This window comes from Salvelinus namaycush, chromosome 8 (assembly GCF_016432855.1).
Source record: "Salvelinus namaycush isolate Seneca chromosome 8, SaNama_1.0, whole genome shotgun sequence".
In the NCBI taxonomy this organism is placed as follows: Eukaryota; Metazoa; Chordata; class Actinopteri; order Salmoniformes; family Salmonidae; genus Salvelinus; species Salvelinus namaycush.
Genome location: NC_052314.1, coordinates 25,591,718 through 25,663,806, shown reverse-complemented (window position 1 = coordinate 25,663,806; position 72,089 = coordinate 25,591,718). Strand labels below are relative to the sequence as shown.

Below are 72,089 nucleotides of genomic sequence, written 5' to 3'. Positions count from 1 at the left end.
TAAGTCACGTGTCGAGTTGCAGCGCTTTCTCGGTTTCGCTAATTTCTATCGGCGTTTCATTCGTAATTTCGGTCAAGTGGCTGCCCCTCTCACAGCTCTGACTTCTGTCAAGACTTGCTTTAAGTGGTCCGGTTCCGCCCAGGGAGCTTTTGATCTCCTCAAGAAGCGTTTTACATCCGCCCCTATCCTTGTTACTCCTGACGTCACTAAACAATTCATTGTCGAGGTTGACGCTTCAGAGGTGGGCGTGGGAGCCATTCTGTCCCAGCGCTTCCATTCTGACGATAAGGTCCATCCTTGCGCTTACTTTTCTCATCGCCTGTCGCCATCGGAACGCAACTACGATGTGGGTAACCGCGAACTGCTCGCCATCCGCTTAGCCTTAGGCGAATGGCGACAGTGGTTGGAGGGGGCGACCGTCCCTTTTGTCGTTTGGACTGACCATAAGAACCTTGAGTACATCCGTTCTGCCAAACGACTTAATGCTCGTCAAGCTCGTTGGGTGTTGTTTTTCGCGCGTTTCGAGTTCGTGATTTCCTATCGCCCGGGAAATAAGAACACCAAGCCTGATGCCTTATCCCGTCTCTTTAGTTCTTCTGTGGCTTCTACCGACCCCGAGGGGATTCTCCCTGAAGGGCGTGTTGTCGGGTTGACTGTCTGGGGAATTGAGAGACAGGTAAAGCAAGCACTCACTCACACTGCGTCGCCGCGCGCTTGTCCTAGTAACCTTCTGTTCGTTCCTGTCTCTACTCGTCTGGCTGTTCTTCAGTGGGCTCACTCTGCCAAGTTAGCTGGCCACCCCGGCGTTCGGGGTACGCTTGCTTCTATTCGCCAGCGGTTTTGGTGGCCTACTCAGGAGCGGGACACGCGCCGTTTCGTGGCTGCTTGTTCGGACTGCGCGCAGACTAAGTCGGGTAACTCTCCTCCTGCCGGTCGTCTCAGACCGCTTCCCATTCCTTCTCGACCATGGTCTCACATCGCCTTAGACTTTATTACCGGTCTGCCTTCGTCTGCGGGGAAGACTGTGATTCTTACGGTTATCGATAGGTTCTCTAAGGCGGCACATTTCATTCCCCTCGCTAAGCTTCCTTCCGCTAAGGAGACGGCACAAATCATCATTGAGAATGTGTTCAGAATTCATGGCCTCCCGTTAGACGCCGTTTCAGACAGAGGCCCGCAATTCACGTCACAGTTTTGGAGGGAGTTCTGTCGGTTGATCGGTGCTTCCGTCAGTCTCTCTTCCGGGTTTCATCCCCAGTCTAACGGTCAAGCAGAGAGGGCCAATCAGTCGATTGGTCGCATATTACGCAGCCTTTCGTTTCGAAACCCTGCGTCTTGGGCAGAACAGCTCCCCTGGGCTGAGTACGCCCACAACTCGCTTCCTTCGTCTGCTACCGGGCTATCTCCGTTTCAGAGTAGTCTTGGGTACCAGCCTCCTCTGTTCTCGTCCCAGCTCGCCGAGTCCAGCGTTCCCTCCGCTCAGGCTTTTGTCCAACGTTGTGAGCGCACCTGGAGGAGGGTCAGGTCTGCACTTTGCCGTTACAGGGCGCAGACTGTGAGAGCCGCCAATAAACGTAGGATTAAGAGTCCTAGGTATTGTCGCGGTCAGAGAGTGTGGCTTTCCACTCGTAACCTTCCCCTTACGACAGCTTCTCGCAAGTTGACTCCGCGGTTCATTGGTCCGTTCCGTGTCTCTCAGGTCGTTAATCCTGTCGCTGTGCGACTGCTTCTTCCGCGACATCTTCGTCGCGTCCACCCTGTCTTCCATGTCTCCTGTGTCAAGCCTTTTCTTCGCGCCCCCGTTCGTCTTCCCTCCCCCCCCCCCCCGTCCTTGTCGAGGGCGCACCTATTTACAAGGTACGGAAGATCATGGACATGCGTTCTCGGGGACGTGGTCACCAGTACTTAGTAGATTGGGAGGGTTACGGTCCTGAGGAGAGGAGTTGGGTTCCATCTCGGGACGTGCTGGACCGTTCGTTGATTGATGATTTCCTTCGTTGCCGCCAGGGTTCCTCCTCGAGTGCGCCAGGAGGCGCTCGGTGAGTGGGGGGGTACTGTCATGTTTTGTCATTGATCATCATGTCTTGTCCCTGTGCTTCCCTCTGCTGGTCTTATTAGGTTCTTTCCCTCTTTCTATCCCTCTCTCCCTCTCTCGCTCTCTCTCTCTATCGTTCCGTTCCTGTTCCCAGCTGTTTCCCATTCTCCTAACTACCTCAGTTACTCTTTCACACCTGTCCCCTATTTTACCCTCTGATTAGAGTCCCTATTTCTCCCTCTGTCTTCCGCTTCTGTCCTTGTCGGATTCTTGTTTGATGTTTGCTGTTCTGTGTCCTTGTTCCGCCCTGTCGTGTTTTTGCCTTCTTCAGATGCTGCGTGTGAGCAGGTGTCTGTCAGCTACGGCCTGTGCCTTCCTGTAGCGACCTGCAGTCTGTGGTCGCGTCTCCAGTCGTTCCTCTCTACTGACGAGAGGATTTCAGTTTCCTGTTTTGGATTTACCTTTGATAATATCCAGGAGAATCATTGTTTGTTTAAGACTGGAATAAAGACTCTGTTTCTATTACGTCGCTTTTGGGTCCTCATTCACCAGCATAACAATGACATGCTATTCTATAAAATAATTTCTCCGTAATTAATATTACCTGATTGAACTAATCATGTAAATATTAATTAACTAGAGAGGGACACCACGAAAGAATATTTATAGAGCTGTTATCTTTCGAATAAACTCTTGAAGATTTAGTAAGATTTTACATCCATAACAGTCACATTAATCGTCATTTTATTCAGTCTCATCTGAAAGTTGTAAGTCCTTGATTATCTGCAAGAATCCTGGCTAACAAGTTGAATCAGCAATACAAAATTGGGTTTAATTATTTATTTACTAAATACCTAACTAATCACACAGAAACACACATACACAATTAAATCATAACTTGATCACAAATTACGTCATACAGAAAAACGTCCCTAGCGGGCGGAATAGATATGACAGCTTGTTACACTAAGGCAAGGGGGGGGCTGGGTTTTAGTGAAAGAGCGGGAGACTGGAACATAGGCGAGCTGTGCTATCGTAAATACAGTATCTTATGCATTCTAAATTACCGCCCATTTGACAAAGGAAAATGCAATAAATATTTACTCTGAGCTGCGCTTCAGTAGGTTGGTGGTAGATGGACCGTGTCGCCAACCCGAGTCCTCTGTCCTTTGAAGAATGTCTCTGGTGCCTTACTGGATACGTTGGAGGAACGTTGTGTGTAGTAGACGGGATACTCGGACTGTCCTTCCTAACCTGCGTTTAGCTGTTGCTAACTCAACGGCTAGGAGATATCACTTCTGTAGTGAATACGAGTTCAAAGTTCATACCATTCACAATCAAAGTCCATGCTGATGTTGGCTTAGTTCTGTAGTTATTGTCTGAACCATTCTGACACCGGACCGTCATCCTAGTGTACCCGGAACAGAAAGTTATATTCTTGTCAATGGCTTTTATAGTGGAGGGAGAGGGGTGGGTCTGAAAAGTTTATAACCCATGCCTCTTCACAGGGGCGGGCCACTGTGAGCAGAGGAACACTTATGAAAGTCCAGATCTCTCATTTGGAAGCTAAAATTACATTTAATCTCTTCACAAATAATGTCATATTCAAACATTTGAATTAAACAACAATTCCATGTGAATCCGATACCTCTGACGTTTAGACTTTCCACAGTAGAGTTTATGTCATTCTATCATTGATGAGAATGTGTCAGAGGGCAACCGAACTGACATAATATACCTTAAGTACCACCGCATATGTTCAGTTGGTCGGATTACCAGAATATAGTTCATTTCCCCCCACTTCTGATGTTCCCAGAATCTCTATGTTAACCAAGGGGTTTTCTTATGTCACATCAGTTATAGTAGGGAGAGAGAAAAAGGGGCAAAGAGGTATTTATGACTGTCATAAACCTACCCCCAACCCAACTGTTTTTAGCCACCTCGTGCGTTTCCGTCGGTAGATTAGTGGGGTTCCGTGTGGTAGAGGGGATCAATCCAATTGGCAAAATAGATATAGTTATAGTGACCCAAGAAAAATTGTCCGATAGACCTATTCAGATAGCAGCCGATAAGACAGCTAACGATTAGCAGGCCGCAGATGGGCGTTCAGGTAACGTCGCGACGGAGGGGCCAGTTGGATAACTCCCTCGGGCAGATAACGTCGGTAATCCAGTCGTGAAGGCCCGGTGGGGCTCTGCATCGGCAGTAAAACGGGTCCGGATAGGTGATTGTAGCCCAGGAGTGGCTGATGGAACTCTTCAGCTGGCTAGCTCCGGAATAATTGATGTTTGCTCCGGGATCGACGTAAGCCAATAGTCACACGGATAGCAGCTAGCTAGCTGCGAGATCCAGGTGTAAATGTCCAGAGCTTGCGGTTGAAATCCGGGGATATGGAGAGAAAAATAGCTCCGGTATGTTCTGGTCTTAGTCGCGTTGTACAAAACTGCCGATAGCTTTTCGAGCTAAAGGATAGCTGATGACCACAAACCGTGGTTAGCTGAATACTAACGTTAGCCAGTAAACTGGCTAGCTTCTGGTTAGCTTCTGGCTAGCTTCTGGTTAGCTTCTGGCTAGTTTCTGATTAGCTTCTGGCTAGCTTCTGGCTAGCTTCTGGTTAGCTTCTGGCTAGCTTCTGGTTAGCTTCTGGCTAGCTTCTGGCTAGCTTCTGGTTAGCTTCTGGCTAGCTTCTATTGTGGATTTCCGATTTGAGGTAAATAAAATAAAAATGTAAATTGGTGAAGCGGGTTGCAGGAGAGTGTTTTGAAGTTGAGTTTTTGGAAAAGAAAATATAAAAAAGATATGCGAAGAAAGTAAATATAATGTAAATATATATATACACGGGACACGACAAGACGAGGACAAAGGACGTCTGACTGCTATGCCATCTTGGTGTAGATGATATAACACATTAGATCTGTATTAAAAAGTTAATAATGTTTTTTTTACCATCATCTTTGAAATGCAAGAGAAAGGCCATAATGTAATTTTCCAGCCCAGGCACAATTTAGATGTTGGCCATTAGATGGCAGCAGTGTATGTGCAGTGTATGTGTTTTAGACTGATCCAATGAACCATTGCATTTCTTTTCAAGATTTTGTATCAAGACTGCCCAAATGTGCCTAATATGTTTATGAATAACTTTTCAAGTTCATAACTGTGCACTCTCCTCAAACAATTGCATTGTATTATTTCACTGTAATAGCTACTGTAAATTGGACAGTGCAGTTAGATTAACAAGAATTTAAGCTTTCTTCCAATATCAGATATGTCTATGTCCTTGGAAATGTTCTTGTTACTTCCAACCTCATGCTAATCGCATTAGCCTACGTTAGCTCAACCATCCCGAGGGGGACCCACCAATCCTGTAGTTAACACCCCAGCCATCCTACAATCTAAGCTTGATGCCCTCAATCTCACACAAATTATCAATGAACCTACCAGGTACCACCCCAAAGCCGTAAACACGGGCACCCTCATAGATATCATCCTAACCAACTTGCCCTCTAAATACACCTCTGCTGTTTTCAACCAAGATCTCAGCGATCATTGCCTGCCTCATTGCCTGCATCCATAATGGGTCAGCGGTCAAACAACCTCCACTCATCACTGTCAAACGCTCCCTGAAACACTACAGCGAGCAGGCCTTTCTAATCGACCTGGCCGGGGTATCCTGGAAGGATATTGATCTCATCCCGTCAGTTGAGGATGCCTGGTTATTTTTTTTAAATGCCTTCCTCACCATCTTAAATAAGCATGCCCCATTCAAGAAATTTAGAACCAGGAACAGATATAGCCCTTGGTTATCTCCAGACCTGACTGCCCTTAACCAACACAAAAACATCCTATGGCGTTCTGCATTAGCATCGAACAGCCCCAGTGATATGCAACTTTTCAGGGAAGCTAGAAACCAATATACACAGGCAGTTAGAAAAGCCAAGGCTAGCTTTTTCAAGCAGAAATTTGCTTCCTGCAACACAAACTCAAAAAAGTTCTGGGACACTGTAAAGTCCATGGAGAATAAGAACACCTCCTCCCAGCTGCCCACTGCACTGAGGATAGGAAACACTGTCACCACCGATAAATCCACTATAATTGAGAATTACAATAAGCATTTTGCTACGGCTGGCCATGCTTTCCACCTGGCTACCCCTACTCCGGTCAACAGCACTGCAACTCGCCCAAGCCTTACCCATTTCTCCTTATCCCAAATCCAGTCAGCTGATGTTCTGAAAGAGCAGCAAAATCTGGACCCCTACAAATCAGCCGGGCTAGACAATCTGGACCCTTTCTTTCTAAAATGATCTGCCGAAATTGTTGCAACCCCTATTACTAGCCTGTTCAACCTCTCTTTCGTGTCGTCTGAGATTCCCAAAGATTGGAAAGCAGCTGTGGTCATCCCCCTCTTCAAAGGGGGGGGGACACTCTTGACCCAAACTGCTACAGACCTATATCTATCCTACCCTGCCTTTCTAAGGTCTTCGAAAGCCAAGTCAACAAACAGATTACCAACCATTTCGAATCCCACCATACCTTCTCTGCTATGCAATCTGGTTTCAGAGCTGGTCATGGGTGCACCTCAGCGACGCTCAAGGTCCTAAACGATATCTTAACCGCCATCGATAAGAAACAATACTGTGCAGCCGTATTCATTGACCTGGCCAAGGCTTTCGACTCTGTCAATCACCACATCCTCATCGGCAGACTCGATAGCCTTGGTTTCTCAAATGATTGCCTCGCCTGGTTCACCAACTACTTCTCTGATAGATTTCAGTGTGTCAAATCGGAGGGCCTGTTGTCCGGGCCTCTGGCAGTCTCTATGGGGGTGCCACAGGGTTCAATTCTTGGACCGACTCTCTTCTCTGTATACATCAATGATGTCGCTCTTGCTGCTGGTGAGTCTCCGATCCACCTCTACGCAGACGACACCATTCTGTATACTTCTGGCCCTTCTTTGGACACTGTGTTAACAACCCTCCAGACGAGCTTCAATGCCATACAACTCTCCTTCCGTGGCCTCCAATTGCTCTTAAATACAAGTAAAACTAAATGCATGCTCTTCAAACGATCGCTGCCTGCACCTGCCCGCCCGTCCAACATCACTACTCTGGACGGTTCTGACTTAGAATATGTGGACAACTACAAATACCTAGGTGTCTGGTTAGACTGTAATTTCTCCTTCCAGACTCACATCAAACATCTCCAATCCAAAGTTAAATCTAGAATTGGCTTCCTATTTCGCAAACAAAGCATCCTTCACTCATGCTGCCAAACATACCCTTGTAAAACTGACCATCCTACTGATCCTCGACTTCGGCAATGTCATTTACAAAATAGCCTCCAATACCCTACTCAATAAATTGGATGCAGTCTATCACAGTGTCATCCGTTTTGTCACCAAAGCCCCATATACTACCCACCACTGCGACCTGTACGCTCTCGTTGGCTGGCCCTTGCTTCATACTCGTCGCCAAACCCACTGGCTCCAGGTCATCTACAAGACCCTGCTAGGGAAAGTCCCCCCTTATCTCAGCTCGCTGGTCACCATAGCAGCACCCACCTGTAGCACGCGCTCCAGCAGGTATATCTCTCTGGTCACCCCCAAAACCAAGTCTTCCTTTGGCCGCCTCTCCTTCCAGTTCTCTGCTGCCAATGACTGGAACGAACTACAAAAATCTCTGAAACTGGAAACACTTATCTCCCTCACTAGCTTTAAGCACCAGTTGTCAGAGCAGCTCACAGATTACTGCACCTGTAAATAGCCCATCTATAATTTAGCCCAAACAACTACCTCTCCCCCTACTGTATTTATTTATTTATTTATTTTGCTCCTTTGCACCCCATTATTTCTATCTCTACTTTGCACATTCTTCCACTGCAAATCTACCATTCCAGTGTTTTACTTGCTATATTGTATTTACTTCGCCACCATGGCCTTTTTTTGCCTTTACCTCCCTTATCTCACCTCATTTGCTCACATTGTATATAGACTTATTTTTCTACTGTATTATTGACTGTATGTTTGTTTTACTCCATGTGTAACTCTGTGTTGTTGTTCTCAACTTGCCATACCTGGTTAAATAAAGGTGAAATAAAATAAAAAATAAAAATATTCTTCTACATTAATTTCACATTTCCACAAACTTCAAAGTGTTTCCTTTCAAATGGTATCAAGAATATGCATATCCTTGCTTCAGGTCCTGAGCTACAGGCAGTTAGATTTGGGTATGTCGTTTTAGGCGAAAATTGAAAAAAAGGGTCCGATCCATGACCTATATGAATTATGAAGCCTTTAATGTGCTTTTTTATTACATAAATGCTTCAGAATTCACAAAAAGTGTTGTTAGCTAATGAAGATTATCTCATAAAACAAAATGTATGAGATCTCATAAGCCTGTGTTTACCACAGACCTTATTTACGGCGTTTATCCAAAAACCCTACAAAAACGACATTCATTTTCCAACAGGCTTTGTCCAACGAACCATGGCGGAGTTAGTGCCTACAAAAAGACGCCATTACTATTGCTCTCTATAGCCAATTTAGCTAAGCTAACATACATTTTGAGAAAACAAGTTATATTACCTCAATCCAGGGATGAAAAATACGTTGTACTCCGAGTTGTCACAATATCCCAACTGTTACACCGAGAAGATTGAACGACTTCTCGGTGTAACAGTTGGGATAATGGGACAATTTGGAGTACAACGCATTTCTCATCCCTGGATTGAGGTACGTTTTCTGAGCCATATGTCACGCCGGCGCTGCTGTATCTTAATCCAGGGTTTCCCAAACTCGCTCCTGGGGCTCTCTCGGGTGCATGTTTTGATTCTTGGGAAAAGCTGTCTTAATCTACCATGGAAGCCTGTTCGACCGTAGTGCAGCTGTAAGCAAGCGGGTCGGAACTGCTGGCTAGCAAGCAATGTAACAAAAGTATAAATTCGGATTTAAAAAAACAGGTTATACATTTCATCACAAGTACTCCTGGAGCACTGTTCAATTACTTAGACATTTAAACCATTTATTTTTTGAAGAAAACGTTTTTTCCCACCGCCCTCACTGGCCTTCATGCATTTCATACATGAGTTTGTCCGAGGAGTCGGACAGAGATGGAAGAGGAAGCGAGACACCCCACTTGCTGTTTTATTCTGGTTCAATGAAAGTCAATGAACTAAGTAGACCAGACCCAGCTGCAATTGCATTGGTAAGGGAGACACACCCAAAAAAGTAGACTGGAACTTACATTTATTGAAAAAATGTATTTACTTTTTTTTTTCTCACCTTTATTTAACCAGGTAGGCTCATTGAGAACAAGTTCTCATTTACAACTGCGACCTGTCCAAGATAAAGCAAAGCAGTGCAACACAAACAACAAGTTACACATGGAATAAACAAACATACAGTCAATAATACAGTAGAAAAAAGTCTATATACAGTGTGTGCAAATGAAGTAAGATTAGGGAGGTAAGGCAATAAATAGGCCATAGTGACGAAATAATTACAATATAGCAATTAAACACTGGAGTGATAGATGTGCAGAAGATGAGTGTGCAAGTAGAGATACTGGGGTGCAAAGGAGCAAAATAAATAAAATAAATAACAGTATGGGGATGAGGTAGTTGGATGGGCTATTTACAGATGGGCTATGTACAGCTGCAGTGATCTGTGAGCTGCTCTGACAGCTGGTGCTTAAAGTTAGTGAGGGAGATATGAGCCTCCAGCTTCAGTGATTTTTGCAGTTCGTTCCAGTCATTGGCAGCAGAGAACTGGAAGGAAAGGCGGCCAAAGGAGGAATTAGCTTTGGGGGTGACCAGTGAAATATACCTGCTGGAGCACGTGCTACGCGTGGGTGCTGCTATGGTGACCAGTGAGCTGAGATAAGGCGGGGCTTTACCTAGCAAAGACTTATAGATGACCTGGAGCCAGTGGGTTTGGCGACGAATATGAAGCGAGGGCCAGCCCACGAGAGCATACAGGTCGCAGTGGTGCATTGATAAACGGCCTGAGTGAACTAACTTCATTTACCACCACCTTTGGTGTCGGACTCGACGACAGTTGCAATCCATTGAAGTGTTGCGATTGGTTGCCCAAAATTCCGGGGCGAGGCTTAGCAAAGGGTCAATTGTGATGTATATACTGGGTGGTTCAAGCCCTGAATGCTGACTGACTGACAGCCGTGGTATATCAGACCATATACCACGGGTATGACTAAACATTTATTTTTACTGTTCTAATTACGTTGGTAACCAGTTTATAATAGCAATAAGGCACTTCGGCGGTTTGTGATATATTGCGTCGTGCTTAAGAACAGCCCTTAGCCGTGGTATATTGGCCATATACCTCACCCCCTCGGGCCTTATTGCTTAAATCTAAGATTGCGTTCCCCTAATCAGACGTTGCATGCATCAACCAATGGTTGCGTGCCACGTCTTTGACCGTGTCATCGACTGACAGATTGCTATTACATATGATGTGGTTAGTTGATACTTAAAATACCTATCAAGTCATTTTAAGATTTGACATGCGTCAACAACGCCAGGGCAGAGGATCACGCCCTAATACTTACAAACAAATGTGCAAAGTAGTGGAACGGGTAAAATACCATGAATAGAAATGACTGAAAGTATTACATTTTGTGTCAGAGTGTCACTTTCCTGTAAACCCAGGTGAGCAAATGTTAGGGGGTTGGGGGGTTCTGAGTCGATGTGATGATGTCTTCCTTCTCTTGGTTAGACCACACACACACCATACCGTTCTCGGTTCTCTCAAAGAGCAGCAGACTCCTGATGAAAGCAGGCTCAGTGGCTCTAAGCTTTTTCATGTGGCAGTTTCTACTTCCCACTGAGAAGTGTGTGTTTGCTTCTGAAACAATCATTTTCTGCTGCATAACTGTTTACAAATATAAATATACATACATACACAATTCTCTCTGTGACTTTTTATTTTAATTATACAGGTGGCAAAAGCAGCAATCCCCCTACTCTCTACAAAAGCATTCACTGTTGCCTCCATGAAGATTGCTGTGGAGGCATGCCATCATCATTTCAAGGTACTGTAAGGTTAACCATTTCCAGAACTGACAGTCAGACTTGCATGTCACTCAAACGTTCCTCATACGCCAGAAGTAGTTCTGTGGCAATTGGGTAGGGCTGTGAGTACATGTGAGGGGCTTTCTCAAGTAGTCTTTCTAGGTTGTCCTCTTCGTCTGGCCCCACGCTGAGATGAACAAGGTGGTTAGAAGGGGGGTCAGCTAAACACCCCACTTGTTCATGTTTTGGTTTATTTGTCAGGGACCATGTACAGTGGGGAGAACAAGTATTTGATACACTGCCGATTTTGCAGGTTTTCCTACTTACAAATCATGTAGAGGTCTGTCATTTTTATCATAGGTACACTTCAACTGTGAGAGACGGAATCTAAAACAAAAATCCATAAAATCCCATTGTATGATTTTTAAGTAATTAATTAGCATTTTATTGCATGACATAAGTATTTGATACATCAGAGAAGCAGAACTTAATATTTGGTACAGAAACCTTTGTTTGCAATTACAGAGATCATACGTTTCCTGTAGTTCTTGACCAGGTTTGCACACACTGCAGCAGGGATTTTGGCCCACTCCTCCATACAGACCTTCTCCAGATCCTTCAGGTTTCGGGGCTGTCGCTGGGCAATACGGACTTTCAGCTCCCTCCAAAGATTTTCTATTGGGTTCAGGTCTGGAGACTGGCTAGGCCACTCCAGGACCTTGAGATGCTTCTTAAGGAGCCACTCCTTAGTTGCCCTGGCTGTGTGTTTCGGGTCGTTGTCATGCTGGAAGGCCCAGCCACGACCCATCTTCAATGCTCTTACTGAGGGAAGCAGGTTGCTGGCCAAGATCTTGCGATACATGGCCCCATCCATCCTCCCCTCAATACGGTGCAGTCGTCCTGTCCCCTTTGCAGAAAAGCATCCCCAAAGAATGATGTTTCCACCTCCATGCTTCACGGTTGGGATGGTGTTCTTGGGGTTGTACTCATCCTTCTTCTTCCTCCAAACACGGCGAGTGGAGTTTAGACCAAAAAGCTCTATTTTTGTCTCATCAGACCACATGACCTTCTCCCATTCCTCCTCTGGATCATCCAGATGGTCATTGGCAAACTTCAGACGGGCCTGGACATGCGCTGGCTTGAGCAGGGGGACCTTGCGTACACTGCAGGATTTTAATCCATGACGGCGTAGTGTGTTACTAATGGTTTTCTTTGAGACTGTGGTACCAGCTCTCTTCAGGTCATTGACCAGGTCCTGTCGTGTAGTTCTGGGCTGATCCCTCACCTTCCTCATGATCATTGATGCCCCACGAGGTAAGATCTTGCATAGAGCCCCAGACCGAGGGTGATTGACCGTCATCTTGAACTTTTTTCCATTTTCTAATAATTGCGCCAACAGTTCTTGCCTTCTCACCAAGCTGCTTGCCTATTGTCCTGTAGCCCATCCCAGCCTTGTGCAGGTCTACAATTTTAGCCCTGCTGTCCTTACACAGCTCTCTGGTCTTGGCCATTGTGGAGAGGTTGGAGTCTGTTTGATTGAGTGTGTGGACAGGTGTCATTTATACAGGTAACGAGTTCAAACAGGTGCAGTTAATACAGCTAATGAGTGGAGAACAGGAGGGCTTCTTAAAGAAAAACTAACAGGTCTGTGAGAGCCGGAATTCTTACTGGTTGGTAGGTGATCAAATACTTATGTCATGCAATAAAATGCAAAGGAATTACTTAAAAATCATACAATGTCATTTTCTGGATTTTTGTTTTAGATTCCGTCTCTCACAGTTGAAGTGTACCTATGATAAAAATTACAGACCTCTACATGCTTTGTAAGTAGGAAAACCTGCAAAATCGGCAGTGTATCAAATACTTGTTCTCCCCACTGTATGTGCAAAAACCCCACTAAGGAGAGACAGAGAGATAAAGGTGTGCAATGGTTTGGAGAGCAGATTAAATAAATGTTTTCACAAAGTTTTTAATGACACTGTAGTAAACTATCAGTGCATTTTTTACTTCCATTTTCCAAGTCTGTGTGCATTTGAGCGTACGTGCATGCATGTATGAAAGTGTGTGTGAAAGTGTAAATTAGTTTCTCTACTATGAGCTCATTATTATCTACTTGTCCTGCAACAGCACCAGTCACCTGGCTAAGTTTCCTTTTGACAGAGGAGTGGATGGAGAGCGTGAGTGAGAGGTGGTGTGAGCTTGTCACAGACCTACCCAGTGTGTGTGGGTGGAAGCTGTGGGTTCCAGTCACCCAAGTTTTTATAAGACTGAGATGCTCAGATAGAAGCACACACCTCCTGCACACAGAGGCGACACACACACTCACGCTCCTCTCTCACACACTTTGCACCATGAGCGGTACACAGGGCTATCCTTACCCCCAGGTGTTTCTAGTGGACAGTGGTAGAGGTCCACAGCCGTCTCCACAGCCGTCGGTCCAACCTCCAGGCATGCTGCCCTGCTGGTCCTTCCCTCCTGCCCACGAGAGAGTGATGGAGCGGGGCAGGGTCAGAGGCTGCAGGGGGGTTGGCTCCTGGAGCCTGGCTATGGCTCTGCTGTTTCTGCTGCTGCTGGTGTTTGGAGCATTGGGACTGGGTGCCTACCAGATATTCAAACTACAGACTCAACTCGATGGGATACAACAGGTGAGGGTGTGTGTTTGGGTGGGGTTCTCCTGGAGCAAGTCTGCTCTCTGATTTCTATTTGTATCAAAGGGTCTCTGTATTTTGTTACTTTTCTGTCTCATAATGTACTTTCTGTATGATGTCAGCATCTTTCCTCTGCCAAAACCATCAATGAAATAGACGCATTGAGGAATTTGTGGTAGTTCATATTTAGTATCTCGTTGCCTTTCATTGTTTTTGTTGTTGGCTAAAACATCTTAACTTACTGATGAGAAAAACAGAGACATATAGTAACACAATTCAATATCGTAGCAACAAGAAAAAACTGAACTGAAAAAAATATGCATCCTACCATTTAATTATCACCTTGATGATTATTGTGACCACTGGAAAAGGAGTGGGAGACTGGTGAGGGGTAGGGGACAGACAGAGGTAAAGTGTTGATGGAAAATAGGCAAAACAGGCTTTAACTTTTGTGCAAGTTTTCTTGCTGCCTCTGCATCTCAGACTATTAAGTAGCAGTGACATTTAAAAACGTCAGCCCAGACCGGAATCTGTTCAGAGTTGTGGTCACAAGTCCAGCGGTGCTACAGGAAATCCTTGACTCAAAATATATGTTCAGAGAAGAGCTGATGTTCAGTGTATCTTAGCACTACATTTATATTGATCACCCTTAACCACAAAATGTCATGTAACATCTGTGATGTGGATATTTTATATTGATGCGAAAAACCTTGTGTGTGTGTGCTAATGTGAAGTGGCAATGAGATTTATCTCTTCTTTTTTCACAGGAAATGAACATAGAGATCGATGGTCGTGGGCCTGAGAAGCTAGTGGGTGACCTTCCAGAGATCAATCCAAACAGAGGGAAGACAGCCGGCAGACCTGCAGCACATGTTATAGGTAAGCTGGGGGCAGAGCCGGCCCTAGCCACTAAGCGACAGAAGTGACCGCTCAGGGCCCTGCGGCCAATAGGGGGCCACCGACCAAAAATAAATAAAAATGTCCGTCTCAAATTACAGTTCTGAGTTAGAATAGTAGAATACACAAGGTGCAATATCTAAATTTGGTTTTGCATCAGCAGTTTTTATTTTATGTCAGTCACTAAATTAGCCCATGTCAGCAAATGTTTTATTTGTTGGTAAGTTGGTCTAGCCAGCTATCATGATCGGATTACCGACCAGGCACGAAGGGCACATGCCCAGGGGCCCTGACCTCTAGGGGGCCCCCATTGATTTTGTTAGTCACTCTCACTCAGATATCATATTAACATGATTTTAAAAAATATCTCCACCCTATGGCAAAATGAGTAGAATTGCAGGAAATTGGCTGTAAAACTGCAAAATTGTCTCTCCGCCCCATGGCTAAATTAAATAAGTTATGAAACTGCAAAATCTCCACCACATGGCAAAATGTGTATAATTGAAGTAACTCTAAAACTTATTTTCTCTCCACCATCAAAATGTTGCTTAGGGCTCCCAAATGGCTAGTGCCGGCTCTGGCTGAGTGCAGTTCAAATCAAAAGTTTAATTACTTTGTTTTGGTGTGTAGGCTTTTGCTCCAGCTCTGCTCTAACATACCTGCTTCTAGTAATCAGCTGCTCATCAGGACCTTGATTAATTGAATTAAGCATGCACTCCTGATGTAGGCCCAGTGGAGTGTCATCTCTAACGCCATTCTCCCTGCTGTCTCCCTTTGTCTCCCTCAGGTCGGATTGAGACGCATGTTTCACAGAATACCTTGCGTTGGGAGCCAAAGATGGGGCGGGCCTTCACAGAGGGGGGCGTGGTCTATCGGGATGGCGGTCTGCAAGTCAACGAGACTGGGCTCTACCACATCTACTCCCGGGTGCAGTTTGAAGCCAATCACTGCACCCCTACAGATGCCTTGGTTCACTCTGTGTTTGTAAAAAGGCCAGGGAATCGCAAGTCTCTCACCCTAATGGAGGGGCACAGGGAGGGCTACTGCAACCTGGGCTCTCATGGGCATGTCTGGACCTCGGGGAGTTACCTGGGATCCACACTGAAGCTTGAAAAGCAGGACTGGCTGTATGTGAATGTCTCCCATCCAGCCATGCTCAGCCACGCTCGTCATGCCAACTTCTTTGGACTCCACAAGATCTAGAGAACAGGAGGAGATCTGTTTCATGTCTATTTTCTAGCCAATGACCATTATATTTTGGCAGAACAGTAATGGCAGTGTAATGAGCATTCATTTATTTATTTGTGATGTTAGAGGTGCAGTGGGTTTCAACTGATATTTCAATCCGAGAACCTTAACACTAATATGCTGGTGAGGAAAGTGGTATTTAGTATTTATTCTGATAAAAAAATCTGACACTGATGATCCCAGCAGCAGGTCTGAATGTATGTTCATTAGAACACAGAGAAATAATATGCATGTTTGGGATTTAATATAATGTCAACGGGTATACAATGTTCTATTGTAATAAATAAGTATTTTAAAGAGTTCTGACTTTTTGAGGTCTTTTTCAGATGTCTGTTTGAATGTCGTGAGTGTCCGTGCTTGCAAAAAGGAGGACCATCAGTGTTCTTTTAATGTGTTATTTTGCATTGAGCCGGGTTGTGGACATGAGGTTAAGGTTAAGATTATGGCTACACTCTTAGAAAAAAGGGTTCCAAAAGGGTTCTTTGGCTGTCCCCCTTTTTGTTTCCATGTAAAACCCATTTTGGTTCCAGGTAGAACCATTTGGGGTTCCATGTAAAACCCTCTGTGGAAAGGGTTCTACATGGAACCCAAAAGGGTTCTTCAAAGACATGTTTCAGGCTCATGGTTGCCTGTGGTCTCTTGATGAGGTAGCGCTGCCTGCGACTTCAAAATCAGTGCTAGAGAATTGGACTACCAGTGTAAACGCAGCCCAAAATACACAGAGGCAACAGTATCTGAGTGTGAACTGAGAGAGAGTTTAGTTCAGTAGCAGTGTGTGGGTAAAATCACTGGGGAAGCCAAAAAAGGCCATATTACAACCTATATGTTATGATAATTGCATTGTTTGCTCTATAACCTGTTAGTTCACCTTGTGACCGTGATACTGTATATAGGCCTAAAGGATGAAACAATAAGACAGTGGCAGAATAAATTCAACCACACCTTTGTTACATCATAAAACCAGAGAGCAACCTCTGTCCGGTGAAGTCCACAAAACATATTGCATGTAACAAACAGTTACATGAACTACAGCATGGTCAAGCAAGTTAATATTTAAGACATTTTCGGACCACTTAACAACTATTGATTTAGATCCACGGAGAGTTACTGCAAGTCGCAAAGAAAACAGGAGCTGCATCCACTATTCCAGCACCATTTCAACTTCAACATTTCAACATCAAATTACCTATATTTAGTCTACAGTCGTGGCCAAAAGTTTTGAGAATGACACAAATATTAATTTTCACAAAGTCTGCTGCCTCAGTTTGTATGATGGCAACTTGCATATACTCCAGAATGTTATGAAGAGTAATCAGATGAATTGCAATTAATTGCAAAGTCCCTCTTTGCCATGCAAATTAACTGAATCCCCCCCCAAAAAAAATTCCACTGCATTTCAGCCCTGTCACAAAAGGAGCAGCTGACATCATGTCAGTGATTCTCTCGTTAACACAGGTGTGAGTGTTGACGAGGACAAGGCTGGAGATCACTGCCATGCTGATTGTGTTCGAATAACAGACTGGAAGCTTCAAAAGGAGGGTGGTGCTTGGAATTATTGTTCTTCCTCTGTCAACCATGGTTACCTGCAAGGAAACACGTGCCATCATCATTGCTTTGCACAAAAAGGGATTCACAGGCAAGGATATTGCTGCCAGTAAGATTGCACCTAAATCAACCATTTATCGGATCATCAAGATCTTCAAGGAGAGCGGTTCAATGGTTGTGAAGAAGGCTTCAGGGCGCTCAAGAATGTCCAGCAAGTGCCAGGACCGTCTCCTAAAGTTGATTCAGCTGCTGGATCTGGGCACCACCAGTACAGAGCTTGCTCAGGAATGGCAGCAGGCAGGTGTGAGTGCATCTGCACACACCGTGAGGCGAAGACTTTTGGAGGATGGCCTTGTGTCAAGAAGGGCAGCAAAGAATCCCCTTCTCTCCAGGAAAACTGTCAGGGACAGACTGATATTCTGCAAAAGGTACAGGGATTGGACTGCTGAGGACTGGGGTAAAGTCATTTTCTCTGATGAATCCCCTTTCCGATTGTTTGGGGCATCCAAAAAAAAGCTTTTCCGGAGAAGACAAGGTGAGCGCTACCATCAGTCCTGTGTCATGCCAACAGTAAAGCATCCTGAGACCATTCATGTGTGGGGTTGCTTCTCAGCCAAGGGAGTGGGCTCACTCACAATTTTGCCAAAGAACACAGCCATGAATAAAGAATGGTACCAACACATCCTCCGAGAGCAACTTCTCCCAACCATCCAGGAACAGTTTGGTGACGAACAATGCCATTTCCAGCATGATGGAGCACCTTGCCATAAGGCAAAAGTGATAACTAAGTGGCTCGGGGAACAAAACATCAATATTTTGGGTCCATGGCCAGGAAACTCCCCAGACCTTAATCCCATTGAGAACTTGTGGTCAATCCTCAAGAGGCGGGTGGACAAACAAAAACCCACACATTCTGACAAACTCCAAGCATTGATTATGCAAGAATGGGCTGCCATCAGTCAGAATGTGGCCCAGAAGTTAATTGACAGCATGCCAGGGCGGATTGCAGAGGTCTTGAAAAAGAAGGGTCAACACTGCAAAAATGTACTCTTTGCATCAACTTCATATAATTGTCAATAAAAGCCTTTGACACTTATGAAATGCTTGTAATTATACTTCAGTATTCCATAGTAACATCTGACAAAAATATCTAAAGACACTGAAGCAGCAAACTTGGTGGAAATTAATATTTGTGTCATTCTCAAAACTTTTGGCCACGACTGTAATACAGTGACAACTGAAAGATACCAAAAAACGATTTAGTCCAATCAATGTAAGCTAAATATGATGTGGCTGTCCCTGGTTCTGATTTCTGTTTGCGTGAGCATTTGTGCAAGTAGAAAAAACATTTTGACTCACACTACTTGTAGAGAAACGCCAATGCCATCCTCCTCTCTTTGTCACACCCTGGCCTTAGTTATCTTTGTTTTCATTATTATTTTAGTTAGGTCAGGGTGTGACATGGGGAAGTATGTGTTTTGGTTTGTCTAGGGGTTTGTAGGTTTAATGGGGAAATGTCTTCTCTAGGTGTTTGTATGTCGATGGCTGCCTAGATTGGTTCTCAATTAGAGACAGCTGTGGTTTATTGTCTCTAATTGGGAGCCATATTTAAGGCAGCCATGGGCATCATGTGTTTGTGGGGAATTGTCTATGTTGAACGTTTGTTGCTTGTCTGTGCACTTACGTTATTTAGCTTCACGGTCGTTTGTTGTTTTGTTAGTTTGTATATAGTGTTCGTTTTGTGTTTTCTCTCTCTTCTCAATAAAAGAAGATGTATTTTGCACACGCTGCGCCTTGGTCCAATATCTCTCAAGAAGACGATCGTGACACTCTTTCATGTTGATGAAACTCTGTCATGCAGTACACGCCTTTATTTTTTGTTGTCCTAGGCTACTTGGCTAAAATGTTTGCTCGCTAGTCTAACTTCCTTTCATGGGCAACTTTAGCTAGTTAACATTAGCCTTCTACATCTAGCTACATATTGAACTTCCATCCTCAGGCCAGGGGCACGATGTATGAATTTATGGTTGGATCAGAATCGCCATTATAATCATTGGCCAGTATGGAGAATTAAGTAAAACCACAAGTCCAAATCCCTATCTCCATCCATGGCTAATTTAGGAAAGGGACCATTTTAGCTAGCTTGCTAACCACCGGAGGACAACAACACAACGAGATTCAACAATTCAAGTTGTTTCTGTCAATGACGTATGCTCTCAATGCAATTTGACAGGAGTGATGCCAAATCAAAACTGCCTTCCCTTGACACTTTTTTTTGGTGCGCCAGGACCATTCACAGTTGAGCTCACTCAGTTTAGCTCAACGCTGTTCGGCTTTTATATTATACATTTTTTATATCAAGGGAGGCCAAATGCTCGCTTGCGTTCAATGCAACGGGCGGCAACAATGTCATACTCTTTTTGACCAGACAGCATTAGATAGAAGGGCTACACATACAGAGCATTGAATCTGCATCAGGGCCAGACAAAATGACAGATAGACAAACCCACCTAGACACAACCCCCCACTATCTCACATTTCATCCCCTGTGAAAGTCACACAGGAAGTTAGAGCAGCATCAGAAGTACGCTCTGTTCTTCTCTGAGGTCTGGCTTAACGCTCTGACACTGGAACGTCCCCTCGCCTGTGCCTTCAGTGTCTTCACACAGTATGTGTGTGTGTGTGTGTGTGTGTGTGTGTGTGTGTGTGTGTTTGAGTGCGGTGCGATGCAGTGCAGTGCAGGAGAGGTAGATGTTAAATGTTGCAGTACTGCATCTGTCTCCATCTCACTGCAGTTGCAAAGGTGGTCCGCAACTTTTTCTTGTATTATTTTTTTTATCTTCCAAAAATAGATTGGAGCATTATGGTATAATAAGCTATTTTACATTAGAATAGGCCTTTAAACTGTTACATTGACTGATAAGACTGATCAATTATACACCGAATAAAAATATAAACACAACATGCAACAATTTCAAATATTTTACTTAGTTACAGTTCATGTAAGGAAATCAGTCAATTTAAATAAATGGATTAGGCCCTAATCTAAGGATTTCACATGACTGGGAATACAGATATCTGTTGGTCACAGATACCTTTAAAAAAAGGTAGGGCGTGGATCAGAAAACCAGTCAGTATCTGGTGTGACCATCATTTGCCACATGCAGTGCGACACATCTCCTTCGCATAGAGTTGATCAGACTGTTGATTGTGGCCTGTGGAATTTTGTCTAACTCCTCTTCAATAGCTGTGCGAAGTTGCTGGATATTGGCGGGAACTGGAACACGCTGTCGTACACGTCGATCCAAAGCATCCCAAACATGCTGAATGGGTGACATGTCTGGTGAGTATGCAAGCTATGGAAGATCTGGGACATTTTCAGCTTCCAGGAATTGTGTACAGATACTGTAGATCCTTGCGACACAGGGCCGTGCATTAACATGCTGAAACATGAGGTGATGGTGGCGGATGAATAGCACAACAATGGGCCTCAGGATCTTGTCATGGTATCTCCGTTCATTCAAATTGCCATTGATAAAATGCAATTGTGTTCGTTGTCCGTATTTTATGCTTGCCCATACCATAACCCCACCTCTGTTAACAATGTTGACATCAGCAAACCGCTCGCCCATCTTCCCGGTACAGTTGAAACCGGGATTCATCCGTGAAGAGCACACTTCTCCAGCGTGCCAGTGGCCATCGAAGTCGGTAACAACGCCAACCTACAGTCAGGTCATGACCCTGGTGAGGACAACGAGCACGAAGATAAGCTTCCCTGAGATAGTTTCTGACAGTTTGTACAGAAATTCTCCGGTTGTACAAACAAAAAGTTTTATCAGCTATCTGGTTGGCTGATCTCAGACGATCCCGAAAAAGCCGGATGTGGAGGTCCTGGGCTGGCATGGTTACACGTGGTCTGCCATTGTGAGGCCATTTGGACGCACTGCCAAATTCTCAAAAACTACAGTGGAGGTGGCTTATGGTAGAGAAATTAATACTCAATTATCTGGCAACAGCTCTTGTGGACATTCCTGCAGTCAGCGTGCAAAACTTGAGACATCTGTGGCATTGTGTTGTGTGACAAAACTGCACATTTTAGAGTGGCTTTTTATTGTCCCCCAGCACAAGGTGCACCTGTGTAATGATATGCTGTGTAATGATCAAGCTTCTTGATATGCCACACCTGTCAGGTGGATGGATTATATTGGCAAAGTAGAAATGCTCACTAACAGGGATGTAAACAAATTTGTGCACAACCTTTGAGAGAAATATGCTTTTTGTGCAAATGGAACATTTTTGGGATCTTTAATTTCAGCTCATGAAACATGGGACCAACACTTCACATGTTGTGTTTATATTTTTGTTCAGTATAAATTATGCTAACAAGGCATAGGAGACTATGTTGCTATTTATGATGGAATTCAGTGTAATTGATTACATTGGAAAACTTCTCATTTAGGGATAAGGTCAAGGTTAGGTTTGGTCACATATGAAACAAAATATTTAGCTGTGTGACCAGGGGTTTTAATTTGGGAGCACTGTGCGACTAGGAAAAAAATTGCCCAGATAATAATTGTTGTAATTGTAACAGTATAACTTTAGACCGTCCCCTCGCCCCGACACGGGTGCGAACCAGGGACCCTCTGCACACATCAACAACAGTCACCCACGAAGCATCGTTACCCATCACTCCACAAAAGCCATGGCCCTTGCAGAGCAAGGGGAACCACTACTTCTAGGTTTCAGAGCAAGTGACGTAACCGACTGAAAGTCTGCTAGCGCGCACCACCGCTAACTAGCTAGCCATTTCGCATCCGTTACACTCACCCCCCTTTCTACCTCCTCCTTTTCCGCAGCAACCAGTGATCCGGGTCACGGCACCAATGTAACAGTATAACTTTAGACCGTCCCCTCGCCCCGACACGGGCGCGAACCAGAGACCCTCTGCACACATCAACAACAGTCACCCACGAAGCATCGTTACCCATCGCTCCACAAAGGCCGCGGCCCTTGCAGAGCAAGGGGAACCACTACTTCTAGGTTTCAGAGCAAGTGACGTCACCAAATGAAAGGCTGCTAGCGCGCACTACCGCTACTTAGCTAGCCATTTCACATCGGTTACATAATGATAAGGCTTCCCTGTACCTTTGTTTCCGAGTTCCCTAGAGAAAAAAGCCAGCGCAGATTCGTTAGCGTCATGGTTGCACCATTACTTCAGTGAAAACAGGTTGCTTCTAGCACAACCAAGTCAAAAGATCTGACCCATATTAACTGCTCAACATTTTACGTTAATAAACATTTTACATTCATAAACCATGACTTGGGTTGTCCTAAAAGTACTTGCGCTTTGTTAACCATTTGTTTACACTTTGTTCAGTCATTTTACCTCATTGGCTAGCAAGCTAACAACCTGGTCACTTCACCAGTATATCCAAACATTTGGAGGCACCGAAAGAAAGGAGAAGGGATTAACTTTAGCCGAATCAGAGCAGATCACCACTGAGTGGTTTCACCTCCTCCACCCATCTCAAACCTATTCTTCAGGAGATCAATGATCATAGCAATGAATTAATGACATATCTCTTGCATGTCATCATCACAAACCTGAAGTTTTAAAAGAGACAGTGGACAATGCATCTCAATAGGAAAATAGTGTTTTTACACAATGTAGATATCATGTTTGTCGTAAGGAGGAAACCAAGGCGCAGCGTGATATGAATACATTCTTCTTTAATCAAACGAAGACCACTTAAACAAACTAACCGTGACGCTATTAATAACGAGTGCTGACATGCAACTACACATAGACAATAACCCACAAACCAAACTGGAAATGGCAACCTAAATAGGATCCCCAATCAGAGACAACGATAAACAGCTGCCTCTGATTGGAAACCAATTCAGGCCACGATAGACCTACATATGCTTAGACTACACACACACACATAGACATACAAAAACCCTAGACTAGTCAATACAAAACAATCATACCCACCCTCGTCACACCCTGACCTGACCAAAATAATACAGAAAACATAGAATACTAAGGTCAGGGTGTGACAGTAGAATGCTAATATTCCACAAATGACTTCAAAAGTAGCTAGAATTCAAATAGGTCCAATATAGGCTGTATCTCAATACATTTTCCCCAAAAATGTTTGGGTGCTCCTACATTTCATATGGTGCTCTTAACTTTTCTATGTTGTGCTCCTATTTTTTTTATTTGGGAGCACCAGTGCTACCAATTATTTTATTTTTTAGCCCTTACCCTAACCACAGGCTCATATGGTACTCTAACATCAGCTGTAAGGGAGGCAGAGATCATGTTACCATACTACCCACACATTCTACCTGAATGTCAACATTTTTATTTTTTTAACCTTTATTTAACTAGGCAAGTCAGTTAAGAACAAATTCTTATTTACAATGACAGCCTAGGAACAGTGGGTTAACTACCTTGTTCAGGGGCAGAACGACAGATTTTTACCTTGTCAGCTTGGGAATTCGATCTAGGAATCTTTACGGTTTCTGGCTCAACGCTCTAAGCACTAGGCTACCTGCCGCCCCACATTTAAACCGGAACCTGTGGTATCAACCAGCTTGTCGAGCAGACATTCATCCAATGCAACTAGTATTAATACATTAACATACACGTTACACACAGTACACATTACATATGTAGGAATCAATACCTGAACCCCACTGTATATTAGCCTGGGTACCAGTCTGTCTCTGCCATCATGCCACTCCTTGACAAGGCAAAGAGTTGACATGATCGCACAAAGAGATCTGGGACCAAGCTAGCCGTAGATGTGACCAACCAGGTAAAAATTCTGGTTGTCTGCACGCCTAAAGATCGTGGTACAGTAGCTCTCTGAGCTAAAGCCTAGGCATAAACTCTGTGAGATAACACAAGTCTGCAGAATTCACTTTACTTTATACAGCTTAAATATGTCAGGCTGCCATTGACATACACACTGTCATGCAAGTCTGCCATTGACATCAATGCACAACTACGGACCTCATTTACTCAAGGATCTGAGAAAACGGGGTATAAATCTGCTATAGCTACATCTAGTCGCCACTGCATTTCCTTCATCTACCCAGTCCTGTCCGATCTGTTTAGGCAGAAGGCAGGAAACAATTTCTCTGATGAAATGCAGTGTTTCCTCAGTCTCTCAGTCGATGGCACCAACTGCCTGTCAGATAAGGAACTGCAGCCAGCTTTGGATATTATAAGGTGGCCTGTATGATAAAAATGTGTGTGTGTGTGTGTGTGTATGTGTGCGTGCGTGCGTGTGTTTGTGTGTGCGTGCGTGTGGATGTGCGGCGTACGTGTGGATGTGCGGCGTACGTGTGTTTTTTTCTCAACATGGGAATTGGAACTTGTACTTCAACTAAAACTACATTTAGCCCAAGAGGACATTTAATCTGTGTCTGGTCAATAACTCAACTCTCTCCCCAACAACTTCCTTCCCATCTTTTTTTACGTGTCAAGGGAAGGGTTTGAAAAACAACAGTTTAATAAAAACACACATACACCTACACATTAACACACAGAAACAGTACATCCTCAATATAATTCATATCATAGGCCTAATAGTACTTTAGAGCTCTTTTTGCACACAATATAGCTGGGTCACCCTGTCCTGTCCCTAGGGGTCCACGGCCCTGCAGCCCCTACCTAACACAACCCACACAGCCTTAGGTTCTTAGTGAAACATTCATTATTGGTTGCAGGTGTGTTAGGCCAAGGCCAGAGTGTCAACCAACAGTACAGCAGACTCCCAGGGCCAGGACTGAGCAGCCCAGCAGCTAGGGATTGCCTAAATAGGTCTATCCCCTGATGTGGGCATGTTTTCAATACAGACTTCTGTCGTACCATATTCCATATAAGGCATCCAGACCTTATGAAAGTTGCACAGTATACCATTAATCTTGTAATAAATCAAATCTAGTGATACATCACTTTACATTTCTGCCATCCATTGTGGGAGGATAACCAACCTTCCAATTAATGGCAATGCATTTCTTAGCCGCTATAAATGCTAGGTTACACAGTTTCTTCTGATAACAGACTCCAGTATCAACATTTCCAAGCAAACAAAAACAGGGAAGGGAGAATCTGTAGGCATGCTGAGATAAAAGAACATACTCTTTGCCAGAATTCAGCCAGCCTTCACAAGACCATAACAAAGGCAAATATGTTCCCTTTTGTCTTTAACACCTCTAGCAGAATAGTTACATTTCTGATTGCATGATATTCAGTTTCACTGGCATATAGTACGTTCTATGGATGGTCTTAAACTGCAGTCATTTATATTTGAGATGATATGAACATGACTGGGCATTCTAATATATCTGTATCCTTTCATCATCATCAATACCGTCTACCAGGTCGTACTCACATTTTTGTTCTACATGTTTTGTGTCATCGGGAAAAGCCTGCATCAACCCTTGATACAGTTTGGAAATGAACTTAGATAGCTCACCAACATTAGCCAACTTTTGGCTGGCTCTAGCAATGGTACAATGGCACATAATCCATTTTATAGGACAAACAAAGGCTACAAAACATTTCTATACACACAAGAGCTGTTAGATACTGCTACCTGACAGATAGCGAGAGACTAGCTAGAGCTGAACTGGCTGTGGTAGCTACTAGCTAGCTAATTAAACTAGCTGCTAGTAGTTCATTCCCTTCAGTAGAGAGGGGATTCAATATTTAATATGTAAGCAATAATGCCCCAGAAGCTGGAGTTTGGACGATATATTGGCACCTTGCCAATTGGCACCTTGCCAATATATCCTCCAAACACCAGCTTTAATGCCCCATAATGTCAGTGGAATTATGTTTTTAGAAATGTTTACAAATTAATAAAAAATCAAATGTCTAAGTATTCAACCCCTTTGTTATGGCAAACCTAAATAAGTCCAGGAGTAAACATTTGGTTAACAAGTCACATAATAAAGTTGCATGTGAAATAACAGTGTTTAACATGATTTTTGAATGACTACCTAATCTCTGTACACCACACATACAATTATCTGTAAAGTCCCTCAGTCGAGCAGTGAATTTCTAACACAGATTCAACTACAAAGACCCGGGAGGTTATCCAACACCTCGCAAAGAAGGACACCTATTGGTAGGTGGTTCAAAAAAAAATTATGCAGACATTGAATATCCCTTTGAGCATAGTGAAGTTATTAATTACACTTTGGATGGTGTATCAATACACCTAGTCACTGCAAAGATACAGGCGTCCTTCCTAACTCAGTTGCCGGAGAGGAATGAAAACACTCAGGGATTCACCATGAGGCCAATGGTGACTTTAAAACAGTTACACAGTTTATTTGCTGTATTATGAGAAAACTGAGGATGGACCAACAACATTGTAGTTACTCCACAATACTAACCTAAATGCATAAAGTAGATGTAATTTCTTCCAGGTATGGGCCCTCCTATGTGTGCAGGCGCTTGCATCAAAAAAATGTATGCACATAACAGGCACTAGGTCAGTCGCCCTAGGTGAGACAAAAAAATGCAACTGCCTCCTATTGCTGCGAAACTAGAATAGTGTACAGCAAGGGTCAATTTTTTTCTCAGCTAATAGTCGGCACAAGAGAATATTATAGCAGCCCAATTCATAAGCAAATGAAACACAATTTTTTTAACATCTGGTTAGTAGACTATATAATCAGTTCAATGACAATAACATATCCTAATATTTTCTGATTACACTAATAAAATCACGAATGTCACTATTAAATTACGTTTTTTACAATTTGTGCATTGATTGGGGAAAAGCAGCTTGCAATCAAGAGAAAATGTGTTCTGAAAAATCTCAAAAAAAATCTTACCATATTTCTCCAATGTCATACCAGAGTGTCTACCCCTACACTACCCCATAATGACAAAGCAAAAACTGTTTTTTAGAATGTTTTCAAATGTATTAAATATAAAAACAGATATCTTACGTACATAAGTATTCAAACCCTTTGCTATGAGACTCGAAATTGAGCTCAGGTGCATCCTGTTTCTATTGATCATCCTTGTGAAGTTTCTACAACTTGATTGGGGTAAATTCAAGAGCTCCTCTGTTGAGATGGGAAAACCTTCCAGAAGGACAACCATCTCTGCAGCACTCCACCAATCAGACCTTTACGGTAGAGTGGCCAGACAGAAGCCACTGCTCGGTAAAAGGCTCTGGGGAGTTTGCCATAAGGCACCATAGAGTTTGCCATAAGGCACCTAAAGGACTCTCAGACCATGAGAAACAAGATTATCTGGTCGGATGAAACCAAGATTGAACTCTTTGGCCTGAATGCCAAGCGTCATGTCTGGAGGAAACCTGGCACCATCCTTACGGTGAAGCATGGTGGTGGGAGCATCATGCTGTGGGGATGATTTTCAGCGGCAGGGACTGGGAGACTAGTCAGGATCGAAGGAAAGATGAACGAGAGATCCTTAATGAAAACCTGCTCCAGAGCGCTCAGGACCTCAGACTGGGGTGAAGGTTCACCTTCCAACAGGACAACAACCCTAAGCACATAGCCAAGACAACGCAGGAGTGGCTTCGGGACAAGTCTCTGAATGTCCTTGAGTGGCCCATCCAGAGCCCGGTTTTGAATCCGATCGAACATCTCTGGAGAGACCTTAAAATAGCTGTGCAGTGACGCTCCCCAGCCAACCTGACAGAGCTTGAGAGGATCTGCAGAGAAGAATGGGAGAAACTCCCCAAATACAGGTGTGCCAAGCTTGTAGCGTCATACACAAGAAGACTTGAGGCTGTAATCGCTGCCAAAGGTTCTTCAACAAAGTACTCAGTAAAGGGTCTGAATACTTATGTAAATGTCATATTTTTTATTAATCTGTTTTTACTTTGTCACTATGGGGTATTGTGTGTAGACTGATGAGGATAAAAAATTTGATTAAAATTGAATTTGATTTTAGAATAAGGCTGTAACGTAACAAAATGTGTAAAAAGTCAAAGGGTATACTTTCCGAATGCACTGTATATTTAGAATCCCTATTCATTCAATTCCATCTCTGTGGGCCTAGTAATAAAGATTTGTAATTTAACTTTTAAAATGTATTATATTTTACGGTGGCATGAACACAACCAGCAGTGGTGTGTATTTTTTACATATTTGTTTTATTTGACCTTTACTTAACTAGGCAAGTCAGTTAAGAACAAAATTCTTATTTACAATGACGGCCTACCAAAAGGCTGGGATAAAAAAATATAAAAAATGTAGGACAAAACACACATCACGACAAGAGAGACAACACAACACTACATAAAGAGAGACCTAAGACAACAGCATAGCAAGGCAGCAACACATGACAACACAGCATGGTAGCAGCACAACATGACAACAACATGGTAGCAACACAACATGGCAGCAGCACAACATGGTAGCAGCACAAAACATGGTACAAACATTATTGGGCACAGACAACAGCACAAAGGGCAAGAAGGTACAGACAACAATACATCACGCAAAGCAGCCACAACTGTCAGTAAGAGTGTCCATGATTGAGTATTTGAATGAGTCTCCAGTTTGAGTGTTTGTTGCAGCTCGTTCCAGTTGCTAGCTGCAGCGAACTGAAAAGACGAGCAACCCAGGGATGTGTGTGCTTTGGGGACCTTTAACAGAATTTGACTGGCAGAACGGGTGTTTGTGGAGGATGAGGGCTGCAGTAGGTATCTCAGATAGGGGGGAGTGAGGCCTAAGAGGGTTTTATAAATAAGCATCAACCAGTGGGTCTTGTGACGGGTATACAGATATTACTAGTTTACAGAGGAGTATAGAGTGCAGTGATGTGTCCCGTAAGGAGCATTGGTGGCAAATCTGATGGCCGAATGGTAAGGAACATCTAGCCCCTCGAGAGCACCCTTACCTGCCGATCTATAAATTACGTCTCCATAATCTAGCATGGGTAGGATGGTCATCTGAATCAGGGTTATTTTGCCAACTGGGGTGAAAGAGGAGCGATTACGATAGAGAAAACCAAGTCTAGATTCAACTTTAGCCTTTAGCTTTGATATGTGCATGTATATGTGCACTGATATATTCATGGTTGCCAAGGGAAGCCAGGCTTCCCCAAAAAAATTACCAATAAAAAACCTACAATTATTTATCTTTCGTCTTCTGTGTTTCATAATTTTCCTTCAATTCGCAAGTGGCTGAAAGTATCTCACAGGAGAAAGCATCAGAGCGAAACAGCACCGCTCAGCCTACACGTAGAAAGACAATCTATCTGATGCTGTGTGGTTCAAACAAGTATGACATTGTTGCCACCCATAGTATTGAAGGCACGGGAAGCCAGCGAGCATCTGGCCTCCCTTGACAAAAAAGTATAAAAAAATGAACTGTGAATGGTCCTGGCACATCAAAAGAACGTGTCAAGGGATGCCAGCATGGATTTGGCGTCACTCCTATCAAATCCCATTGAGAGCATACATCATTGACAGAAACACTTGAATTGTTGCATCTCATTGTGTTGTTGTCCTCTGGTGCCTAGCAAGCTAAAATTGTCCCTTTCCCAAATTAGCCATGGATAGAGATAGGGATTTGGACTTGTGATTTTACTTAATTCTCCGTACTGATCAATGATTATAATGCCGATTCTGATCCAACCATTAATTCATACATTGTTGTGCCCCTGGTCTGAGAGGATGGAAGTTCAATATGTAGCTAGATGTAGTAGGCTAATGTTAACTAGCTAACGTTGCCCGTGAATGGAAGTTAGGCTAGCGAGCAAGCATTTCAGCCAGGTAGGCTAGGACAAAAATAAATAAAAGAGGGTACTGTATGACAGAGTGATAGACCGTTTCGTCAACATGAAAGAGAGGAGGATGGCATTGGCGTTTCTCTACAAGTAGGGTGAGTTATCATGCTTTTCTACTGCACAAACGTGCACGCACACACACACACACAAACATGCACAAATAAGCACACAGAAATCAGAACCATGGACAGCCACATCATATTTAGCTTACGTTGATTGGACTAAATTGTTTTTGGTATATTTTAGTTGTCACTGTATTAGAGTAAATGGGGGTGATTTGATGATGCTGAAATGTTGAAGTTGAAATGGTGCTGGAATAGTGGAGGCAGCTCCTGTTTTCTTTGCGACTTGTGGTAACTCTCTGTGGTTCTAAATCAATAGTTGTTAAGTGGTCCAAAAATGTCTTAAACATTAACTTCCTTGACCATGCTGTAGGTCATGTAACTGTCTATTACTGTACATGCAATATGCTTTGTGGACTTCAATAGACAGAGGTTGCTATCCGGTTATGTGATAAAACAAAGGTGTGGTTGAATTTATTCTGCCACTCAGTCTTATTGTCTCTGCCCCTGCCCCTGTGACAACAATTTTGGACCCCCTTGTGGCCCCCCTAAATGTGGAGTATGAAATAATTTTTACATAACAAATTTTTGCTATCGTTCTTTTTTTACATCCGTTATTAGACAGTGGCAACGATGATGATTATGAACATGGTCTTTTGCCTGCTAATGCCTGCAATGCAGTGAAGAAAACGATGACAACAATAACATCTAATGTAACTGGCCCCTCTAACAGTACAACTGGCAAAAATTTGTTATGTAAAAATTATTTCATACTCCACATTTAGGGGGGCCACAAGGGGGTCCAAAATTGTTGTCACAGGGGCACTAGCCCCCCCCCCCAGAACCGCCACTGACCCCACTATTTATTTTGCCAGGATGCCATACCAGACGATACCGCCTTAAAGCCAATTTATGCTTGATCTGATTTGTGGTCGGAGGCTGTGACGCAATTGCAGAGCCTCTGGAGGCATGCAGAGGCCAAATTTAGCTCTGTACCGCATCGCCATGTGCCTCACAAATTTTGTAATAATGCAGAGGGCTCTGTATAGCTCCTCATTTACATGATTGGTTGACAATAGGTGTGGGCGGGAGGTCCTGTATAAACACAAACTCACTTCCTTGACAACTTCCTTCACAACAGCTCTGCTCAACAGCTCTGTGTAGCCCATCTAAACCGAGAAGTATGAATGCCCTGACTTCTGCAGAGGCTATATCACCATAAATGCTGCACAGCCAATGCAGACATCGGATTGACCATGCATCGGATTGACCATGCAGCGCTTATAAATTACATGTGTCAAACTCATTCCATGGAGGGTCGAGTGTATGGGGGTTTTCGCTCATCCCTTGTACTTTATTGATGAATTAAGGTCACTAATTAGTAAAGAACTCCTGGTTGTCTACGTCTTAATTGAAAGGATTTTGGAGTGACAGCGCAATGAACCAATCACATTTGGGCTTGAAATGGGTGGGACCATTTAAAAAAAAAGTGATGGTCTAGACATATTACTACTGAGAGCAGCAAGAGGTAATGAATTCATAATACAGATTAGTAGGCTGATAAACAGTCAATACAGTAGGTTGGGGAAATACACTAGTAGGTTGTAGTTTGCCACTAATAGGTTGCCATAAAACCTTAAAGAAGAAGAAGAAGAAGAGGGCACAAGAAAATAATCAGTGTTGCAAGCAGTAGTTTTCCCGCGCTAACGCTAGTAATGTTAGCTAGCTCGTGTTGTAGTAGTGTGACAATGTTAGCTAGGTTATGTTGTAGTAGTGTGACAATGTTAGCTAGGTTATGTTGTAGTAGTGTGACAATGTTAGCTAGGTTATGTTGTAGTGTGACAATGTTAGCTAGGTTATGTTGTAGTAGTGTGACAATGTTAGCTAGCTCGTGTTGTAGTAGTGTGACAATGTTAGCTAGCTTGTGTTGTAGTAGTGTGACAGTGTTAGCTAGGTTATGTTGTAGTAGTGTGACAATGTTAGCTAGCTTGTGTTGTAGTAGTGTGACAATGTTAGCTAGGTTATGTTGTAGTAGTGTGACAATGTTAGCTAGCTTGTGTTGTAGTAGTGTGACAATGTTAGCTAGATTATGTTGTAGTAGTGTGACAATCTTAGCTAGGTTATGTTGTAGTAGTGTGACAATGTTAGCTAGCTTGTGTTGTAGTAGTGTGACAATGTTAGCTAGGTTGTGTTGTAGTAGTGTGACAATGTTAGCTAGGTTATATTGTAGTAGTGTGACAATGTTAGCTAGGTTGTGTTGTAGTAGTGTGACAATGTTAGCTAGGTTATATTGTAGTAGTGTGACAATGTTAGCTAGGTTGTGTTGTAGTAGTGTGACAATGTTAGCTAGGTTGTGTTGTAGTAGTGTGACAATGTTAGCTAGGTTGTGTTGTAGTAGTGTGACAATGTTAGCTAGGTTATGTTGTAGTAGTGTGACAATGTTAGCTAGGTTGTGTTGTAGTAGTGTGACAATGTTAGCTAGGTTGTGTTGTAGTAGTGTGACAATGTTAGCTAGGTTATGTTGTAGTAGTGTGACAATGTTAGCTAGGTTATGTTGTAGTAGTGTGACATTGGTGACGGCTGCAGCAGCTGTTATCAACTTCAAGGTGGATGTTGTTGCTAATTTGTTAACATCACCCTTTTCAAATAAAGGTTAAATAAATGCCTACTTAAATAAAGGTTAAATAAAATAAAATTCAAGATTAACTTCAAACTTTAGATAAGTGGTTCCCAAACTCGGGAGGGTGGAGCGAGGGGTCAGTAGGGGGTGGGCTTTAAACTTACTCTTGAAAGTTGTAATAGTAGAATGCACAAGGTACAATTTCAAAATTGGGTAGTGTATCATCAGTTTCTCTTGTCATTTTTGTCATTGCATACCTTAGAGAGCTATTTATAACTTCAGAAATGTCCAGATCAACTAGCCCATGTCAGCTAATGTTTTTTAACCCATAGATTTTGTTATAATTTTGTCACTCAAATATCACATGAATAAAAATTAGACATGGCTAAATGTATATAATTGCAAGAACATTTGTTTTAAACCTGCAAATCCTCTCCACCATTTCAGGACCATCAGCCTGTCACCTTTGATGTGACACTGTTGTTGTCGCTGTTGGTGACAGTGTGATAGTGGTGCTGGCTACCATAAGTTGTGTAAACAGTGCATTATTTTATGCTGTGTGTCATGTTGTGTCCATGCCACTTCTGTCTCTGTGTGTGCGGCAGCCCGAAGCGTGGCCAGGCCTGTTTGATTAATTCATAATGTTATCAAAAAGTATTGCTTCTCCTTCACTAGAACTAGAATGGTGCGACTACAGAAGATATATAATGTTGGGCTGTTATTTTCTAGAATTGTTTGGTTTGATACAACTTATTGGAAGATATTTTGTCCCTCTGAAGGCCTAGGTCCTACAGTCACGGTTCGCCACTACATTAAAGTAAAACTGCAAAAAACGTGGCAAAGAAATTAACTTTATGTCCTGAATACAAAGCGTTATGTTTGGGGCAAGTCCGACACATCACTGAGTACCACTCTACATATTTTCAATCATGGTGGTGGCTGAATCACGTTATGGGTATGCTTGTCATCGGCAAGGACTAAGGAGTTTTTAGGATAAAAAGAAACAGAATATAGTTAAGCACAGGCAAAATCCTAGAGGAAAACCTGGTTCAGTCTGCTTTTCAAATGACACTGGGAGACAAATTCACCTTTTAGCAAGACAATACCCTAAAACACAAGGCCAAATATACACTGGAGTTGCTTACCAAGAAGACATTGAAATGTTCCTGAATGGCCAATTTACAGTTTTGACTTAAATCGGCTATGGCAAGACTTGAAAATGTCTGTTTAGCTGCACCATCGAGAGCATCCTGACCAGTTGCATCACAGTTGCATCATATGGCAACTGCTCGGCATCTGACCGTGAGGCGCTACAGAGGGTAGTGCGTACAGTACATCACTGGGGCCAAGCTTCCTGCCATCCATGACCTATATACTAGGCGGTGTCAGAGGAAGGCCCAAAAAATTGTCAAAAGACTTGAGTCACCCAAGTCATAGACTGTTCTCTCTGCTACCACACGGCAAGTGTCACCGGAGTGCCAAGTCTAGGTCCAAAAGGCTCCTTAACAGCTTCTACCCACAAGCCATAAGTCTGCTGAACAACTATTCAAATGGCCACCCGGACTATTTACATTGACACCCCCCTTTGTTTTTACACTGTATATTATCTATGCATAGTCACTTTACCCCTACCTACATGTACAAATTGACTAACCTGTACCCCTGCACATTAACTCAGTACCGGTACCCCCTGTATATAGCCTCGTTATCGTTATTTTATTGTGTTACTTTTTACTTTTGTTTATTTAGTAAATATTTTCTTAACTCTATTTCTTGAACAGCATTGTTGGTTAAGGACTTGTAAGTAAGCATTTCACAGTAAGGTCTACTACACCTGCTGTATTCGGCGCATGTGACCAATTTGATTTGATTAAGTGCAATGGGTGTGCTAAAAAGTTTTGAGTAATGACAGCACAAGGGGGTTTTGAGTGTACTTGTGTATCTTGAGTAGTGCATAAACTAAACATTCAGTACATAATTCCTACATGTCTCTACATTGTCACTACTGCACAAATAGGTTTTGTGTATTAATTCCATAGTACTTGTTCATGAGGGTGGTGTGGTCTTGCCCGTGTTGGGCTGGTGTGGGCTTGTTGTGGGTTAGTCTGTGCTGGGCTTGTGTAGACTAGCTCTTGTTGGGCTGATGTAGGCTTGGTGTGGGCTAACATGTGTTAAACTGGTGTAGCCTGGCCTGTGTTGGGCTGATGTGGGCTGGCCTGCGTTGGGCTGATGTAGGCTTGGTGTGGGCTAACGTGTTAAATTGGGTGTAGCCTGGCCTGTGTTGGGCTGATGTGGGCTGGCCTGCGTTGGGCTGATGTAGGCTTGGTGTGGGCTAACATGTGTTAAACTGGTGTAGCCTGGCCTGTGTTGGGCTGATGTGGGCTGGCCTGCGTTGGGCTGATGTAGGCTTGGTGTGGGCTGGCCTGTGTTGGTCTGATGTAGGCTGGCCAGTGTTGGGCTGATGTGGGCTTGGTGTGGGCTAGCCTTTGTGGGCTGGTGTAGGCTGACCCGTGTTGGGCTGGTGTGGGCTCGGAGTGGGCTAGCCCGTGCCCACCTTGGCCACTGAATACTCACATGGGTCCAACGGGGTAATGTCTGCTGGGCATCCTTCCAGCTGTGCTTTCTCAATAATCATCCATAGGTCAGTACAGTTTTACTGTAATGTCTGGAATTCCCCTGTATGTACAATACCCAGAGCCTGTGTTGGGCTGATATGGGTTTGGTGTGGGCTGTTCAGTATCAGGTTGGTGTGGGCTTGGTGTGGGCTAGCCTGTGTTCGGCTGATGTGGGCTAGCCTGTGTGGGCTGGTCCATGTCAGGCTGTTGTGGGCTAGCCTGTGCCCACTTTGGCCACCGAATACGCACATGGGGCCAACAGGGTAATGTCTACTGGACAACTTTCCCCTGTGCTTTTTCAATAATCATCCACAGGTCAGTATAGTTTTTCTGTAATGTCTGGAATTCCCCTGTATAGAAGATGCCCAGAGCCTTATCTCTTCCCTCATCTGCCATCCCACTCATTTCACATTTCACTGAAACTAACTGCTTTGATAATAAAAATGTAAAAGATTCTCCTGTACCCTGGTACAGTTTACTCCATAACAGCTCAACTGAAACAAACACTGAGATTTTAGACGGTTATTTACTAATTTAGGCTCTTGTCTTATTGATTCTGAGATATGGAGTTTTCAGAGAGAGAGAGAGAGAAACTGTCTGTGGTTTTGATAGGTACTGTGACATTACAGGTAACTGCCAAAATAAAGGAAACACCGACATAGTATCTTAATAGGGCGTTGGGCCACCACGAGCCAGAACAGCTTCCATGCGCCTTGGCATAGATTCTACAAGTGTCTGGAACTCTAGCGGAGGGATGCGACACCATTCTTCCATGAGAAATTCTCCAGAATCTCCCATATGTTGAATTGGGTTGAGATCTGGTGACTGGGACGCACGCACACACACACACACACACACACACACACACACACATACACACACAAACACCCTTTAAAGAGGCAATCAGCATTTGCTACATCCATTTTTGGACTACATTATTGATATGTACCCATTGATTCTTGAAGAATATAACTTAGAAATGCCTCGTGAACTTAGTTCAACTGTCGTACCCCATCAGAACCAAAATACACGCTTGTTTTACCGAAACAGGGGCTTTGTTATTGTTTCTACTGCTGATTGTCACTTTAAACCCCCTAAGCTCCTTTGAGACCCCTCTTTCAAAGTCACTGAGATCTCTTCTTCTAGCCATGGTAGCCAAAATAATGGGCAACTGTAAATTTTTATAGCCTACATGACCTTATTATGATGGAATGTTAATTGCTTAAATAACTCTCCTGAGTCCATCATAATAAGGTCATGTAGGCTATAAAAATGTACAGTTGCCCATTATTTTGGCTACCATGGCTGTGTGGAAGCCCCTGCTTTCAATATACTTTGTATCCCTAATTTACTTAAAATGGAACTGACAGAATTTTGGCAAGATGAAATCTTATAAATAATCTGTTCATATACACCCCAAGGAATAATAAGACACGTTTAAAAATATTTTCTCACAAATTTTCATAAATTCTTAGAATGTTTGGGAAATACATATTCTAACAATATAGAGTGGGAAATCAGCCGTGCGTTTGGACAATTAATAGACACTGCAATAAATAAAACCTAATAAAAACACTTGTCTCATCCAAGACCGGAGTCTACACACACCGATGCGCCATAGCCGAGATCAGCTAAAATCTAACGAAGGAACATTAGATAAACCCTCTCAAACCTTTTCAGCTAGTTGGCAGTCACAATTGCATTGATAAACAATGTGGAATTGTAGCTTACTCGTCCTTCTGCAGCTTGCCTGCCAATGCATGCTTGTCCCAAGCAAGCACCCAAGCTCACTGGCTAAAGTTGGCTAGCTTGCTAGCTAGCTACTTCCAGACACAAATGAGAGAACACCTCACTCTGACCATTTTACTCACCCTAGCAGAGCTGGTTAGGTTGACTTTCTAGAGCGTTCGTGTCTATTACTGACAGTCATATTCAGCAGGTGTTGTGCGTTAGTAAATTCATCAGTTATTCTGCACTCTGGCACACTCAGACGAAAGTGCTCTGAAATCGGAGTAGATAGCCAGAGTGAATTTGCGAAAGCAAGAGATATGATAACTGGATAACACTGTGTTTTTAGCTTGCTACATAAATAGATACGCTAGCCTATTATCCACATTATGACTGACTTATGATCATTGCCCTTGCTAGTTTGATTGTATTGACATTCCCAGCCTTAGTTACATTCGTTCATTTTTGTCCAGAATATTGAGTCATTGAACCTGAAACAGTTCAGGAGGCAGCAAACAATGTACCAGGCCAGCTGTGATTTACAACCTGATAGCAATATTGTTGGGACTACCAAGAAATGTATTGGTGAATTATATTAATCATGCATCCATCTATTCTGCACACAATGCCTTAGTGTACTTATAAAGTTGGTTTTGTAGCATAAACTGGGAATGTGATATTTTTTACTAATATTATGATTTTCTGTTTGTTTCATATCTGCAAAGTAGTTAAAATGCTGTCATTTCCACTTTAAGTGTTTCCTTTATGTTGGCAGTTACCTAGTGACTTTTGAAACTGACCGGATTCCAGTAGTCCCACTCTAGTCTGTGGCTTTTCACAGTCACATCACCCTGGGTATGTGGCTGGGCTGAGGAGAGAGATGTGAGAAAGACAGAGGAAGAAGGTTAGTGGAGAGAAAGATATTGTGAAATGAAGAGATAGGGAGTAGAGGTAGAGAGAGGCGAGGGGGGAGGAAAAAAAAGGTGAGATAAGGGAAGAGAGAAAAAGAGATGAGTGTGAAAGGCACTTGTTTCAGATTTCCTTATCGAGTCCTGATCTTAGTCAAGGTTTTCATCAGACAAACCACCGAGAGATACATGTCTGGTCATGTTCTGACATTGTTTACCTTCATGGAATATACATATAACATATTACAGGTCATATTACCCACCATCCGTTATCCTGATATAACGCGCGAGTATCAGTTATACCTGTAAAACGTCGGGCTTCGGGCGATGAAACGGAAGCCCATTAATTTTCAATGACAGAAGCGATGTGGGCGGAGGGACCGTTGGGCGAGCAAGGCAAGGGACGTGGAAAGGGTCGGACCAACGTTGGGGAAAGCTGAATATATTATGCAAAAATTCCCCAACATCGCTTTGCTATTGACCAATCGAAGCTCACTACAATTTCCAGCCCCTAATGCATTGGCTTTTGATATCTCACACTACCTATGCTAGCTTGTTTGCACCAATAGAGAGCGATGCAAGCGTGGCTACCGGATCTTGCCAGTTAGGAGCTGAAACTAACAAATGTAACCAGTCAACAATCCTATTTTAGAAACTGAAAACATGAAACGTAGAAGAGTTTGTGTTTTTTTCTTTTCTTAGGATGAGTGGGATGTTTTCAGTCACTCCTCTCATACCCACTTGCCGGTTTATTAAAACACAGAGCCGAGATGCCACTGAGCATTCTCACAAGCGCGCGATGATTACTGTATGTAGAATAATCATTGGCTATAAAATGCCATGTAATATAATAGTTTAGACTGGGAAAGACAGGTACAAAGAAGCCTAATATTGGACAGTGTGTCAAGACATTGTACAAACCAGTAATGGATGGAGAAGTTCACGTGGAGACGGAGATGGAGTACGTCACTGTTCGGGCGCATCCTCTCCGGAGAAGCTGGAGGCTGGCCGTGGTCCTGTCTGTTCAGAACGCGCTCGTGGCAGTTTGTTTGGCTGTTAGCTTCTATTGCTTCTGGCTTGAGCATCAACGTGTGAGTAGCTACAAGAAGACTGTGATTTTATCTATGCATGCTTATCTCTTTTTTTGAATAACCAAAAAGAGACAGAGAATTCTGCACACACAGACCTAAAATCAAATCAAAGTGTATTCATCACGTATACAGGGTAAATGCTAATGCCTACACCCTGCAATTGACCTGCAATTGAATGTTTTGACACAATGGGAAAATAAAATGCGCTTCTTACATCACCAACAAATAAACGTACTATTGATAAGCCTATTTACTTTACAAGTTCGGGGGAATTGACTAGTCCTAAACCACTAGATGTCATCATAAACCATACCACAGCACTGCACACAAACTAATCATAAACAACCAAGCATAGCAAGTTAATCATATCACCGTATCTGTCAGTGTTCATATACAGTCACCTCCAAAATTATTGGCACCCTTGGTAAAGAAAAGCAAAAAAGTATAAAATAAATAAAAGAGCAATATTGTATTCAAACCAATTGGGAAATTATATTATTTTATACTAATACAATTGCTCAGAGAAAGATATTTTGTTTAACAATTACAACAATTATAATAAAAAAAGATAGATGTCAAAATTATTGGCATCCCTAAAGATTCTTGAAAATAAAATCAAACAAATAAAATAAAAAATGGCCCTTCTGTTTCACTGGAGTATAAAAATTAGGTAACACACATGTAAAATCCCTTTGTCATCCATCCAAAGAACTCACAAATGAAAAAAGACACATGGTTGTTGACTTTCATAAATCAGGCAATGGGTAAAAAAAAAACTGAAAAATAAATATACACCACTTACTACTATTAGGGTAACCATTAAGAAGTTTAAAACTAGAACAGTGGTAAACTTGCCTGGTATTAGACGCAGGTCTATCTTGTCCCCACACACAGTGAGGAAGATGGTTTGGGAGGCAAAGAAAAGTCCAGGTCCACAGTTGGAGAATTACAGAACTTGGACGCATGTTGCGGTCACCAAGTCTTCATATCTACAATTAGACGCCACCTCCATGTCAATAGGCTGTTTGAAAGGGTTGCCATAAAAAAAACTTTATTGAGAGCAACCAACCAATGTATTAAAAAATGTTAATAATAATAATAATAACCTTTTATTTAAATTTAACAAATGTAAATGCCTGGAGTTTGCTAAATGATATTGGCACTTGAATACGCTCAGATCTAGGATCGCCTTACCCATCCCCAATCTAACCATAACCATTAGAGTGTAAGCTGACCTTAGATCAGTGTGTAGGGGCAGCCCCCATACAGACCACAGGACTCCCCAGTGCTCTGTAACCTTTCTGACGGGTTATCAGGGAGACATAGAGAATGTCCCTTACTGACACACTGACTCACTATATACTAATAACAGGAAAGCAGGACGGACAACCACAGACCACAGACCATAAACATGTGTGTGTTGTGTGTTCTCTGACGGTGTGTGTTCTGCTGTGCCAGGTGTCTGAGAGGCCGGAGGAGAGTGAGATCTACATCCACTTTGACCCTATTACAGGTGAGTTATCCCCTGTTCGTAAAACTCTATCTCATTACACTAGGCCTCATAACAGGACATCCTGTTATTCACACATTTTTAACAGTAGGTGTTATAACAGTGTAATAATACATTATAAGGCTAGGAAAGGGAAAGGGTGATACCTAGTCAGTTGTACAACAATGCATTCAACTGAAATATAGCAGGTGAAGAATATGTTATAACATGAAAGTGATGCAGGAGGTTATCCCTCTCCGCCCTCGTTTCCTCCCCTCCCCGTCTCTGCAGGCATCCAAGACAATGAGCCAATCAAGTTTAAGAGCTACGTTAACCATACAATGAATCTCAGCGGCGATAGTGGGATTCAGGTCAGGTGTACTGGTCCTTACATTCTGTACATGGAGGTGTGCAGTGAGGGTCTGGATGGACAGTTAGGCAACGGGACCCTGGAGCTGAGGGAGGGGAGTCGGGAGCTGGCCAGCTTCAGCCTGCAGGCCAGAGAAGAGGACTGTAGGGATTCTCTCCTCCACCAGACAGTGTACCTCAGGAAGGGGGGGATCGCCACTCTACACTTCACCTCGAAAGGCAAGAAAAACTTGGTGGTGAAGAACCTGACTCTGGGACTGCACTACCTGCTGGGGACACAATGTCAGCACTGAGGGGCTGGGGACAACACACATGCGCGCATGCACGCACACACACACACACACACACACACGCTTGCACAAGAACAGCATTTTTATAATGATGATATTCAGGGAATGATGATGAATGTAGAAATGTAGAAATACAAATTATTTTTGGATATGATTTCAACTGTCATGTAATTAACTCATCAAAATTATGATTCCATTGGTCTTCATAGTAGATCATATAGTTGATAATAAGGTGCATGAGCTTTCGGTTTTAATGCAACTTTTATGGTAATAAGTCATTGAATTTAATGCCAATTGATCATTGTTTCTGTGTAGTATATGGTTAAGAGTATAGGTGATTGAAATCTAGATACTGATGTTTCTTCTATTTGTTTATCGTTATTGTCATATTGTACATTTTGAGAATAAGAAGTCTTGTACATCTTTAAAATGTGTGTCACATCAGAGTACTGTATTTCCTGTCCCTGATCACTGACTGGAACTGTTGGTTTAGTATCACATTAGTATCACTCTTGCCTTACTATTTACTTTCATCTTTCTCTCTTTCTCCCTCTCGCTCGGTTTTGACATCATTGTATCAGTGTACAGACAGATGTATTACATATGACTGCTCTGAAAGTGAAAGTAACAAATGTTTTTATTGGTTTTGATTCGGCTGGTTTTCACTACTGTTTCTGTTGTTGTTGCTGCTGTTGTGACCTTTATGCACTTCTCCTTTTTCCATTAGAAACCCTTTTGTACTCTTTGTTTCATAAATAAAATGAGAAGATGAAACCTCTGTTTCACTGATATCTCAGCTGAGTGTTCTACAGTAGTGGTTCCTAACCATGGGTACTAGGACCCCTGTGGGTACTTGGCCTATCCACAGAGGGTACTTGAGAAGACTCATGAGACCATAGGCCTACTGGTAAAATGCACATGGGGGGTACATCAGGGGTACTCCGGGAAAAGCAAAATTCAGTTGGTGGTACAGTAACTGAAAAATGATGGGAACTGTTCTACAGTGTATACACACACAATAGGCTAGGAGCAGCACATCATCAGCCTGGAGCACTGTAGTTGCAACATTTTTATGGCACAATGGAAGTAGGTGGCACCTGGGATAAACTACATTCTGACAAATTTTTCATTCTGAACCTGAGATTCGAAGGGTTGCTGGCCTGCTATGGAACGCCGTTTGGGTCTTTGCGTGTCAGAAAAGATACACGTCAAATAAGCTTTTAATTTGAAACGTCAAATATCATAATTATATTATAGAATGTTGTGTGTGCTGAATTTGCACGTGCAAGCCAAGTGCCACCATTTCGATCACTGTCAAAGCTGTACAATACCGCGTTGGTAATAAGGCATTATTTGTTAGGCCGAATGTGAAAACGTCTGATTCAGCAACTTCTAGGGTAACTAGCTAGCTTTAGCTTGGTACCTAGCTAGCACCAATGCAACCAGCCTGAAAACAATGAACAGTAGAAACTGGAGTCATTTTCAATATTCTTAGCAATGGTTTAGGAATCCATGTGAGTAAGTATTAGCTAGGTAGATACTTGTTCTGCTATTGAAAAAACTAGCTTGCCTTCTACTTAACCCTGCTGCCCAAAACTAACGTTATAAGCATCCAACTAGCTTAATCTGACTATTATACAGTACTATGGTTTGACCGGACCGGGTTATGTGTTGTGAAGCTAGCCACAATAAAGATTAGCCACAATAGTGGAATTTGCGATTCGTCTTTAAAATAAAGTCCCTCTTTGAAAGTGATGCAGAAGGTTACAATTGGTGAAATCATGCCATATTTAGACTTGATAATGTTAAACATGGTTGGAGTGTTGGAATGTGGAGCAATGAAATGGGGGTATCAGTCTATTCGATGACACCCAGAGAACACAACTGTGAAGAGTTTACGGAAATATATGCGTCGTAGCTCATATTGCGGGACTTTGACTGTGGGAAATCACCTTTTTGCATCACTGTCAATGACATACTTTTATTTTGAAGGCTAACCGCAAAGAACCGTTTTACAAATTGGGGTTATTTTAGATGACACCTAGCTATATAGCTAATGAAACATATTATGTCGTTTTGCTGTGTTTTTGGGGAAGAACATTGTTTGCCTCCATCAGCTAACTTGCTTTTTTATGACCAGCACTGTCCGAAGCTTGGGGAAGGGCAGGTGCGCGAGACAACTTTACCAGCATCATAGCATACATATGATGAATAGTTGTGACATATGAAATACGGATGATAGTGTAATCAATGTGTAATAACTACGTTAAAAAAATGAACGTGTTAAATTATTATGTGACGTGCAGTCATATTCAGGTCCTGATTGGTCAACAAGCTTATTTGACACGTTAAATATTGTTATTTGACGTGTATCTTTTTTGAAACATAAAGACCCAAACGGCATTCCATAGCCTACCTCTCTAACCTCTAGGCAAGCAATGAATGCCTACCATGACTGATAACAGTTTCCCAGGCAAAATCAAACATGGATTGTGGTATTCACAGAGCCCACTCATGTCCCCAACTCTAGTCAAGTCAATGTTTATCTACCACCTCACAGCTCCTCCGTGTGATCCCTCTGATCCTGAATTCTGACTCAACCTCTCCTGTCATCTCACCCTATGGTCATACACTGAGTATACAAAACATTAAGAACACCTGCTCTTTCCAAGACATAGACTGACCAGGTGAATCCAGGTGAAAACTATGATCCCTTATTGATGTCACTTGTTAAATCCACTTTAATGAAACAATTGAGACATGGATTGTGTACGTGTGCCACTCAGAGGGTGAATGGGCAAGTGTTCACATTTTGCTGTCATAAAATAAAATCTGAAAGGGGGGAATCCCCTAGCGATCTACACAACCTACTCCACATTTTCTAAGTAACATTTTATACTAATTAACAAAAATGACTAAAATTGTTTTTATTCCCCAGAGTTTATACTTGATGGAAGCGCCTTTGGCAGCCATTATAGCTGGTAATCAATTTGAATAAGATTCTATCAACTTTGCACAACTCTTAGGGCAACATTTATCCATTGTTTTTGTCAAAATTGCTCAAGTAAATTTGGTAAGGAGTCATTGACAGACAGTAATATTCAAACCTTGTCACTGATTTTTAAGCAAATTGAAGTCAGGACTGAGGCTGGACCACTCAGGAACACAGCACTTCTTGGGTAATTGTCCCGCTAAAAATAAAAATCTATCCCAGGGTTAGGGTTTCAGAAGACAATTGTTTATCTTTATTTAACTAGGCAAGTCAGTTAAGAACAAATTCTTATTTACAATGCCGTCTTACTAAGGGTGTGTTTTCCTTAAACTTTTTACATGAGCTTTGCTACTTTTATATGTATGTTGATACAGACTAACTCCCCAGTCCCTTCTGGTGACAATCATACCCATAACATGAAGCTGCCACAACAACACTTGTGACCGATGTAGATAATGCAAGCGCTTCATTCTTAGATAGGAAAAAAGTAGTGTACTGCACACACTGTTTCTCTCTGCCAGGGAATCCCTGTACAAAAGTGCAAAGTACATTAGAACACTGTATAGTAACCCTGTGCGTGTGCATGCGTGTGTGTGTGTAGTATTTCTCATGAATTTGGAAAATGTTCTATAATTTTGGAAATGTGGAATCTGTTGTGCACATCGATAGGAAAAAAAGTATAATTTAATCCCATTTTTCAAATTTAATTTGAAGACAGCAAAATGTGAAGACTGCAAGGTGTGTGTAGAATTTCACTAGGCACTGTACTGTATATATTATATAATCGAATCCAATGAAGGCGTGGTCAGTAGGCTTCCATGTAAACATAAAGCGTGTGACTCAGTTGGCCGGACAGTCATGTCTTTTGTGCTTTTGGCAGAAGCACAATACTGGTCATCTCACAGCAGTCAATAATTCACACATTAAATTTGATATGGAGTCAAAATCTATATTTACACTAAGTGGTAAATGAGTGTGCCCCTTTAATTTTTAACGTGTTATTAATCATTGAGTTGAACCATTAGACATTTGTGGGATCTGTGAGGTTCCAATATTTGCTATTTCCAGGAAAACCATGGTTCCAATATTTGCTATTTCCAGGAAAACCATGGTATTCCCAGGAAAACCTAGTAAAATCTGTATTACTGATCATCATCATAGCTGTCATCCTCTTTAGTTCTACACGGGATCAGTTTATGTAACGGCACACAAACGTTCCACCTTATTTGGACAGGTCACATGGTCAGAAAAACTCTTGGCCCTACACGTTAATCATCTCTTATGATTGGGTCAGTAACTGACTCTGGGGACAAGGACCCTTGTCAAATGTAACACATACAGGAATCTGTATATTTAGTGTTTTGTTGCCTGAAGGCAAAATGGAACACCAGCATGAACCTGTCTTACATTTTCAAATGAAGCAGGTTTGCAGATGTGATTTTACACACCTTTGGTTCTATTAATAGCGTTAAGTGGGTGTTTTTCCAGGTTTTCCTCTCCTCTTCTTTGTCTGCAGGTTATCAAGACTGTTGCAGACAGAATGACGGAATTTCCAAACCAGCAAACCGTTCTTGTTTTGTTGTTTTCCATTTTCCATTTGAGTCAGGGAGAGTGTTCTCATGGTGGAAAATGTGATGAGAGCTCCAGGTCCGGTTGAAGTCAAGTCTCCAACAGGGTTGGGGTCAATTTGAACTTTAGCTACCAATTCAGGAAGTGATTTAAATAGAAAATACATTTTCAGTATATTGAGAAATTGAAAAAATATGACTTTTTTTGCTATAATTGAATTGGAATTTGAGTTTACTTCCTGAATTAACTGCTTTCAATTGAATGTTCCCCAACCATGTCTCCCAGTACACTCTAATTAAGGGTTTGAAAAACTGGGCCCAGTCCAGATACAACCCCGTGCTCCTTCCCTAAGGCCTTACACCTTTGCAGATGTGAAGGAATTGGATAGGTGCAAGCAATATCATGGAAGCAGTGAAAAGCTTTCTATCATCATATTGCTAACACTGAAAACTGTAGTGTAGCCAACCCCCCTTGCTACAAAGACAGACAGACAGACAATGAAACTGCAGAGTAATTCCCACACTCTCCCCTCTCATTGAATTAAGCCTGTGTGTGTGTGTGTAATGCATTTGTGTTCATTAAAATGTGTGTTCTGAATGGCAGTATTTAGCTTTTTATTAGGATCCCCATTAGCCACTGCTAAAGCACCAGCTACTCTTTCTGGGATCCACACAAATCATAAAACATGCATAGTACACAATTTCCTGCAAGACAGGAATGTCAGTGTTCTGCCATGGCCAGCAAAGAGCACGGATCTCAATCCCATTGAGCATGTCTGGGACCTGTTGGAGCAGAGGGTGAGGGCTAATGTAACAGTATAGCTTCCGTCCCTCTACCTCGCCCATACTTGGGCTCTGCACACATCAACAACTGCCTCCCACGAAGCATCGTTACCCATCGCTCCACAAAAGCCATGGCCCTTGCAGAGCAAGGGGAACAACTACTCAAGGTCTCAGAGAGAGTGACGTCACCGATCGAAACGCTATTAGCGCGCACCTCGCTAACTAGCTAGCCATTTCACATCGGTTACACTCACCCCCCTTTTCCGCAGCAGCCAGTGATCCAGGTCAACAGCATCAATGTAACAGTATAGCTTCCGTCCCTCTCCTCGCCAGTACCTGGGCTCAAACCAGGGACCCTCTGCACACATCGACAACAGGCACCCTCGAAGCATCGCTACCCATCGCTCCACAAAAACCATGGCCCTTGCAGAGCAAGGGGAACAACTACTCAAGGTCTCAGAGCGAGTGATGTCACCGATTGAAACGCTATTAGCGCGCACCTCGCTAACTAGCTAGCCATTTCACATCGGTTACACTAGGGCCATTCCCCCCAGGAATGTCCGGCAACTAGCAGGTGCCTTGGTGGAAGAGTGGGGTAACATCTCACAGCAAGAACTGGCAAATCCATTTATGTTAGTCACATGTCTGTGGAACTTGTTCAGTTTATGTCTCAGTTGTTGAATCTTGTTATGTTCATACAAATATTTACACATGTTAAATGTTAAATTTGCTGAAAATAAACACAGTTGACAGTGAGAGGACGTTTCTTTTTTGCTGAGTTTACATAGACATGGAACACTGGTCACTTTAAAGTGGAACTGACAGCGTTTTAACTACTTTGCAGATATGAAACAAACAGACAATCATAATATTGTAACGACCCTGACACCAATGTAATGAAACAGCAGGGAGCAGGTCTCGAACCCTCGACCTTCTAGCCCGAGGTCCGGCGCTCTATGGACTGTGCCGCAAAAGCATGCTCGTGCGGCAGAGTCGATTTCCGCGCTTTTAAACCCAGGGTCGGTACACTATAACTTATGTCAAATTCCCAGTTTACGCTTCAAACCCAACTTTAAAAGAGGTTTGAAAAATAGGTTATATTTGACAAAAAAATCCATGCTGTAAAGTAAGGCATTGTTGGCAGAATAGATGGATGCAGTTTAATGCATGATTAATAACTCTTTAGAACCCGTAGCAGCCATGGACGGCATTTCTTTAAATTACAATAGCGGTCGCGAACTGCCTTGTTTTTCTAACAATAATATCTGTCAATATCGCAAAATGAACTTGCTTGCCGTATCCGCGTGGCTGTTGTCATCAACCGGAAACAGGGTTTGCTGTCATTTTACTTTTCAATTGTTTTTTTCTTCATTACTCAAAATGACGGCGCCAACGCAGACAAGGCTTTTCACTGTGAAAGAGGTTGTATCTACGTTGGTTGGTGATATAGATTCGGAAACGTCCTTGCACTTTAAAAAGCGATGATGTCGAGGTGAGTGAAATAAGTAAAAAGCAGATAAATGTTTGGTGTTGTTGATGTTTGATGCTGTGAAATTTGGGGACTAGCTCTCGGATTAGCAAATCCTGTAATGTCATAATAACGTGGTTGGTACAGGCGAGCACATCAGCGGTGGAGCTCGAATAATTGCTCTCTGTCTCATGGAAATAGTTGCAGCTAACTAGTTGGTTGTTTTGTTTCTACCGATGTAATTCATATGGAAACGGCTCAAGCTGCTTGCTATAGCTAGCTAGTTAATTAACGTTAGTCTGTCAGGCAAGAAAATGTGTGTAGCGGTAAATTTGGGCTGCGCTCACGAAGTGTCAACCTCTGCTGTCACTTTCACTAGCTAGCAATACAGATATCCAGCTAACTAGCCACCGACATTAAGGCTTGAATCATTTGTGTTTACATAGCCTGGAAACAAATTGCTAGTTTTTTCCTGTTTCTACGGATGCAATTCATTTGGAAACTGTCCCAGCTTCGTAACTAATCAGCTAACATTGGCGAACTCTGTAGTTCAGCCTGTCATGCAAGAAAGCAATAGTTGATTGGAGGAGAGGGAGCTTGTGTGTGGAATGGGAGGCGTGTAACTTTACCACACAATTTATTATGGAAACCCCTTATTAGGAAAAGTTTTGTTTTATTGTTGAGAAAAAGAAAGCGAGAGAGCAAGTCTCACACACCGTGTCCCTCTGTGTATGAGAGATTATTTTCCTGACCACAATTGTATCCTATGTGTTGCTCTTCTCCCTCTGTCCCTCTAGGTCAGTGAAAGCAAAGGAACTGTCGTGCCTTTGGCTATGCCGGATTAAGTGATATGACATGCTATTCTATAAAATCCTTTTTCTGTAATTAATATGACCTGATTGAGCTAATCATGTAAATTGTATTAACTAGAAAGTCGGGGCACCACAAAATAATATTTATAGAGCAGTTATCTTCCGAATAAACTCTTAAAGACCTAGTAATATTTTACATCAATAGCAGTCAATATTAATCGTCACCTTATTTCAGTCTCATCTGAAAGTTGTACATTCTTGGTTATCTTCACGAACCCTGGCTAACAAGTTGAATCAGCAATACGACATTGGGTTTAATTATGTATTTACTAAATACCTAACTAATCACACAGAATTACATATACACAGAATGAATCATACCTTGATTACAAATTACGTCATAAAGGAAAACGTCCCTAGCGGACAGAACAGATATGACAGCTGGTTACCCAAAGGAAAGGGGGCTGGGTTTGAGTGAAAGAGCGGGAAGACTGAAGAACAAAGGGAGAAGCGATGTCTCTATCGGGCCGTAGGCAACTACTCTATCGTAAATACAGAATCTTATGCATTCTAAATTACCGCCCATTTGGAAAAGGAAAATGCAATAAATATTTACTCAGAGCTGCGCTTCGGTAGGTTGGTGGTAGATGGAAGGCCGTGTTGCCCAACAGAGTCCTTTGTCCTTTGAAGAATGTTTCTGGTGGTAAATTGGATACGTTGTAGTAACGTCGTTGTGTGGTATACGGGATACTCTGTCTGTCCTTTCCTAGCCCACGTTTGCAGCTGCTGTTGCTAACTCAACGGCTAGGAGGTACCACTTCTGTAGTGAATAGGAGTTCAAAGTTCATACCATTCGCAACCAAAGCTCACGCTGAGGTTGGCTTCGTTCTGTAGTTATTATCTGAACCCTTCTGACATTGGATCGTCATACTAATGTACCCGGAACAGAAGGTTACATTTTCGTGGAGGGAGAAGGGTGTGTTTTCATAGTTTTAAAACCCATGTCTCTTCACAGGGGCGGGCCACTGATTGAGCAGAGCCCTAACCTTATGAAAACCCAAATCTTTCATTTGGAAGCTAAAATTACATTTAATCTTTTCACCAATATATACACTGCTCAAAAAAATAAAGGGAACACTAAAATAACACATCCTAGATCTGAATGAATGAAATATTCTTATTAAATACTTTTTTCTTTACATAGTTGAATGTGCTGACAACAAAATCACACAAAAATGATCAAAGGAAATCAAATTTATCAACCCATGGAGGTCTGGATTTGGAGTCACACTCAAAATTAAAGTGGAAAACCACACTACAGGCTGATCCAACTTTGATGTAATGTCCTTAAAACAAGTTCAAATGAGGCTCAGTAGTGTGTGTGGCCTCCACGTGCCTGTATGACCTCCCTACAACGCCTGGGCATGCTCCTGATGAGATGGCGGATGGTCTCCTGAGGGATCTCCTCCCAGACCTGGACTAAAGCATCCGCCAACTCCTGGACAGTCTGTGGTGCAACGTGGCGTTGGTGGATGGAGCGAGACATGATGTCCCAGATGTGCTAAATTGGATTCAGGTCTGGGGAACGGGCGGGCCAGTCCATAGCATCAATGCCTTCCTCTTGCAGGAACTGCTGACACACTCCAGCCACATGAGGTCTAGCATTGTCTTGCATTAGGAGGAACCCAGGGCCAACCGCACCAGCATATGGTCTCACAAGGGGTCTAAGGATCTCATCTCGGTACCTAATGGCAGTCAGGCTACCTCTGGCGAGCCCATGGAGGGCTGTGCGGCCCCCCAAAGAAATGCCACCCCACACCATGACTGACCCACCGCCAAACCGGTCATGCTGGAGGATGTTGCAGGCAGCAGAACGTTCTCCACGGCATCTCCAGACTGTCACGTCTGTCACATGTGCTCAGTGTGAACCTGCTTTCATCTGTGAAGAGCACAGGGCGCCAGTGGCGAATTTGCCAATCTTGGTGTTCTCTGGCAAATGCCAAACTTCCTGCACGGTGTTGGGCTGTAAGCACAACCCCCACCTGTGGACGTCGGGCACTCATACCACCCTCATGGAGTCTGTTTCTGACCGTTTGAGCAGACACATGCACATTTGTGCCCTGCTGGAGGTCATTTTGCAGGGCTCTGGCAGTGCTCCTCCTTGCACAAAGGCGGAGGTAGCGGTCCTGCTGCTGGGTTGTTGCCCTCCTACGGCCTTCTCCACGTCTCCTGATGTACTGGCCTGTCTCCTGGTAGCGCCTCCATGCTCTGGACACTACGCTGACAGACACAACAAACCTTCTTGCCACAGCTTGCATTGATGTGCCATCCTGGATGAGCTGCACTACCTGAGCCACTTGTGTGGGTTGTAGACTCCGTCTCATGCTACCACTAGAGTGAAAGCACCGCCAGCATTCAAAAGTGACCAAAACATCAGCCAGGAAGCATAGGAACTGAGAAGTGGTCTGTGGTCACCACCTGCAGAACCACTCCTTTATTGGGGGTGTCTTGCTAATTGCCTATAATTTCCACCTGTTGTCTATTCCATTTGCACAACAGCATGTGATATTTATTGTCAATCAGTGTTGCTTCCTAAGTGGACAGTTTGATTTCACAGAAGTGTGATTGACTTGGAGTTACATTGTGTTGTTTAAGTGTTCCCTTTATTTTTTTGAGCAGTGTATGTTTATATTTAAACATTTGAATTGCACAACAATTCCATGTGAATCTGATAACTATAATGTGTAGACTTTCCACTGTACCGTTTATGTCATCCTATCATTGATGAGAATGTCTCAGATGACAACCGAACTGACATCATATTCATTAAGTACCAACGCATATGTTCAACTGGTTGGATTCCCAAAATATGGTTCATTTCCCCCCACCTTCTGATATTCCCATAATCTCTGTTTAACAAAGGCTATTCAAGAGTCCCTCTGTAGAGTCAAGAGAGAGGGAAGGGAGAAAGGTATTTATGGGGGGGGTCATAAACCTTACCCAAAGGCCAACGTCATGACAGACGTGATGTGGAGAGTCAGGGCAATCTTTAAAAGGAAGAGTCCTAATAACCAAGGCTGAAGGTATCTCTAGACTAACATATGGCGCTCTATCTTTATATCTTGACAGTAAAATAAGCAAGGAGATAGACCAGATGCTTTTCAACTTTCTGTGGAGAAACCGAACCCATTACATTAGGAAAACTGTTGTAATGAACATTTATGAGAATGGTGGGCTGAATTTTCTGGACTTTACTACCTTAAATAATACTTTTAAGATCAATTGGATAAAACAATTCCTAAGAAGACGCACTTCTATGTGGAATTTTATTCCTCATCATGTCTTCTCTACTTTTGGTGGCCTTAACTTCATGTTGGTTTGCAATTATAATATTGACAAAGTTCCAGTGAAACTTTCTGCTTTTCATCGGCAGGTTTTCTTGTCATGGTCCTTAATTTTTAAGCATAATTTTTCTCCACACAGATATTATATATGGAATAATCGGGATATATTGTATAAAAATACAGATTTTGTTTTTAGAATATTGGTTCCGAAATAATATCCTATTGGTGAGCCAACTGGTAAATGAAGAGGGTCTTTTACTCAGTTATAAGGAATTATTATCACTTTACAAGGTCCCTGTAACACCTAAAGATTTTGCAATTGTTTTAGATGCCATTCCCTCAGGTTTTGCTTTATTATTCAGGAACGTGTCAAGACCTGACCCTCAGAGCCTACCTTCCGTTGACCCTGTTGACTCATCAGTAGGAAATATTTGTTCTCTTTTGGTCCATTCAACAACAGAGTGATACGAACCTTGTTTCAGCAGGATGTTGGATCTATTATACCTTATGACATGCCTTATTGGAATGGATTTATTGATAATATCTGTTGGGAAAAAGTTTGGATGTTGCCACACACATACCTACTTGTTAACAAACTTAAGGAAGTTTCCTTTAAAATTATTCATAAATATTATCCTGCCAACCACTATATGAAGAAGTTTAAGGAAAACATCAACTCAAATTGCTCCTTTTGAAATGACCAGCCAGAAACAGTGTTGCATCTTTTTTGGCATTGTATTCATGTAAGAAAACGGTGGTAGGACATCAGTAGATTTATAATTTAACACATTTATGAAGATTTTACACTATTGTGGAGAGATGTACTGCTTGGATTCTTTACCTATGATAGAAATAAGTTGAAACATTTATGTAATTAATTTCATTATTCTTTAGCCCAAATTTCATATTCACAAATGTACATTTACAAACAAAACACCACATTTTCTATCTTACAAAAATAAATGTAACTGTATTTTAAGACAATTAAATACTCTACTAACAAAAAAGCTGTTAGAATAATAAGTGTATGTCAGCAGCAAAAGGCAAGGAGGAAGAGGAGTTAGAGATGACTGGAGGGATAGAGATGTGGAGGAAGAGGAGAGGGAAGTGAGAGTGAAGGAGTGGAGGGGAAAGAGGAAGAGGAGTGGAGAGAAGAGGAGGAAACAGAGGGAGAGGCTGAAGCAGAGGAAGAGGGAAGGGAAGAGGGAGAGATCACCCAAGAGGGGCGTGTACATTTCCATAGAGTGGAAACTCCAAACTCTCACCATTAACCCTTGTACAACACAGCCTGGGCCTGAAAGTGACAGATGCAGGGGTTTTGGAGTTGTTTTTAAAAGTGGTCGGAACTAATATATGTTCCAGAGCTTGTAATGGATTACAAGAAGAAAATGGGCGGGGTTGACCATCTTGACCAACTGAGGAACTATTACAATGTGGGACGCACAGGCAGAAAATTGTGGAAGTATGTGTTTTGGGGGATGCTCAACATTGTCATCATAAATGCACACATTGTGTGGGGGAAGAGGGGAGCCAAGAGTGTGGCACCAGGGTGTGTGGACCAAGTTGTAACTCATTTGAAATAAGGTGATGTTTGAAGGACGCAAGAGAGGGTGGGTGGTGTGCATCTGGAGTGGACACATGGCAAAGAGTGGGAGATGTGTAGAAACCTCCTTTGGGTGCTCTACGTGTTCTGTGCCACATTGCAGGATAGGGCAACTTCCAGAAGTTCCACGACATGTTGTATGCTAAATGCAAATACTAAAGTGACAGTGTGAAATAGAGGTCGACCGATTCGGATTTTTCAACGCCGATACCGATTATTGGAGGACCAAAAAAAGCCGATACCGATTAATTGGACAATTTTTTTTTTTTTTATCTATTTGTAATAATGACAATTACAACAATACTGAATGAACACTTTTATTTTAACTTAATATAATACATCAATAAAATCAATTTAGCCTCAAATAAATAATGAAACATGTTCAATTTGGTTTAAATAATGCAAAAACAAAGTGTTGGAGAAGAAAGTAAAAGTGCAATATATGCCATGTAAAAAAGCTAACATTTAAGTTCCTTGCTCAGAACATGAGAACATATGAAAGCTGGTGGTTCCTTTTAACATGAGTCTTCAATATTCCCAGGTAAGAAGTTTTAGGTTGTAGTTATTATAGGAATATTTCTCTCTATACCACTTGTATTTCATATACCTTTGACTATTGGATGTTCTTATAGGCACTTTAGTATTGCCAGTGTAACAGTATAGCTTCCGTCCCTCTCCTCGTCCCTACCTGGGCTCGAACCAGGAACACATCGACAACAGCCACCCTCGAAGCATCGTTACCCATCGCTCCACACAAGCCACAGCCCTTGCAGAGCAAGGGGAACAACTACTTCAAGGTCTCAGAGCGAGTTACGTCACCGATTGAAACGCTATTGGCGCGCACCCCGCTAACCAGCTAGCCATTTCACATCGGTTACACCAGCCTAATCTTGGGAGTTGATAGGCTTGGAAGTCATAAACAGCTCAATGCTTGAAGCACAGGGAAGAGCTGCTGGCAAATGCACGAAAGTGCTGTTTGAATGAATGCTTATGAGCCTGCTGCTGCCTACCACCGCTCAGTCAGACTGCTCTATCAAATATCAAATCATAGACTTAATTATAACATAATAACACACAGAAATACGAGCCTTAGGTCATTAATATGGCTAAATCCGGAAACTATAATTTCGAAAACAAAACGTTTATTCTTTCAGTGAAAAAAACGCATCCATAAGTCTAAATATTCCTGTTACATTGCACAACCTTCAATGTTATGTCATAATTACGTAAAATTCTGGCAAATTAGTTCGTAACGAGCCAGGCTGCCCAAACTGTTGCATATACCCTGACTCTGCGTGCAATGAACGCAAGAGATGTGACACAATTTCCCTAGTTTAATATTGCCTGCTAACCTGGATTTCTTTTAACTAAACATGCGGGTTTAAAAAAGTATACCTCTGTGTATTGATTTTAAGAAAGGCATTGATGTTTATGGTTAGGTACATTCGTGCAACGATTGTGCTTTTTTCGCAAATGTGCTTTTGTTAAGTCATCCCCCGTTTGGCGAAGTTGGTCTTCACACAGTTCGCAACGAGCCAGGCGGCCCAAACTGCTGCATATACCCTGACTCTGCTTGCACAGAACGCAAGAGAAGTGACACAATTTCCCAAGTTAAAAGAAATTCATGTTAGCAGGCAATATTAACTAAATATGCAGGTTTAAAAATATATACTTGTGTATTGATTTTAAGAAAGGCGTTGATGTTTATGGTTAGATACACATTGGTGCAACGACAGTGCTCTTTTCGCGAATACACTTGTTAAATCACCCGTTTGGCGAAGTAGGCTGTGATTCAATGATAAATTAACAGGCACCGCAACGATTATATGCAACGCAGGACAAGCTAGATAAACTAGTAATATCATCAACCATGTGTAGTTAAATAGTGATTATGTTAAGATTGATTGTTTTTTATAAGATACGTTTAATGCTAGCTCGCACCTTACCTTGGCTTCTTGCTGCACTCACATAACAGGTAGTCAGCCTGCCACGCAGTCTCCTCGTGGAGTGCAATGCAATCAGCCACAATCTGTGTCCAAAAATGCCGATTACCGATTGTTATGAAAACTTGAAATCGGCCCTAATTAAATCGGCCATTCCGATTAATCGGTCGACCTCTAGTGTGAAATATGAATTTGTCCTAAAAATATTTTATTGTCTCTGAACAGTTGTGTTTTATATCTTCTTTCTTTATCTGAACATCTAATACTTGTTGCATTTACTGAATTGTTGTCAAAGTAGGCTACTATTTCTACATTTAGTTTCAGGCCTGGTCTGTACTCAATCTTATTGAGAGAGGTTACCTACATTTTGAAATAGTCTGAATAGTTTTTTCTTACTTCTGTAACAATCAAATAGTCTACTTCGTGTGATTTTATAACACTTTCTGAATGTTGTCCTCTGGTCACATTTTGGATAATTATTTATATGTAAACAATATTTAGAAGTATATTATACTTGGTACATATTGAGTGAGTAATTTAGTCAAATAACTACAATTTAAGTACTCCAGAGTTTTTTGTTGTGTTGAGTGTTAATATGTTTTTGATTGTGAGTGTCTTTACACAATAGAAGACAAAATTTGTGTTATTCCTATTGACATGAATGTGGTGTCATATTAAATAAGAGGTTGTGCTCTTTAAAACTAAGTTCATTTGTAATTGTCATTCGTTTTGTTTTTGAGCTATGTCTTTTTTCTTTTTTTTTTTAAATGTGTGAGGAAAATGAGCTTTCTCTTGAAAATGTTCAGTAATCTACAGCAGCATTCTAGAATTCTATTGTGGTCGGTCTGAAGGGTTAATATAATTCGACAATACATTTCTTGGTAGTCCAAACAATATTGCTATCAGATTGTGAATCAGATGGCCTGGTACATTGTTTCCTTCCCCCAACCTCTCGGGATGCACCATTTCAGTTTCAATGAGTCAATATTTTGAACAAAAACGGACGACTATAACGAAGGCTGAGAATGTCAATGCAGTCAAACTAGCAACAATCACAAGTCAGTCATAGCGTGGCTAATTGGACACACCAGCAAGTCTAAATGAGTCAACAGTTGAGTCATCTACTTTATGAAATTACAGCCTTATGTGTTCGCATCGGTGAATTCAACTTGGCTACTCAACTACAATACATTTTGAGTGCACCATACAGCAATGCTGCGTTCAACCACACCGGTGATGCATGTGGTGCAAAAAAAAAGAAAAACATGTTTTAAGTTTAAATGTTACAACAACAACCTATAGCTATGTTTGTGTTATTTTGAGTTATTAAATACTTTTTCGTTAAGGTTGCAGCATATTATGCACATCTGCAAGCATAACATCCATTGTGGTATGGGTGAGATTGACCCGCACAGTTTAAACACGCAAGACAGTCAAAGAATCAAGTCAAAACAGCCAAAACGTTATTTTGTTGTCAGACCTTTCAGAAAGAAGAAATGCAAAAACATTTGATTTCAAAAACTCTATATTTAAGAACTATTTGTTAAGCAAATTTCCTTTCTCACAAACAAGCATTTTCTGTTTCTCCAAGTAGGCATTTTTGTTGTTGTATTTCACAGTAACACTTAGGTGGGATTTGACCCTATTGGTCAAAATGATCCCTTCAGTCTTTCTCTCCACATGTTGAATACAATGTACCTGTGTGTTTTCTGCAGATTAATTTATTGCATTCTACACAAGTGGCGCTGGTTTTACTGTCTTAGCAAGCGGAGCAGAGCAAATCGTTCACAATCTGTATCCTCAACAGCATTGTCCTCTATCTCTGAAACCTCTTCTTCTATTTCACTGTCAGTCCAGAATTTGTGATGAGGCTTCATTGACTGAAAATCTTTTGGAGCTCATTTTTGACTGTCTGTGTCAGAGATCTGTTGCTCTCGCACTGAGAAGGAGAAACTTGGGAAAGTCATTTACAGCCAAACATAATTATAAAAGTGCAACCAGAACCAGTCAAAACAAAATACATCAAAGACACTTGTTTATTTTGGACCTGTGCAAATATCTATACACATGAAAGCCTCCGGGTCAAAATGACCCACAACATCATGTTTGTCTACAAAATCTACACAGACATTCCACAACACATCAGTGTGTCCACATTTTGAAGTTAGGTTCATGACCCTAAATGAGGAAAAGTATTTTAATTTCATGGATAAAAAGATAGGTTAACTAGTATTTTAGACAACTCAAAAGTGGAAATGGGTCAAATTGACCCGCAACATAAGAGGGTTAATATGTTAAAATGCTATATATAGCATCCTATGTGCATAAGTTAACATTATAAAGGGCAATATTGTTTTATAAAACAATGGCCAGTTTGGGTCTCAGTTGCACGTTTTTTGTAAAACAAATAGGCTATGTCTCGTCCGCGAATCCGTTGTTTTTTCTATATGGCCTGTGTACTGATTGAGTTTGACACCCCTGGGCTAGCATATCCATTTATGTAACTAACTATTTATTTAGCAAGCTAAAATCACGGAGCCTAACATTACCTAGCTAGTCATGTCATTGGAGCAGTGGGTGAGTGACCAAACTTTTCCCCTCATTGTTTTTCATTGGCTACAGCTAGAGATGCTGCAGGTGTCATTTGGTTAGCTAGCAATAAATGTTCATCGCTTTGCGTGGGAGGGACATAACTTGGTGAGGGGTCTGGGGGTCCTCCCATTTTGGGGGGCATCTAAAGCTAATTTCCTGCATTTCTACACAATCTAATATGGCCCTTCTAGCCGTTTCTATTTAGAACAACAAAGTACACAAAATTACCCAGTCATCAAGCTAGGTAAGATATGTTTAAGTGATTGATAAGACGTTTAAGTGATTGATATTGTGTTGCAATTTAACTTCTAGTTCCTCCCAAACCCGGATCCGGGAGCACCCCCATCAGTAAAAAAGCTGACTAGCATAGCCTAGCATAGCGTCACAAGTAAATACTAGCATCTAAATATCATTAAATCACAAGTCCAAGACACCAGATGAAAGATACACATCTTGTGAATCCAGCCATCATTTCTGATTTTTAAAATGTTTTACAGGGAAGACACAATATGTAAATCTATTAGCTAACCACGTTAGCAAAAGACACCACTTTTTTTACTCCACCATTTTTTTACTGCATCAGTAGCTATCACAAATTCGACCAAATAAAGATATAAATAGCCACTAACCAAGAAACAACTTCATCAGATGACAGTCTGATAACATATTTATTGTAGAGCATATGTTTTGTTAGAAAAATGTGCATATTTCAGGTATAAATCATAGTTTACCATTGCAGCCACCATCACAACTCTCACCAAAGCAACTAGAATAACTACAGAGACCATCGTGTATTACCTAATTACTCATCATAAAACATTTCTTAAAAATACACAGCGTACAGCAAATGAAAGACACAGATCTTGTGAATCCAGCCAATATTTCAGATTTTCTAAGTGTTTTACAGCGAAAACACAATATAGCATTATATTAGCTTACCACAATAGCCAGAAACACAACACCATTTACCAGCAGCAAAGGTTAGCGATCGTAACAAACAGGCAAAAGATATATAATTTTTGACTAACCTTGATATTCTTCATCAGATGACAGTCCTGTAACATCATATTACACAATGCATATAGGGTTTGTTCGAAAATGTGCATATTTAGCGGCACAAATCGTGGTTATACAATGTGATTAGTGGCCAAAACTTCAAGCAATCTGTCCGGCGCCATCTTGGAGAGGCACCTATTCTAATCGATAAGTAATCATAAACTTGACTAAAAAAATACAGGTTGGACAGCAAATGAAAGATACATTAGTTCTTAATGCAACCGCTGTGTTAGATTTTTAAAATTAACGTTACTGCGCAATACAGCGTGCGCTAAAGCGAGACCGCACCGAAATTCATGGCGGAATTATTATTTGACATTTGTCAACATAAATACGAATTAACAGCATAAAGACTGCTTACTATTTGCTGAGCTTCCATCAGAATCTTGGGCAAGGTGTCCTTTCTCCAGAACAATCGTCTTTTGGTTGAAAGATGTCCTCTTCTCCTGTAGAAATAGCAGCTAACGATAGCCATCCACTGGAGAGGTGTCCAACTCGTGATAGCGCGTCACAAAGAAATCCCAGAAAATCGCAATAAACTGATATAAACTGCTATAAGTCGGTTTAAATTAACTACCTTATGATGTCTTTAACACCTATAACGAATAAAAACATGACCGGAGATATAGAACTGCTAAAACGAAAGCTTTTCAGGACGCCATTGTGATGTCCCTCTTGCGCCAGGCGCCCCGTTGAAAAGAACGGTACTTCCGTTCCATGAGCTTTTATAGTGCCCGAGATGGTGCAATCCACTCCATTCAAATTCTCACCGCTTACTGACATCTAGAGGAAGGCGTATGCAGTGCATGTAGCCCCATAGCTTACATGGGGACTTATAAACTGACCCTAGAACAGGGACCTCGATTTCAGAAATCTCACTTCCTGACAGGAAATGTGCTGCAGAATGAGTTCTGTTTCACTCAGAGAAATAATTCAAACGGTTTTAGAAACTAGAGAGTGTTTTCTATCCAATAGTAATAATAATATGCATATTGTACGAGCAAGAATTGAGTAAGAGGCAGTTTAATTTGGGAACGAATTTTTACAAAGTCGAAATGGCGCCCCCCTATTGACAAAAGGTTAACCAATAGCCTAACAAATGAACAACTCTTACAAATAAAGTACAAATACTTCTGGTTGTCTTTATTAAGACAACCTCTATATCAAATTTCTGCCAGACTGCCAAGCCAGCTCGAGCAGCCTGCACGCCCAACCACCAACCAGTCTAGTCAATAAGTCAACTCTCTCGCCACACAACTTGGGAAAGGTTTGGAAAACAAAAGTTTTGTAAAAAAGGTCTACACAGAAACAGTACGCCCTCCATATAATTCATATCATAGGTCTAATAATAGCACAGACTGGAATATGTTCCGGGATTCTTCCGATGGCATTGAGGAGTACACCACATCAGTCACTGGCTTCATCAATAAGTGCATCGACGACGTCGTCCCCACAGTGACCGTACGTACATACCCCAACCAGAAGCCATGGATTACAGCCAACATCTGCATTGAGCTAAAGGGTAGAGCTTTCAAAGAGTGGGACTCCTATAACCCGGAAGCTTATAAGAAATCCCGCTATGCCCTCCGACAAACCATCAAACAGGCAAAGCGTCAATACAGGACTAAGATTGAATCGTACTACACCAGCTCCGATGCTCGTCGGATGTTGCAGGGCTTACAAACTATTACAGACTACAAAGGGAAGCAAAGCCACAAGCTGCCTAGACACAAACCTACCAGACGAGCTAAATGACTTCTATGCTCCCTTCGAGGCAAGTAACACTGAAACATGCATGAGAGCACCAGCTGTTCCGGACGACTGTGATCACGCTCTCCGTAGCCGATGTGAGTAAGACCTTTCAACAGGTCAACATTCACAAGGCCGCAGGGCCAAACGGATTACCAGGACGTGTACTCCGAGCATGCGCTGACCAACTGGCAGGTGTCTTCACTAACATTTTCAATCTGTAATACCAACATGTTTCAAGCAGACCACCATAGTCCCTGTGCCCAAGAACACTAAGGTAACCTGCCTAAATTACTACCAACTCGTAGCACTCACGTCTGTAGCCGTGAAGTGCTTTGAAAGGCTGGTCGTGGCTCACATCAACACCATTATCCCAGAAACCCTAGACCCACTCCAATTTGCATACCGCCCCAACAGATCCACAGATGATGCAATCTCTATTGCACTCAACACAGTCCTTTCTCACCTGGACTAAAGGAACACCTATGTGAGAGTGCTATTCATTGACTACAGCTCAGCATTCAATACCATAGTGCCCTCAAAGCTTATCAATAAGCTAAGGACCCTGGGACTAAACACCTCCCTCTGCAACTGGATCCTAGACTTCCTGACGGCCCCAGGTGGTAAGGGTAGGTAACAACATATCTGCCACGCTGATCCTCAACACAGGGGCCCCTCACGGATGCGTGCTCAGTCCCCTCCTGTACTTTCTGTTCACTCATGACTGCATGGCGTGACCAAGACAAAAGGAAATGATTGTGGACTACAGGAAAAGGAGGACCGAGCACGCCCCTATTCTCATCGACGGTGCTGTAGTGGAGCAGGTTGAGCGCTTCAAGTTCCTTGGTGTCCACATCACCAACAAACTCATGGTCCAAACACACGAAGACAGTCGTGAAGAGGGCATGACAAAGCCTATTCCCCCTCAGGAGACTGAAAAGATTTGGCATGGGTCCCCAGATCCTGATTGGTTGCATCACTGCCTGGTATGGTAACTGCTCGGGCTCAGACTGCAAGGCACTACAGAGGCTAGTGCGTACGGCCCAGTACATCACTGGGGCCAAGCTTCCTGCCATCCAGCACCTTTATACCAGGCGGTGTCAGAGGAAGGCCCTAAAAATTGGCAAAGACTCCAGCCACCCTAGTCATAGACTGTTCTCTCTGCTACCGCACGGCAAGTGGTACCGGAGCGCCAAGTCGAGGTCCAAAAGGCTTCTTAACAGCTTCTACCCATAAGCCATAAGACTCCTGAACAGTTAATCAAAGGGATACCCAGACTGCTCTTTTACACTGCTGCTACTGTCAGTTTATAATCTATGCATAGTCACTTTATCTCTACCTACATGTACATAAAGAAACGTCCTCTCACTGTCAACTGTGTTTATTTTCAGCAAACTTAACATGTGTAAATGCACTGCTCAAAAAAATAAAGGGAACACTTAAACAACACAATGTAACTCCAAGTCAATCACACTTCTGTGAAATCAAACTGTCCACTTAGGAAGCAACACTAATTGACAAATATCACATGCTGTTGTGCAAATTGAATAGACAACAGGTGGAAATTATAGGCAATTAGCAAGACACACCCAATAAAGGAGTGGTTCTGCAGGTGGTGACCACAGACCACTTCTCAGTTCCTATGCTTCCTGGCTGATGTTTTGGTCACTTTTGAATGCTGGCGGTGCTTTCACTCTAGTGGTAGCATGAGACGGAGTCTACAACCCACACAAGTGGCTCAGGTAGTGCAGCTCATTCAGGATGGCACAATAATGCGAGCTGTGGCAAGAAGGTTTGCTGTGTCTGTCAGCGTAGTGTCCAGAGCATGGAGGCGCTACCAGGAGACAGGCCAGTACATCAGGAGACGTGGAGGAGGCCGTAGGAGGGCAACAACCCAGCAGCAGGACCGCTACCTCCGCCTTTGTGCAAGGAGGAGCACTGCCAGAGCCCTGCAAAATGACCTCCAGCAGGCCACAAATGTGCATGTGTCTGCTCAAACGGTCAGAAACAGACTCCATGAGGGTGGTATGAGGGCCTGACGTCCACAAGTGGGGGTTGTGCTTACAGCCCAACACCGTGCAGGACGTTTGGCATTTGCCAGAGAACACCAAGATTGGCAAATTCGCCACTGGCGCCCTGTGCTCTTCACAGATGAAAGCAGGTTCACACTGAGCACATGTGACAGACGTGACAGAGTCTGGAGACGCCGTGGAGAACGTTCTGCTGCCTGCAACATCCTCCAGCATGACCGGTTTGGTGGTGGGTCAGTCATGGTGTGGGGTGGCATTTCTTTGTGGGGCCGCACAGCCCTCCATGTGCTCGCCAGAGGTAGCCTGACTGCCATTAGGTACCGAGATGAGATCCTCAGACCCCTTGTGAGACCATATGCTGGTGCGGTTGGCCCTGGGTTCCTCCTAATGCAAGACAATGCTAGACCTCATGTGGCTGGAGTGTGTCAGCAGTTCCCGCAAGAGGAAGGCATTGATGCTATGGACTGGCCCGCCCGTTCCCCAGACCTGAATCCAATTGAGCACATCTGGGACATCATGTCTCGCTCCATCCACCAACGCCACGTTGCACCACAGACTGTCCAGGAGTTGGCGGATGCTTTAGTCCAGGTCTGGGAGGAGATCCCTCAGGAGACCATCCGCCACCTCATCAGGAGCATGCCCAGGCGTTGTAGGGAGGTCATACAGGCACGTGGAGGCCACACACACTACTGAGCCTCATTTTGACTTGTTTTAAGGACATTACATCAAAGTTGGATCAGCCTGTAGTGTGGTTTTCCACTTTAATTTTGAGTGTGACTCCAAATCCAGACCGCCATGGGTTGATAAATTTGATTTCCATTGATAATTTGTGTGATTTTGTTGTCAGCACATTCAACTATGTAAAGAAAAAAGTATTTAATAAGAATATTTCATTCATTCAGATCTAGGATGTGTTATTTTAGTGTTCCCTTTATTTTTTTGAGCAGTGTATTTGTATGAATATAACAAGATTCAAAAACAGACAAACTGAACAAGTTCCACAGACGTGACTAACCAAAGGCCTCTTTAGTGTCCTAAGTTTTCATGACTGTGACCTTAATTGCCTACCGTCTGTAAGCTGTTAGTGTCTTAATGACCGTTCCACAGGTGCATGTTCATTAATTGTTTCTGGTTCATTGAACAAGCATGGGAAACAGTGTTTAAACCCTTTACAATGAAGATCTGTGAAGTTATTTGGATTTTTACGAATTATCTTTGAAAGACAGGGTCCTGAAAAAGGGACGTTTCTTTTTTTTGCTGAGTTTATAACCTCAATTACCTTGACCAACCTGGTGCCCCCGCACATTGACTCTGTACCAGTACCTCCTGTATATAGCCTCGCTTATTATTTTACTGCTGCTGTTTAATTATTTGTTACTTTTATTTTCAATTTTCTGCCTATCTATTTTTTTACTTAACCAACAAAGTTAATAGCAAATAATTGTCAACGGCTTTTCACTGTAAGCATTGTTGGTAAGTAAGCATTTCACTGTAAGGTCTACAGCTGTTGTATTTGGCGCGTGACAAATAACATTTGATTTGAGCTCTTTTTACTTGCACACAATATAGCTTGGTTACCCCGTCCTGCCCATAGGGGTCCACGGCCCTGCAGCGCCCCAACCCAACACACCCCAGTGAGCTTTAGGTTCTTAGTGAAACATTCATTATTGGTTCCATGTGTGTTAGGCCAAGGCCCGAGTGTCAACCAACAGTACAGCAGACTCCCAGGGCCAGGACTGAGCAGCCCAGCAGCTAGGGATTGCCTAAATAGTTCTATCCCCTAATGTGGGCATGTTTTCAATACAGACTCCTTTTGTCGTACAGTATTCCATATAAGGCATCCAGACCTTATGAAAGTTGCACAGTATACCATTAATCTTGTAATAAATTAAATCTAGTGACACACAACTTGACATTACTAACCAACCTTTCAGTTATTGGCAATGCATTTCTTAGCCGCTATAAATGCTAGGTTACACAGTTTCTTCTGATAACAGACTCCAGTATCAACATTTCCAAGCAAACAAAAACAGGGAAGGGAGAATCTGTAGGCATGCTGAGATAAAAGAACATACTCTTTGCCAGAATTCAGCCAGCCTTCACAAGACCATAACAAAGGCAAATATGTTCCCTTTTGTGTTTAACACCCCCAACAGAATAGTTACATTTCTGTGTGCATAATATTCAGTTTCACTGGCATATAGTACATTCTATGAATGGTCTTAAACTGCAGTCATTTATATTTGAGATGATATGAACATGACTGGGCATTCTAATATATCTGTATCCATTCATCATCATCAATAGCATCTCCCAGGTCTTCCTCACTTTATAGTTTTGTGTCATCTGGAAAAGCCTTTTATCAATTCTTGGTACAGTTTGGAAATCAACTTTAGAGATTTCTCAGACTGCCTTAAAATAGTTTAAATCTTTGAAGCTTTTCGCTTGTCCAGTGTTTGCTGCACAGGGAAAATACATTATCTGCAAAAATTCAGCTCAGCTCTGTCACAGACTGGTCTTCCCTGGCTGCCTGACCCTGATGAGACCCCTGTCACCATCTGATCCTGCTCAGATGAGGCATGACAAAGAATTACATTGGTGTACATTTATACATGTATTCTATTCATGGATAATATAATGGTTAAATAATTGAAATGGCCATTATTCCCAGATCTCAGACTGTAGCCTACCCATCAACTCAAGATGGAACTTTGTATCCATTCACTGATTGTTATAATGTACTGCAACATTCACCTGAGCTCCCAAGACTGGTCTTCCCTGGCAGTCTGACCCTGCTGGGACACCTGTCACCATCTTATCGTGCTAAGACATGATGAGCATAGTGTTGTGTACTGACTGTGTACAATGATAGTGAAGCCTGTAGAGCTGTTTATGCCGTGTAAAAAGTAGGGAATTAGCTAGGGAAACTGACAGATTAATAACGTTACATCGCTATACTGACTAATAAAAAAGAAGTCTGAATATCAGTCTTACATTTTTTGCCTGCTGGTTTCATCATTTGATTCAGATCTAGTGTGATTGAGGCAAACATAATGGCTAAAGCTAGTTAGCTAACGTTAGTCAACTATTGGCTAGCTCTGCTAGCTAATGCTACAATGGTACATCATCAAATTTACTTCTGTTGAAATGGGACAAAACAAAGCCCAGAATACATTTCCATACACACAACAGCTGTTAGATACTGCTACCTGACAGAGCTAAACTGGCTGTGGTAGCTACTGTAACATGTCAGTTACACTACTAGCTCAGCACTGGAAATAAAACAAAATTATTTCTGTCAAACAGCAGTTACCTTGCCAGCTAGATCAGTCAACTAAAGAGTGGCCAGTTTCTGCTCTGCTTGCTTTTACAAGACTTAGAAAACACAGACAGCAGCTGCCTCTGTTCATATCTCCCATATTGGTCCTATACGCCAGCCTTGTCAACCCTGTCCGCATGCTCTGTGGTGTCTGTGCGTTCCTAAATCCATCCGGTGAAACTGGAAAACAACCTACCCCACCGCTCTGGGGCGTCCGCATGGTCCTAAAGCACAGCAGAGCTGCGTTTTGTATCACAGTGCAATGATAAAACTGGGGGGGACATGTCCCCGGTGAAAGTTATGCCCCTGGCAGTGCCTATTAATTGTCCAGATGTATGGCTGCTTTCCCACTCTGTTGTTATAGAGTGGGAATATATCGTCATTCTCAAACATTCTATGAATTTGTGAAAATGACCATATCTCGCTTGTCAGATTTTTTTTATTTTTTTTTTAAAGGTGTCGTATTCTTCCTGGGATGTATATGAGCAGATTTTAAAATGCTGTCAGTTCCACTTTAATAATGTTTACATACTGTTTTACCCATTTAATATGTATATACTGTATTCTAGTCAAGGCCATCCTAGCCAACTATTTCTGTACATATACTATTCTATCCTTCGTATTCTTCAGATATACTACGTATTCTATCCACATTGACTAAAGACATTTCAGCTTTTAATTTTTAATTAATTTGGAAACATTTCTAAAAACAGAATTCCACTTTGACATTACGGGGTATTGTGTGTAGGCCAGTGACACAAACTCAAAATGTAATCCATTCAGGCTCTAACACAACAAAATGTGGAAAAAGTTAAGGGGTGTGAATACTTTCTGAAGACACTGTACGGTACATTACTTTCAATGCAGATACCTGGGAGGCCTAGAAAAATGTTACAAGGGATGGCTCCATAAAATAAAAAAACAAAATATAACATTAAAATATAACCATACATATGTGTGTCACATGCATGCTTTCATACATGTATGTCTTTATGATGTGATTCATAGACCTACTGAAAGCAAGTGCAACACACAAAAACAAAAATGAATATTGATTGAATTTATTTGATACAAAAAAAAGGGCACTCCAGACGGTGACGCCTCCACATACTATTTAAGAAAATCATCAAGGATAACACAATAAATCTTAAACTTAGTTCCATTGTTGTCCTTAACACTTCTCTGAATTCCCCTGAGTGAATAAAGCAACCTTGTTTCTAAAGTTACCACCCGTAATGGGTATCCCGTGATAAAGTAGACTTTTTACAGTTTCCACCCGCAATGGGTTTCCTGGGATAACATGTAACTTCTTAAATTTGTAGGCCTTTTGTTATATAGTTACCACCTGCCATGGGTTTCATTAGGTAAACAGCAACATGAAATAACTAGGCCTTGAATCTTGAGCCTTGTTAGTCTACCGCCCATGACGGGCTAGCTGAGGTATGGACCTGCTCATAAAATGAACAAGGTCCCCATGAATCAGATAGTTGTTACACTCCTGTTCATATTATATGAACCAGAATCAGAGGGGAGTTTACCCAAGGTCCTTGGCTCCCACTGAGGCCTTCACCTCTGCCACCGTGATGAGCGTACATTTTTTACGTTTACTTAACTAGGCAAGTTAACAGACATTAATGAAGCACACTTGAATCGTGTGTAGTTTCCTTCCTCTAAAGTTTCTACTTAATGGTTTCCACATCAGCAACTTGTCTTACATTTCCACCTTCATTTCCCTACACCACATTCACACCAAGCAGCGTCCACCAGTCACACATATGCACACATATCAGTATATACTTAGGTATCAACTCAATGACAAAAATATTTACATTTAAAATAAGAATACACACTTTATACACCGAAGCCTTACATTCCATACATCAATAATACTTTGCTCGAAGGCAGGCCCTGATATCCTAATGTCATTGCTCAAATGTTCTTTAAACATCCTGAGAGATTGTTACATGGGTTAGTCAGTGAGCTGCGCAGAGTATCATATCATATGGAGCACGGCTGAAGTCCTTACTCTACTGAGGCCTTTCTTACAATTGATTTCTGAAGCAGGCCCTGATATACTAATGCCAAGGGCACATCATATCTTTAACTTGAACCCAAACACCAGATGTGCTTGGGAGGAAGATGCTACAAGCTATTTAGGTCAGAGGTGCTGTGATGTGCTGTTTTACTTGTTTTTTTAAAGCAAATGTTGCTGCTTTTGTTGCTTGCTTTAGTGATTTGTGATTCCAGGGAGATCCATGCTATCATGACTCTATATATTACTGTGCGTAGCTTTGAATTCATTTTGGCTATAGGGACTGTGAAAAGACTTCTGGTTGCATGTCTTGTGGAATATGAATGTGTGTCAGAGCTGTATGTTAGTTGATTGAATAGACCGTTTTTAGTTTTAAACACAATCATATTTCTTACAAAAACGAGAAGTGATGCAGACAATCTCTCCTCTACTTTGAGCCAGGAAGGTCAACATGCATTTAGTTGACATTAGCTCTATGTGAACAATAAAGTGTGAGATGTGCTGCTCTGTTTTGGGCCAGCTGTAGCTACCTTTAGTATGTCTTTCTTTGCAGCACTGAAACACAGCCTGTGTGTCTATGTATGCTTATGATTCAACCCTATACACGTCAGCGGCCACAGATAGTGAAATCGCTGCAAATCTAAACAGAGAGTTGCAGTTAGTTTCAGAATGTGTGGTCAGTAATAAATTAGTCCTGAATATATCTAAGACTAAAGAGCATAGTATTTGGTACCAATCATTCCCTAAGGTCTAGACCTCAGCTGGATCTGATAATGGAACATCTCTCCTATTATGATACCATGAAGAAGTATGATATCAATCAAATAAATAGTGTGTATGTGTTGCACGGGTTGTAACAGTGAGCTGCAATACTAACAACTGAGTAACTTTCCAACCGAACTGACTGTTTTAGAAGAATACATGAGTGATATAGAGGTCTGGCTGTTGCTGGCAGCCTGACACATACTGACGTCTGCATGGAAACGGCCTTGGCACTGGGAAAAGCCTGGGACACACACCAACGTGCACTTGCATGCAACAAACTCAAGTACGCTCACACATGCACGCGCACACAGCGTCCTGGCTGTCCGTAACAGAATGTTTCCTTCCTCTTTGTGCATGTGCCATTAAAAAGGAGCAGGGCAAGAGTGTGTGTAGAGCAGTGTTTGTAGGCGGGCCAAAGAGAAGAGAATGAAGTGTGTCATGCTGGCTGGGGGCCGGCCAGACACCTTATAACAGTGTGTGGGAAGAAAGGAGATCCCTCCTATTAATAAGGAATAGGAGTCAGTCAGCCAGTCAGACAAGTAGACACACTACTCACACACATCAGAATGGAGAGACTGGTAGACTGTCAGGTAAACTTACAGATGGACAAACAGGCAGACAGACATATAGACACCAAGGTGTTCCTTCCTGGGCCCCTCTCACCAGCAGCCCCCTGGTTCAGGTGTGTGGTGGCCTTGGTATCAGTGATGGGGCTCGTGATCATGGCTCTATTCATGGGGTTCTGCATTGGGTTCTACACCCAGAGAGCCACACAGGTAAGGACCTGTGTGTGTGTGTGTGTGTGTGTGTGTGTGGTGTGTGTGTGTGTGTGTGTGTGTGTGTGTGTGTGTGTGTGTGTGTGTGCAAAGTTGTATTTCTCATCTCTCTCTCTCTCTCTAGGGAACTGGACAAGCAATTTGCACAGAGAAATTCAACAAGACCTTCATACTTCAAGGTTAATGCTTCTGTCTTTATTCTCCTATGGTCTTCATATCACACAGTAATGTCCACCTCAGGTAGTACTTTGTACGTCCTTTATAAGTGTATGTTAACTGTCTCTCAGTGTAATGAAATAAGTAGACACAGCAATAGACACAAGGCTCTGGTTATGGCAAGAACAACTGCGTATCCAATACACAGATGGTAACTGTAACTGTCTGTCTTCAGAGGGCAAACCGTCAGAAGAAGAAACAGACGAATTCGACTATGACATCTTCATCGCCCCAAAGGATGCCATCTATTTCATCCATGGCCAGGTGACGATGGCAGACGGCAAGGGGAAAGTCTACCTGTTTTGGAAACTCAAAAGCAGCCGTAAGATCAAAACCAACAACGGAACCTGCCCTGAGATCACCTTCGCTACCGAGGTCAAGTTGTTGAAAGGCGGTCGGGTTTACCTAGTCTTCAACGCGGGCAAACCCAACCTGAAAGAGAGCACTTTCTCAGTCTACGAGCTCGTCGAGCAGTGACCGGAGCTGATACATTTCTAAATGCAACTTAAAATCGTAACATTTGCTTAAAAGAATCGGCAGTAAATACTGATACATTACATGCATACGTGTTCACGTGTGTACAATAATTATACATTGATTGTACAAAACATTAGGAACACCTTCCTAATATTGAGTTGCACCCCCTTTTGCCTTCAGAACAGCCTCAATTCGTTGGGGAATTTAACTCTACAAGGTGTTGAAAGTGTTCCACAGGGATGTTGGCCCATGTTGACTCCAATGCTTCCCACAGATGTGTCAAGTTGGCTGGATGTCATTTGGATGGTGGACCGTTCTTGATACACACAAGAAAATGTTGAGTGTGAAAAACCCAGCAGCGTTGCAGTTCACCCTCTGAATGGCACACATACACAATCAATGTCTCAATTATCTCAAAGCTTAAAAATCCTTCTTTAACCTGTCTCCTCCCCTTCATCTACACTGATTGAAGTGGATTTAACAAGTCACATCAAAACGGGATTATAGCATTCACCTGATCAGTCTTTGTCATGGAAAGAGCAGGTGTTCCTAATGTTTTGTACACTCAGTGTATGTGTATACTGGTATCGTTATTGTATGTTATCAGAATGTTAGGGGACAGGGAATCCCAAGAAAGACATAAATACCTTATATTTTCTATAATATTTTAGTTGTAAAACGTATTGATCAACCATGAAGTTACAAAGTGATTACATGTAATAATAAGCTGGTGGAATATGATTGTATGTAAATATGTTGTCTTTGTAATTATATTGTGGTCCTCTGTAGGTCAGTTGGTAGAGCATTTTTCTTGCAAAGCCAGGATAGTGGGTTCGATTCCCAGGACCACCCATACTAAAAACATATATGCACGTAAGTCGCTTTAGCTAAATGGCATGATATAAGAGGACTCTTTTATTATCTAAGAAATTCTGATCTTGCACTGTATTTTAACACAGTGCTTTTCCTGTCATAGTGAATGTTCTGAATATTTACTATGCTTTGGATCAAATAAAGTATTTCATATGAAAAAACTGCACAGCCTCACATCAAATACCCAGTCATCAGTGCTGATTTAAAAGTTTTTCCAGGGCCCAGATCTGTCTGTCAGCCAAAGACCGGGTGTTCATTGTGTGATACTGTGCCCGAGGACATTGCGTAAGCGTTTGTTCCATCGGAGGGACCATTTAGAAAGTGAA

At 42.3% G+C, this 72,089-nt stretch overlaps 1 protein-coding gene and 1 long non-coding RNA gene across 2 annotated transcripts; both read left to right on the top strand.

The window, feature by feature from the left end:
• Positions 1 to 13,353: 13,353 nt before the first annotated feature.
• faslg (Fas ligand (TNF superfamily, member 6)) lies at positions 13,354 to 16,146 on the top strand. Its single transcript, XM_038998733.1, has 3 exons — positions 13,354 to 13,704; positions 14,475 to 14,586; positions 15,392 to 16,146. The coding sequence occupies exons 1-3, from the start codon at positions 13,411 to 13,413 to the stop codon at positions 15,805 to 15,807; spliced, it is 822 nt and encodes a 273-aa protein (XP_038854661.1). The 5' UTR covers positions 13,354 to 13,410; the 3' UTR covers positions 15,808 to 16,146.
• A 31,926-nt stretch (positions 16,147 to 48,072) lies between these two features.
• Positions 48,073 to 71,079, top strand: LOC120051846. Its single transcript, XR_005477328.1, has 3 exons — positions 48,073 to 48,200; positions 70,322 to 70,376; positions 70,589 to 71,079. It is a non-coding gene; the product is annotated as an uncharacterized LOC120051846 (long non-coding RNA).
• The last annotated feature ends 1,010 nt before the right edge of the window (positions 71,080 to 72,089 follow it).

Bases quoted from the DNA above. Each gene is read 5' to 3' on its own strand.
- faslg (XM_038998733.1), top strand. From the start codon at position 13,411: ATGAGCGGTACACAGGGCTATCCTTACCCCCAGGTGTTTCTAGTGGAC. The intron at 13,705-14,474 runs GTGAGGGTGTGT...CTTTTTTCACAG, and splicing joins AACTCGATGGGATACAACAG to GAAATGAACATAGAGATCGA. The intron at 14,587-15,391 runs GTAAGCTGGGGG...TGTCTCCCTCAG, and splicing joins ACCTGCAGCACATGTTATAG to GTCGGATTGAGACGCATGTT.